Source organism: Sabethes cyaneus, chromosome 2 (genome assembly GCF_943734655.1).
Source record: "Sabethes cyaneus chromosome 2, idSabCyanKW18_F2, whole genome shotgun sequence".
NCBI classification, from domain to species: Eukaryota; Metazoa; Arthropoda; class Insecta; order Diptera; family Culicidae; genus Sabethes; species Sabethes cyaneus.
In genome coordinates, this window is record NC_071354.1 from 162337322 (window position 1) to 162406423 (window position 69102).

General features: G+C 38.3%; 1 protein-coding gene across 1 annotated transcript; it reads left to right on the forward strand.

Moving 5' to 3' along the window:
• Positions 1-26540: 26540 nt before the first annotated feature.
• Positions 26541-44120, forward strand: LOC128736264 (mucin-2-like). The gene is made up of 2 exons (XM_053830741.1): positions 26541-26621; positions 43002-44120. Exons 1-2 carry the CDS (start codon positions 26541-26543, stop codon positions 44118-44120), a joined length of 1200 nt encoding a protein of 399 aa, XP_053686716.1.
• Positions 44121-69102: the final 24982 nt, after the last annotated feature.

The following is a 69102-nucleotide window of genomic DNA, read 5'->3' on the forward strand; positions in this document are numbered from 1 at the left end:
GTAACGCATATTGCATTAGATATAACAGACCAATTAGAATGGAGAAAAACTTGAGACATACTGAAACCAACTTTACACAAAAATCAACGGGTATTGACAAAACATCTGATACGAAATTCAAAAACTAACATAATCAGAATTGCCACAGTAAGCAGATGCTTGACGGATACCGCCGTGAGTTTCAGACCTTCGTTCGTTTGTTGTTGCTGAGTGAATTAGCTAAAATGTAGTGCCTAAAGAAACTGACTGAAGAAATGACATTAAAGCTCAGTCACTCGCGGCCACCTGTCATCATTAAATCTCATTTGCTCAACGATGATTGTTGTGCGTGACTCTGTTCAATGTTGCTCGAAAAAGTTCTTACAATATTTTTTTCGAGCTCAACATTTAGGCGATTTTATTAACTGTACGCTATATAGGGTACGGAAGGGTATTTCCAGCCCTAATAAACTATATTTATTTGAGACAAGATTTTTATACCAGTTGATAGAATATTATTTACTAAATATCGGCGTGTATGTTGGTCTTAATGAAACGCTACTGAATTTGAGTTATAGTCGCGAGAAATGATGAAGCCGCTGCGGCCTAATTGGGCCCATTTTCTATAGTGGTGTCTGTATTTTTTAAATCCGACCGGCTAAAATAGCCTGCATACGGATTAGATGCTTTGCAAAAACAGATCAAAAGAGAGACCGATGGATAACGTGTCGCTATTGCCTACATTCCGGGCTCATTGTAGATAACTAGTTTTACAATGACAACAGCTTGCTGCTGACGCTAGTGTATCATTGAATCGTGCATATGCATTAGAACCAGAAGCAAGTGATTGTCACTCAAATACTAGCAATGTCAACACGATAGAAGCGTTTTAAGCGTTTCAGGCCTCAAATATTGGTAGTAGTGTAAATAACGCACCATATGCTGGAATTAAAAAAAATGCTGCTAATGGCTAGCGAATGAAAATTGATTTATATTTTCATATTAGAGGGGAATTTTTGCGTTCTTCCGTGATAAAAAGAAGTAGAATTGTTCTGTGATAGCATATTCACAGCTGTTTAGTTTCTAGAATAAGTAAACGTGATCATAATTGTGTATTTTCCAAACCATCATCAAGAGCGGATACGCGTGCTGGATTTTTTCAGCCTAGTTACGTGCTAGTGGAAAAATAGTGGTTTTAATGTTTATTGAATAAAATTTAGCAAATTACTTACATTTTTATGAAAATCGTTGTAACACACTAAAGCCTATGAATGCTATATCCGTTTTAGTATTGTTATATAGTGGCAAAGTTTTTATTTGGGAAAGTGTAGCCAAAAAAAGCAATGTATGCCGAAATTAGTAGCGTGCTGGGAATACGCTCCCGTACCCTACTTGATTGCCTGGTGTTTTCGTTAGGCAGCACGGATCGATTTCGTGATTTTACGATGACATTTGTTGCCGTTTGCTTGCAGTCAATATTTTCCCCGCGTACATCGACTAATTTTTTTGTATGCCAGAAAGGCATTGGGTTAAAAGCCCAGCAAACATTTTCGTACGTATATCAAAGTAACAAATATGATATGTGTACCGATATATATCTAGAAAAATCGCATTCGATGCACGAAACCAGCTTATGCGTACTGTTTTGGAGGCGATATACGTACTGCAAATTATATGGAAACAATTCACATTCATAAGTATTTGTATACGATGAAATCCGACTCAACATGATTAGTTCTATAGTGCTATACAATTCTGTGATGAAAATCGTATGTGAATCAGTTACTATCATGTTGTACGAATAAATGTAAACTAGGGTGCGCTTTATTAAGCTTTATGTGCGACTTCGAGTTTGTTTAGCGATATTTAAGATGATTTTCACACATTATTATACGATTTGTGGTTTGCTGGGAGGCCACTGCGACAGTCTTAATGATCGTCTTTTGTGGCAGGCCCCGTTTGCTCTACACAGTCTACGGATCGCTCATACCCATTGATGGAGTTGAGCGGAATAGTTGTAATCCTGTGCCCCAATTCGGTACTAGATGGTTTATAAAGCCAATGACCGTTTTGGGATTTAGGCTCCATACCTGATATGGAGTAAGAAGGAAACTTCCTAAGAAGTTGTGCCTTGATAATGCAAGAGCTCCGCAATAGCAGAGCAGATGCGCTGAACTTTCCGGTTCAGAGTTACAAAAGCGGCAGGTGTCGGATGATATCTTGCCGATATTCTTTAAATGATAAAGAGCGGGGCTGTGTCCTGTTAGGAGTCCCGTGATCGTGCGTAGTTCACTACGAGTTAAATGGAGTAGTTTTTTAGCTACTGCAGGGTTTGGGTAGATAAACTGTTTATCTTGTCTACAACCCTGTGTTTGATTCCGACGGGATACTATTTCTAGCTTTTCCCATGTCATCAATTCGCTTTTTACGGCGGATGTGGACGTGCCCAGAAACGGTTCAGGACCAATAAATTGCTGAGCTGATCCTTGTCTTGCCAGGTTGTCAGCAAATTCATTGCCCTCGATTCCGTAGTGACCGGGCACCCAAAGTAATAAAACCTTGTTTTGGCGAGAGAGTTCTCTCAATGCTGTGCTGCACTCCCAAACTAATTTGGACACGCATTTGGCGGACTTGAGTGCCAGTAGTGCTGCTTGGCTGTCCGTGAATATACCGATTTTCGCATGCCTGTACTTTCGTTTCAAGCATATTGTTGCACAGATGTATATCGCATATACTTCTGCTTGAAAAACGGTGGGCCACTTTCCTAATGAGATAGTTTGCCTGATGCCGGGTCCGTAGACTCCGGAGCCTGTGCAGGACCCCATTTTTGAACCATCTGTAAAAAAACAGATAGTTCCAGATGGAAGATCTGGCCCTCCATTATTCCACATTGAGCGATCTGCTTCAATCACCTCATATGGAACGTCCATATTGGGCCTGGCTTCCATGCAGTCAGAGACTGAAGTTACTAAGGCTGTCAGATTGAATTCCCGAAGTATGCGAAGATGACCGATTTGGTCACCTTCGAGTATGGTTTTACTCCTTTGCAACCGTAGTGCGCCGAGCTCTGCTTCCTTCTTCACATGAAGATGCAAAGGCAGTAAGCATAGCATTGCCTCCATGGTAGAGATGGTCGGGTAGCGGAAAATTTACCCGAAACCCGCACCCGTACCCGTACCCGCCGGGTACGGGTCGGGTTCGGGTATTGAAAAAAAATAATTTGCGGGTTCGGGTCGGGTACGGGTTTGGTTTTGAAACCGGGTACGGGTCGGGTCGGGTCTATTGGCCTCGTTTAACACTAAAGATTGTCGGGTATCCGGACCCGTACCCGTGCCCGACGGGTTGCGGTCGGGTTCGGGTATCAAAAAAAATAAACTTGCGGGTTCGGGTCGGGCACGGGTTTTTATTTTTTTTTCCTAATCGGGTACGGGTCGGGTTCGGGTATTCAAATTTTCATACCCGACCATCTCTACTCCATGGCTGCAGTAGGTGTTGTACGCATGGCACTGGTAACTGTAAGACAGGCCAGGCGCTGAACTTTGTTTAGTTTGGCTTGGGCTGTCACCTCATTCACCTTTGGCCACCATACGACTGCAGCATAGGTTATCCTAGGCCGTGCAATAGTAGTACATGACCAGAAGGCTACATCGACTGATACTCCGCAAGTTTTCGAGCAAAAGTTTCAGAAGTTTTCATCGAGATTCATGTGCACTTGGTTTCGGCGATCCGAGTTATTTGCATTTCTTTAGTCAGTTTCTTTAGTAGTCCCAGAAGGCACATAATTATCACTACATTCGATCTCTTAGTAAATGTTTCAGACTAAATGTGAATGTCATCGATCAATCGACCTTGATGGCCTTTAACATCATAGCAGCATTCTAGCAGCATAGAGCCGGTATGGCTCTTACTGTTCCTCTACACTATGCTCGGTCCTGGGTTGCTCGTCGCCAATTCGTTGAACGTTTCGACATACGCAAGTCGACACGCTGGTCGAGTCATTTAGCACATTGGGCTCCTCTATTCTAGGTGCCCAGCGCCAGCAGTCTTGAAGAGAACAGATTTCACAGCACATCCTTGCAACGTGGCAGATCCACCGAAGTCTCTCAACTTTCGCCAAGTGTTCGATGGGAAATTCTATAACTTGTTGTTTTTATTCGTCAAGCATTTGTAGACTACATACAATAATATTATTACAATGTTTACTTATATACTATACATTATTCCTATGGCTAAGTCGTAGTTTAATTTGGATTCTGGACATAGTGATGTCAATTCTTTCGCAATTTTGATTATAAAGGCGCATCATGTTATTGACTGGTCCATTTTTCGCATAATTGGTTTTATATGATTTTTCCATAAATATTTTTCTAGTTCTAAGGTTACGACTCGGCGCATAAAAGTTTAATTGAGCAAGCAAATCTGCGGACTGGATGCGTTGAGAAATAATGTCATTGATAAAGTAGAGCATTGCTTGTTCGCGACGTTCTTTAAGTGTTTGTATATGGATAAGCATGCAGCGCGCTTCATAAGATGGTAATGGAAATACTGTCCAGTTAAATTTTCGAAGCGCGTATAGTAGAAATTGTTTCTGAACAGATTCAATGCGTCCTTCGTGTAACGCAGTCTGTGGGTGCCATACAATATTGCAATATTCCAGAATAGGTCATTCTTAAACTAGTGCGTACAGTTCGTGATTCATATGCCTGTGCTACTCTCTACTTTAAGTTTGTACTCCACCAAAAATGGTCCGCAACAACTTTCGTTTAAATCCGGCAAATACACATATGCCTTCCGTGAGCAACGTTATAGTCTCAAATCCGTAGCGGACTACCAGTTTGATTAGCGTTTTGAAATCGTCAGCATAATGCAACGTTTTGTGGAGGGAAAAGTAGCCCTGACTTGTAACTCAATCCTCCTAGCCTTCGTCTTTAGTATAGCGTGCCTCTGCTGTCCCAGTAATGATGCCGCTTCTAGTAATGATGCCGAGGTCGTCTACGAAGGCTAGGAGTTGGCTACTTCTGCCAAAGATCGTTCTTCTCGTTTCGATGCGTTTCTATGAATCTTATTTTTGAAAGAATTGTCGGAGAGTAAAAATTTGATCCTTAGTAGCACGGACCCCCATGAGATCCGCCTGTTAGTGCCCTCCAAATTCTCTTGCTCTTGGGGATAGACGACGTAACAAAATCTAAGAGAGCACCTTGTAGGCGACAGATCAGCGTAATCAGGGCCGGCGCTTCCCTTAAACAAAACTAGCAGTTACTTGGAAAGCAACTTCGAGGTGGGCGCCATTTTGACTTTATTAAAAAAAACCGGATCATTAAATAAATACGTGGCTAATATAAAACTCTCGTTCTAGCAGCATAGAGCCGAGACGACTCGTATTGTATCTAGAGTTTCTTTCCGCTATACTTGGACCTGAGGTACGGTCCAGGATCGCCAATTCGATGAGCGTCACGACAGAAGCAAATCGGCTCCGAGCCATCTAGCACGTTGGGTCCCTTTATTCCTAATGGTGATGGAGGTCTTGAAAATCACAGATTTTACTGCACAGCCGTCCGGAATTCTTGCGTCGTGACCGGCCCACCATATTCCCTCGGCTTTCGCCATATCTACTATGCGAAACTCTATAAGTTCATGGTTCATACACCTACACTATTCACCGCTTTCCATTTGTACACCGCGAAAAAATTCGAGTTGCAGTGCTACAAAATTACCGTCTGGATTTATCTGATGAAAACCTGATTGCAACAAAACTTAACAATTCAAACACTCAGATAGGCGGGGTGGTAAGGTCGTATCGGGTGATATTTTTGAATCTCTTGAAAATCAGGAATCAGCAGATTCATCTTTTGATGAAGCTAGGTAAGTCCGAAGACGAAGTTTCTGAAGCAACAGAAATTCTGAACCGACCTTTTTTGTTTTTTGAAGCTTTATCATTCTAATAATAGGTTTCAAGAATCCGACAATTATGCAAGAGAAATGGCGGTTAACTGTGACTTTGACGTGTCGCTTATTTTCGAGGATTGAATCCGTTCCTGCCACTCCAAGAAACTTTTTTATATAACGCAAATGACGAACCGATTTTACTCTGAAATTTAAAGTAGAAAGCTTTAACTCTGTTTTAGAGACTACTATCAATTTTAAAACACTTTTAAATTGTTAAATGTACTAGAAATTAACGTTTACATGTTGTATGCTTCAAATTTAGATTCGAACAGTTAAAGAAGCATCAGGATATGCTTTCTGTTTTCTTTGTGATATTGGAAGCATAGAAAGCAATCTTTTTTGCCAGAATCGTTAAAATACTACAGGAATCTTAAACATGTTCTGACAAATGCTAAGCATTTGACGGATTGCGATACTTTTACTATTTGTTTTACGGCTAGGAGCGATTGGCCTGGAATAAAAAGCCAAATTGATTAGATGGGATGAAAAACTTAATTCTGAAGCCTGCATATAAAGCGTCAAATAAACTAGTTGGTAGTTTGGACGTCGTTATAAATATAATAAATACATTATAAATACAAATGAATATATCAAATTTATAACAGGATAGGTTCTAAATAACTCCTTTGAGTTTTGTTATAAACTTAGGCACGTTAGTAGTTAAAATAACAAAAGTTGTAACAAAATTTGCTCTAAGCTCAAGATGAGTTACAAAAATCAGCATTCTGTCCTGTAGTATAACCAAATTGTAACAAAGCGTGTTATAAGTAACAGTGTGAGATAGAATCTTGGTAGAACATTTTGCGTGTCGCAAGTTTTTCTATCACATTTATAACAAAGTTTGATAGAAATATCAACTTGAGCTACAATTCTGTAATATTTTTGTTAGAATCATCTGATCGGGTATGTATCCGAATAAATCTCCCTTATTTCTTGACTGAATTCTGGGGGCGCCATTTTGAGGATTTGCTTGGAGCGACAAATCGTCTAGCGCCGGCCCTGTGCGATATGCCACGGCAATTACAGCAGTAACAGCAATCGAACCGCTCGCTCTTTTTGCAGATGGGACAAACCATACCTTCCATCCGCTCCTTCCTCCAAATCCTTGAAATTATCCAGTGAAGTGCCGTTGCTAATGATTCTTTACCAGTTTTATAGAGTTCTGCCAGGTGACGGTCCTTTCCGGTAGCTCTATTATTTCTTAGCTAACCAATTTCTCGCCGAATCTCTTCAAGATCGAGAGCCGGGACACTGGTGGCGTTTGTAGGTACTTCTAGGTTAAATTTCGTTGCGTATCCTTCCAAACTAAAAATAAATTAGAAGCATTCCGAGCGATTAAAAAGAGGTCACAATTAAGCAAGTCAGGAAGGTTCACTCAATTTTTCTTCAGTCCACATTATGTCGCAATTAGAAGCAATTTGTTGTTTCAGGACAGCTCACGGAATACCAATTATTCAGATTTACCAAAAAAAATCATAATTTTTCAAGTGATTTGATCGAGCAGGAAACGATGGACCCTTTTTGTGAGAAAAGTAATTTTCAGCGAGTGGAAACGTACAATTAGGAATGTTTTTCAAACCCTCTTCATTCTTTCTGAAGTCACAAAAGAGTTCTACGATTTTCTTTGAATTTAGCATCATGTCACCATACCAGTAGAAGGATGTTTGACACAAACTCTCCCCCCCCCCCCCTCCGCCATTTTCTGAAGGCAAGACCGACCGGCCGGTTTATGTAATTTGCAGATTTGCGAACCCTAGCTTTATTTCTTAAATACATCGTACCGTTTTAAAATCCGTCCATCAAAATTTTTCATCGTGCGAGCTAAAAATCACAACAATGTTTACGAAGCTAACGCGCATGTATTTGTATTGGACGGCATGACAAATGTTATTCCGCAAAATTTCTGCAGGTCAAGCAAGTTTTCCGGGCTGTAAAATAACGACAATGCCTTGCGTGAGTTATTTTCATTTATGAATGACAGAAACTAAAACGATTAGTCGATATTTTCTTCTTCGTCGCACGAAAAAACGTAGGAAATTTGGCTGGTAGGACTTCTTTAATGATAAAAAGCATTTATATAGATCTCCACTCACTTTGATTGATCGCGTATGATAGACAACGAACTAAAATATTTGGGAATAGCTAGTTTTGCATTGTGTGTCATAAAAATACTGATATTTTTAATAATTTGTGTTGGATAGGACGGGAATAGGCAATTACGACGAAGCAGCAACATCCTATATAAAAAAATGGAAAGTTTTGCTAATATGTTCCTATTGATTTCTTTAACGGATCGAGGATATTTCTGCTGATTTTTGCCGAGTATTTAATTTTTCACTCCAACTTCACACACATTTTCAGTAAAAACAGTCACTCAAAAAAATTCATTTGACTTAAAAATATTTATTAACAGTTAGTTTTAGTTTTTGCAGATTTTTGGGACGCTGGCCCGTTCTCCGACAATGATCTAATATGGCAATTCACCTGGAGGACATTTTACACCCGCAAGCCTTTGCTAGTATACACATCAGTAGTGAAGTCTCGATTTAGGCGTTATATTATATATTGCGAGTGAGGTACGACGAATATCAAAATTGTGTTTATTGGTTGTCTTCTGTACACACATTACAAAACATTTATCATTCTCAAAAACGGAATATTAAACCTTAGTTCAGCTACATCCTATTTAAGTTGTAAAATTAAAAAATAATTCTCAAAAAATATTATAAAAACACCGATAGTAACGCACTCAGTTTTAGCTCAAACCGCAACATCGCGGCGTTTTGTCACTATTCTCAACAGCTAAACACGCGAATTAAACACTTGGTGGTAACGCTCCGAGGGGCAAAATAAATCGCGCCCGACGGGTATCGAATGGATTCGCCCGAACGCTGCTTCTCTGGAAGCCACTACCACCGCTGCCGGACGTTCCACTAGGGTCCGGTGGCAGATAAGTATTATCCACAGTTTGCTTGAAATCATCGACAATGGCATTTGCACCTTGTGACTCTCCCTGAGGTGGCAAGTATGTGTTATCGACTTCTTTCAGACCATCGGCGGACACATCCGCACAAAGGGTCGCAGTGGAAACGATCGTAGAATACACTACCACGGGACTGGGCGTAATGTAGAGCGTGCTGGTTTCGGTGAAATATTGCGGCACTGGAGATACGATGGTCGCGTAGGATGTCACAAGCCTTTCGGTTACAACGGTTGACGTTATATAAACTGGTACAGATACAGTGTTTGTATAGTATTGTGTCTGATAAACGGTAGCATCGGTACTGTAGACCTGGGTTCGTGTTTGGGTTTCTGTGTAGGTTACCGGCAACTGAAGCGGACAGCTCGGTTTAGGATAGTAGTATCCGCGAAATCCTTGTCCATAGCACCCAAGGATTAGCGACACAAAATATAGTACCGCTTTCTGAAAACGTAAATTTCTGTTATGATTGCAAAGCTTCAATATTTGAATAGTTCTAATATTTACCATTTTCTGAACAAACTGATTTCGTGCTGGGTCCTGCCGATGAAGGTAACTTCGAAAATGTAAATGAATAGCGCGGGAGCATCACTTTTTATAGAAACAAACTAACAAGTTTAGAGTACCTATCCGGGGGATGACTGCGAGCAACCGTGTGGCAACAATTCAAAGTGATAATTGACCGTTCAACACAAAGTACCTACTCTGTCTTCTAAACTCGTGTCCAGCCTATGATGACATTCCATCATCACCCAAAACATTTCAACTGGCCCCACCACGGATTTCAGGTTCATACGGAGATGTAACTTAATTAACATACGACAAGCTTTAGTAATCGAAAACGGGTACGAATGTTTCAAGGTTAATCGACAATTGAGTGCAAGGAGCGTTGACATCAAGGAAATGCAGCTGAAGATGCATCGGCAATGACAAATACTTGAAAATTCAGGTTCTGTGCATATTAAAGTAACTATTCTTAGAATATCACAACTCTAAAATTTTAAAACATTCAAAATTTAAAACAATTTGTTATACTAAGAATGTTTAAGCTTTAAAACAACTAGACAAACTTAGACGTAAATTCACGTTTCGGCACATTTTTCGTGTGGCAACATACAATTTCTCAAATCGTCATATTGATAATTCAATTAACACTGCACTCTAACTGTGATTTTTTCCCAAAACCGCTTCGGCAAACTACAATGCGCGGTATGTCAAGTGCACTATATTGACATTCGCAATTTGCAACGAATGCCATGACCTTGCACCGGATCTGCACTGAGTTGTTTTTTTTTTTTTTTGCAAAGTCATTGTAATTAGACTAAAAGATGCCGACTGATTGCTTTAGTAGCGAAAAGCTATGATTCAGTCAAAACGTTGGCTGGTGATGATCCGATCATGCCTAATCGTATTCAGATACAAGACGTCAGCGGAAATTTCCCCAGTGAGCTCACACCTTTCGCAACCTTGAAAGGCGGATTCAAACTGATGAATTAGAAATAGTCTACTCATTTACAATGTTATAAACGATTCTTTATAAAAAAAGTCCGTAACTTGCTACACTAAAGAGGGAAACAGTAACCAAAATACGCGAATCAGTGATCGCTTCAAGTTGAAAAATGCTTTTATGATATTAACACTGAAGATACCAGCACTGGATAATTGAGAACGCAATTCTGCACATAAATTGAAAATAATACGAATGTAATAAAGAACAGTGCAGAATTTTCATCTATACTGGCTTTTTGTCACCATGATTCCAATGAAAATTGTATTTGGCATTAAGCATATTAGACTAATCTCAAGTTTTTAGTCTTGACCTTGAAATGAGGTCATACATATATATTAATATTTTTTGAAACGATGGTTCTACAATTGATGAAGGGACGGTAGGGGAAAGAATTTCTTTCGAAAAATATTAATTAAGCATATTTATATGTTACCTACTTCCGGAATATCTATAAATTTGCCGTAAAATTGTTGTACTCGTGTTATATTTAAATTGACAGATGCGAAAATGTGGAAGTGATTCTTTCAGCATATTTTAAAATTCATTGACCTGAATCTACGCATAGTTATAAATATACCGCTACACTACACCTGATCGATTGCTGTCATTTTTTATAATGAATAATGAATGATTTATGGGTAATTTTCATAGAGAATAAAACGAAACACAAAAGTCACTGCACTTAACTCTTGTAATCTAGGCAGCAAATAAAACACGCCTATGAATAGTCTTTGATCTTCACCTAATTCCGAATTTTAATGACAGAGTGCTTTCTATCCGAAATAAAGTTTATGCAAATTATGGTGGAATTTTATTTCAAGAAATCGTATTGCTGCTATATCGTTTCTCGATGCCTGCCTAAAAATTCTGCTAAACCTGCTATCACAGAACACAACAACACATTTATCATCCACAGATTTTAAGCTGTATTCTTTAGTTGTCAAATATTTATCGTAAACGCGATGCTAATGAGCAAAATAACCCTTAAGGAAGTCACTGGATAAAATAGTGAGGGCCAATAGTCCTCATAGAGAAATATTCTTGAGTTATGGTATTTAAAGGGATAAAATGCTTACTGTATTTTCTGCGCAAGAAATGCGTTTGTGTGCGTTGTTGAAGCGTCTAGACGGAAAGGTTATTAACATATAATCGAATCAACGGAAACGCAATATTGGATCCTCCGTGGTCTACAATAATAGATATTATCGGCAGGTGAAATTGCCGGAATAGTTTAACAATTTATGAACAAAATTGATGCTCAACTTTCTGTTACTCATGTGCCTTAGTTTCAATAAAATGGAGCAAATCGAGCATCAGATGATATTATAGAATATTTTGAATGGTCAAATGTGGGGCAGTAAGGAAAGCCACTTCAAGTTTCATTGTTTCTTGAATGGATTCCAATGAACAATCTAAAAGTTCTTGTGCAGATTTGAACCAAACACGCTTGACCCGTGCATTTGAATTTCACTAAAAGACGATTATTATTAGCATGTTATTGAAATTACGCAACTGACTTTATTTTTTGAATTCGTCGGACCTTCCGTCCATCAAAATTTTCCATCGTCCGAATCAAAAATCATAGCAATTCGAGTACCAAAGGGTTGGAAAGAGATAAGGGGTATAAGTGCGTAGCAATCATAGATTATTTTTATAATTTTTATTTATCATTTATTTAAAGCTAATTTCGAGAGTCGACCAAGTCAATGACCTCGGAGTACTGCTTGATGCCAAACTGACGTTCAACTTACATCGCACCACTGCAATATCGAAGGCTTCCCGACAGCTTGGCTTCATCGCAAAGATTGCCCGTGATTTCAGTGATCCTCACTGTCTGAAGGCGCTATACTATTCCTTGGTACGTCCACTGATCGAAAATGCGTGCATAGTTTGGTGTTCTTATCAGCTGGCATGGAATCTGCGTATGGAACGGGTGCAAAAACGTTTTGTCCGGCTTACGCTACGAGACTTACCTTGGCGTGATCCAGCAAATCTACTACCATATCCCGAACGTTGTCGTCTTCTGGGTCTTCAAACACTCGAGCGGCGTAGGAAGGTTCAGCAAGCTGTATCTGTAGCAAAGATCCTAAATGGCGAGATCGATTCACCGACAATTCTATCTGCTTTGAGTTTTCGTGCGTCGCAACGCTCCCTCCGATCAACCGGACTACTGCAGCCGAGTTTTCATCGAACAACTTTTGGATGCAACGAACCAATAACGAACGGCCTGCATTCGAACTTTCTCTGCAGTTGAAACCCTCTTTGTATTCGGCGAACCTTCACATAAGTTTGCACAGAAAATATGTAATAGTAGTTTTTTATAAGCATGACTTTGACTATAATTTTAAAAACAGTTTTTTTGTTTAAAGCAAAAACTTTTTTCATGAAAATATATTCGCTGTGTTCAGATTGTGAAGAAGAATGCAGTTTTTACATTTTTATAAACAGAATCCCGCTTTGGGGTCCAAAAACTGCTTCCGAAATTGGGCTGTCCGACGAAAAGTTAATGATTGCTAGTTTCCCGTTAATAAGTTAACTTGTGCAAGAAGATGAGTAGCATCATCATCACCAATTTTGCCAGTTACAAGCTTCCCAATATCGATATTATTCAAAATCATTATTCAATATCGCTATTGAAGGTGTGATCCGGCGAGCGGGCATCGAAACGAGAGGAAAGATCTTCAGCAAGAGTAGGCAACTCCTAGCCTTTGCAGACGACCTCGACATTATTACTAGAAACCGTGGGACGACGGAGGCAGTCTACGCCAGACTAAAAACGGGGGCTAGGTGGATAGGGTTACCAATTAATGCGTCGAAAACCAAATATATGGTAGGAAGAGGCTCCCGAGAAAGTAACGTTTGTCTCCCTCGGACAGTGACTATTGACGGTGATGAACTGGAAGTGGTTGATGAGTTCGTTTATTTGGGATCTCTGGTCACCGCCGACAATAATACGAAAAAGGAGATCCAACGACGCATTCAAGCTGGAAATCGAGCCTACTTTTCCCTCCGCAAGACCTTTCCATCTAGGAGCATACGCCGCCGCACAAAGCTGACGATGTACAAAACGCTAATAAGACCGGTAGTCCTCTACGGACTTGAAAGAGTACCCGAGCAGGAGCTAAGAGCAAAATAATATTAAAACAATATCAAACTGTGTTATAATGGTATATTTTGTTCTTGAATAGATATGGAGATACATTGATAACACATTTTGTTATTGAGTAGATATTTAAAACAGTGGTTGTAAGATGAGTTTAATAACTGATTTTGTTATCATATCTTATTTTGGCCTTAAAATGCCATTCGATATATTTCATAAATTTTTTAGATTTTAGATTATAAATATTTTATAAAATGATTTTTTAACATCTCATATACTACTGCATTTGTTATTCAATACCTTAATAATACTAAAATATGTTATTATAAACTCTGAATACAGTTATGTTATTGCTTTGTTATTCAAATAACACAACTAGTTATTCTTTTGGCCTTATAGGAGCAAAATTTTGATATTATTTTTTGTTATTTTACCAACTATGTCAGCCAAAACAAGACCAAATTTTGATATGAGTTATTCGATTTCCAATAACACATTTTGATATTATTTTGCTCTTCGCTCCTGCTCCGGTAACTTTGCTTACGGAAGACATACGTGCACTTGCAGTTTTTGAACGAAAGGTGATGCGGACTATTTTTGGCGGAGTGCAAACGGATAGCGGAGAGTGGCGGAGACGTATGAATCACGAGCTACAGGCACTGCTTGGAGAGATTCCCATCGTACACCTGGCTAAAGTTGGGAGACTACGGTAGGCCGGCCACGTCGCAAGGATGCCGGACGACTGTGTAGTGAAATCCGTGCTCTTCAAGAACCCCACCGGCACCAGGAATAGAGGGGCTCAACGTGCTAGATGGCTCGACCAGGTTAAAGCCGACTTACGTGTGTCGAGACGCGCAACGAATTGGTGACGAGTAGCCCAGGACCGAGCACAATGGAGAGGAATTCTTGATACGGCAAGAGCCACCGCGGCTCTCGGCTGAATAAGTAAGTAAGTAAGCTTCCCAATAAAAACGGCTCTAGAAATATGACACCTTTGCGCAAGTGTTTCCATGTTAAGTAGTTGACAACGCTGCACGTATGATGGTAATTGTATTGGGTCGCAACAGGCAGAGATCAAAGAGCACTACGTAAAAATCTGGTCTGTACAGCCTCAATTCTGCTTATCCAAATATTTGCATAGGAGCCACAAATTACTGCTGAAGTTTCCATAATAGAGCGAACAACGGAGTAACACAGTGCCCTCAATCAATATGGGTCAATCAACTCTTTGCCAATTCTGGTGATGAACCCAAGGTTTCTATTTACCTGTGCAATGATCTTTGAAGAATATGCAAAAGTCAAACAGAAGCCCAAGATCCTTAAAAGTTGACGCTCTTGCAAGCGAGTGACAAGAATTACTATGTAGTCCCATAGAATTGATATTTTTCTGCGTATGAAGGAGATTACGTAGCATTTACTTATACTAAGGATCAGTTGGTTATAGGAGCCCCATTGAAACAAATCATCGAACTATCTCTGTAATTCAATACAGCCTGTTATGGATCGTATCGCAAGAAACCACTTGAGGTCGTTTGCATGTAGTAGCCTGCATCCTGGCGGACGACAAACCAGGAATCGTTGAAAAATATAGAAAATAACAGTGGTCCAAGATTGCTTCCTTGAGGTAAACCTGATGAGCTGAGAAGCTATACGATTCATTATTTCCGATCTTTATAGTGAGTAAACGGTTAGTCACGTATGATTTAAGCCTTCAACGAAGCTAAACGAAGCGCCCAGTCGAGTAATCTTCACCACCAATGATGGAATGATCTACTCGGTCAAATGCAGCCTTAATATCTGTATAAATGGTATCTACTCGAGCGCCGTCTTCCATATGTTCAATACAGTGTGAAGTACTTACTTTACTTTACTTTACTATAGTGGCAACGGTCCGTTACCGATCTTGCGCCGAACGAATTATGGTCCTCCAGTACCGTCGGTCCTGGGCTGCCCTTCTCCAATCCTCACGAACACCAGCTAAACGTGCAACGTTCCTTCCTGGTTCTCTGCTAAAAATAGTTTTGGCTACTATTTTATCGGGCATTCTGGCCACGTCTCCAGCCCACCGCAGCCTGCTACATTGTACTACCTTCACTATAACAGCATATTTGTATACTTGGTATAGCGCGTGATTCATGCGTCTGCGCCACACTCCATTTTCCATTTTGCCACCAAGCATAGATCGCAGAATTTTACGCTCAAAAAACCCAAGCACTCGCCGATCAGCTTCCTTTAGCGTCCATGATTTGTGTCCGTAAAGAGCTACCGGGAGGATTAGTGTTCTGTAGAGCGCCAGTTTTGTGCGAATTTGCAAACTACGGGACTTCAGCTGGCTATGTAATCCGTAGAAAGCCCGATTCGCGGTTGCAACTCGTCGTTTCACTTCGCAGCTTACATCGTTGTCACATGTCACGAGTGTACCAAGGTATATAAATTCCTCCACTACTTCATATCGTTCCCCACCTAACTCCAGCTCGTCACCAACACTACTTGAGCTCCCACGTTCCCTACCAGCAACCATGTACTTTGTTTTGGCGGTGTTAATGGTAAGTCCCAATCTCGCAGCTTCCCTTTTAAAAGGCCTGAAGGCCTCTTCCACTGCTCTACGGTTAATTCCGATGATATCGATGTCATCCGCAAAACCAAGAAGCATGTGAGATTTCCTGATGATAGATCCATTCCTGTCCAGGTTTGCTCTTCGTAATGCACCTTCCAAGGCAATGTTGAACAGCAGGTTAGAGAGTGCATCCCCTTGCTTCAGTCCATCCAATGTCACGAAAGCAGCTGAGGTCTCACTCGCTATTTTAACGCACGATTTGGATCCATCCAGCGTTGCACGAATCAACGTAACTAGTTTCATCGGAAAACCATGTTCTAGCATTATCTGCGACAGCTCATTTCGTTTAACTGAATCGTACGCCGCTTTCAAGTCCACAAACAGATGATGTGTCTGCAAGTTGTACTTCCGGAACTTGTCTAGCAACTGACGCAGGGTAAACATCTGATCCGTCGTGGAGCGACCCTCACGAAAACCAGCTTAGTACTCGCCGACGAAGGACTCCGCTAACGGTCTCAGTCTGCAGAACAGGATACGGGAAAGCACCTTGTAGGCAGAACTGAGCAATGTAATTCCTCGATAGTTTTTACAGTCCAGTCGATGTCCCTTTTTGAAAATTGGGCAAATAAGGCCATCCAACCACTCCTCCGGCATTTGTTCTTCTTCCCAGATCCTGACAATAATTCGGTGCATTGCTTCGTACAGCCGCTCGCTTCCCGTTTTAGAAGTTCAGCCGTGATACCGCCCTTCCCAGCAGCCTTACCGTTTTTCAGCTCACTGATTGCCTTTTTAACTTCCTCCTGTGTTGGTGGCTCCACAGCTAGACCATCGCTTACAATTCCTATCCTGTCCCTGCTGATCTCCGCATTTACCTCTCCATTCAATAGTGTCTGGAAGTGCTCTTTCCACCTGGCTGCTACCGCCATTTTGTCGGTAAGCAGGTTACCAGCACTATCATTGTACATCACATCCTACATCTCACCGTTTTATAGAAACTCCGTGTGTCGTTGCTGGCGTATCGCTCCTCTGCACCGGCGAGCACGTGCTTCTCGTACTCGCGTTTCTTTAGACGATGGATTCTTTTTTCCGCAGCTCTAGTCTCTCTGTATCTCTCTCTGTTTTGACGCGTTGCCGCAGTGCGCATGCGACTCCTGCCTGGTTCTTTTTATTTATCACTCTCTGGCATTCGGCATCAAACCAGCCGTTACGCTGTCTTTCACGCATCGTGCCTACCACCTCTCTCGCAGCTGTTTCGATGGCACCATGGATGTTCCTCCACATCCCACTTATATCTTCTCCTTCAACCTGCTATTCTGCGATTCGTTGGTCAAGCTTCCTGGCGTACTCCACTGCTACGCCGTTTGCCGTTAACCGCTGGATGTTGAAACGCAGCGTCCTCTCAGTGCGAGCTTTCGTCGTGTTCGACAACCTTGCGCGAATATTACTCACTACGAGATAGTGGTCAGAGTCGATATTTGGGACCCGAAAAAACCGTACATCGATAACATCCGAAAAGTGTCGACCGTCAATCAAGGCATGATTGATCTGAGAGCTAGAGTCTCCATTTGGATGCCTCCAGGTGTGTTTTCCAATATTCAAACGTGGAAAGTAAGCGCTACAGATGGCCATTCCTCTGGCCACGGCAAAACTTATGAGCCTCAGACCGTTATCATTGGTGGCTATCCCAAGTAACAATTCTAAAGCCACTTGGTTTTACTTGAATTTTATAAAGGTTTTATTGCGGTATTGATCATTACCTCTGGTTTTATTGTGGTATTGCGCAATACCAAGAAGATACGAGTCCAAAAACACTTATAGCTAGCTAGAAAACCATAATAAAACTATTAATAAAGCAAATGTATTGTGGTTGCTTGTATTACCACGTTAAAACTTGTTGGCTGCACCATGCCTCTTACAAACCTACCATACGTGTGGCGTATCAATACAAAATGGCGCACCTATCAAAATTAATCTTATCGCGGTTACTTGTCAAACCGCAATAAATCTGTTAGTTTTATAGAGCTATTAAAACGGTAACACCCTGACTAAACAGTTTTTTGCTGCTATTATGAAAAATACCAAAGTTCAACACCAAAATCATTTTTTTTATGGGAAGCCATATTACCATATTCTAGTATTTTGTTTTAGCTCGCAAACTACAATTCATCAAAGTAAGGTGTTTTTCAGAAAAAAAGTTATTATCAATCGATTTTCCTGTCAGACGAAGCAACTAAAATGATTTTGCTAGAAATTGAGATTGACTAACTGAATAATTTCAATTTGTTAAAACAACCAGTTGTCGAAAATTGCTAAATTTCAGTGGCGCGCTCATTTTATCGACCTATCATATCAATATGCACGATGAAATTAAATGCGCACATGCTGCAAGCCAAAGAAATTGCTCAAAACTTAATAAATATTCTATGGGATCTTTTATTCGCTATAAACCAAATCGTTCAGAATGATATGTCAGTAAAACCTAAACTTTTCTTCTCACGGATATATTTTCAAGTTGACAAACCTAGTGAACTTATTTAGCTTTTGCCAGAAAAGCGAAAAGCGAAATACGAAAAGCGAAATGCGAAAAGCTTTTTTAAATTATGGCGATGGCTGTCAAGCAGCGAAAGCTTAATCGATTTTATTGCTGCTTTTAGCAGAGCGCGATACGACTACTTGAGCTTATAACCTGATTCTTATAGCGGTTATGAAAACACTCTGAGGAGTGGGCCACTTGGTCAGAAAGCAGTTTTATAGCGGTCATCAGAAAGTTCTGGTGGAGCTCATAGTTTTATTAGCGGTTTTATGAAATTGGTCATGAAAACCACTATACGAACGTAATAAAGCTTGGAATTGTTACTTGGGATGTCTTCCAATGACTGGACGGAAGAATTCCTCCCTCCCGATCTGCGCATCTCCGATGATGGTTTTCACGTCGTGTTTTAGCGTTCTCCATACACTGAGAATATAATTTCGTATTGTTTTTGAAAAAACATTTGTAAAACTATATTCGTAGCTGGTACAAATAATTTCATACCATTTAAAAACATTCGTAGTCTTATTGTCTACCGCAAATGTTGTTATTACGTATGGTTCGTATTTTTTACGAGAGCACATTCGTAGCTGTCTAGCATCAAGATCCATTTGATGCACGGTTGTTATTTGGCATCATTATCGACGAAAACGGGATGCGAAGATTGCATTAAGAGGTCTATTTTCTCAGTACAATTATGACCTTCTTGGTATATAGTAGCTGTGGTTCTGTGGTTTGCGGCGTCGTCGGCTGTTCGTAAAGAAGTATGACAAACGAGCTCAGTTCGATTCCCGATAAAATCAGTTTTTTTCAGAGATAATAAAGATTTCGTTATTTTTCGATAGGTGTCGGTAATGTAGCATACTGACACCTATCGGAAAATAGTGAAATCTAGTGCTATGTATTTTTATCGACAGCCTTTTCGTGCATTCGTAAAATCTACGAACCATTTTGTAAAATGCAATAATTCGTACGAATGTAGCTTTGTTAATATGTACAAAACATTCTCAAGCCTGTCGTAAAACTCGTCCTTAGCATCATCGCATTTATCATTTGTCGGTGCGTATAAGTTGATTAGGCTGTAGTTGAAGAATTTGCCCTTAATCCTCAACACGCAAGTACGGTCATCTACGGGCCTCCACCGGATAACTCGTTGCTTTTGTTTTCCCAACACTACGAAACCAACTCAATGTTCTGCTTCAACTACATCATCATAAACGAACATTGTCCACACAAAGGAAGACCCGAGGACGAGAAGTCAGCTTTCTATGCGCAGCTGGAGGCAACGTACGACAGCTGCGCAGGTTAGTTAGTTAGTATAGACCGATGCCTATACGAAAACTATCTAAGCATATCCACGAGAGAGAATTTAGCCATGTAGCGACAAGCGCTGAATGAGTTTACCACGATCTTGAGGAGGAAACAGTGCCAGAAGGAGGACAGAGATCTTGAGGAGCTGGAACAACTTTTCCGGCCTAATGACACTTTCAAGTTTTGCGAAAAGGTGAACCAAACTTGTAAAGGGGATCTAATCACAAACGAGTGTGAGGTGGTCAATAGGTAGAAGCAGTTCTACGATGAGCATCTCAACGGCGATATAACAGAAAGATACGCAATGGAAGTTAACCTACGAGTGCTTACAAACGACAACAGCGAGCCGGCTCCCGATCTCGAAGAGATCTGGCGAAAAATCGGTTAGCTGAAGAATAATAGAGCCGTCGAAAAGTACCGACTCACGGTAGAACTCTACAAATATGGCGAAAAACCGCGAATACTCTCCGATAAATCCTCCAGAAATGTCGAGCATACAACGAGCCCACGCATCATATTTTCGTGAACTTCAGGGCACCATACGATACAGTTGAACGCGAACAGCTATGGCAGATAATGCACGAGTACGGTTTTCCCGACAAACTGACGCGGCTGATCAAAGCTACCCTGGAGCCAATGATGTGCTACGTACGCCTTTCGGGAGCACTGTCGACTCTTTTCGAATCGCGCAAGGGTTGCGGCAAGGCGATGGACTGTCCTGTATTTGATTCAATATCGCTGTTAAAGGTGTGATCCGGCGAGCGGGTATCAAAACGAGAGGAACGATCTTCAGCAAGAGTAACCAACTCCTAGCCTTCGCGGACGACCTCGATATTATTACCTACTAGAAGCCTTGAGATGGCCGAGGCAATCTACGCCAGACTAAAAGTGGAGGCTAGGATGATATAGGGTTACAAATCAATGCGTCGAAAACCAAATATTTGGTAGAAAGACTCTCCAGAGAAAGCAACATTTACCTCCCACAGTAGCTTTGCTTACGGAAGACATACATGCACTTGCCGTATTTAAACGAAAGGTGTTGCGTTGCCGGACGACTGTGTAGTGAAATACATTCTCTTCAAGAACCCCACCGGCCCCAGGAATAGAGGGACCCCACGTGCTAGCTGACTCGACCAGGTTGAAGCCGACTTCCGAATTCCGACGTACCGAATCTCATCTACAGACAGACAGCGTGTACCTTAATTTTTGATGTCAGACACGTAGAGGGTAAGGTATTTTCTCAGTTATAGATAATCTTGCGCAAATAAATCGTCTATAATCACTGCTTTGATATCTCTCTTCATTTGATATAACTTCAATACAATGACAAGAAAATTGCCGATTAATTTATCAAAATAAAGAAAAGAAAACAGCAAAGCCAAACTTAATTTCTTTTACGCTCCGTATCCAACCCACGACATGCGTTTTGTTTTGAGAGCATGATATCATCTGTTTCTTTTAGATACATCCATATTCCTTGCACTCTGTATTCGAATCATTTTGGTTTTTGTTATTTTAAAACAACTAACTGCTGAACCTTTTCGATTTGCCAGCCTACGTTACAGCATGTATCTCTAAATTTATTGAACACTTATTGATAAAGGTGGAGAACACAGATTAGTTAAGATTATTTCGAATCCCAAAACTATTTTTCAAACGATGAAGTTCACCGTAGTGGTTTAGTTTTTTCTGTTTTCATTGGGTCCATTAGGTTTGATCTGTTTTCATTAGGTCTAATACACACGCACTGGCGGTGTTTCAGTTGTTTAGAATCTCCATCTTCTGCTTGGAATCCTTTGAAATGATCAAGAATTATTATTAGCATTCATTTTGTTACTTGGTATTAGGAATGGTCATCACCATTAGACACTCATACACTCAAGTCTTTTTTTACACGGTTCGTTTTTTCGATTACTCGAAAACGATGCAGTTAAGGAACTATTTACAATCTACGTGAGGAATGTCGAGCTACTCCCAAATGTATTGAGAAATAAATGAATGGTCTCTAAGTTGCCCCTTGCACTTAATACTCAAAAAACAAAACCGTGTAAAAAAGTACTTGAATATAGTGGATTAATAATCATATAGGGTAACTGACAAACTGTCCAGAGCATTTTCAATTCAAGCATAAATCAAAAACGTTAAGCAATACCTATTTAAACGTGGAAACCTAACCAAATTTAAAAATACACTCTGAATTTTCTTTATTTTATATACTGTACAAAAGCTCATACAACTGTTATTAGTCATTGTCTTTTAAGGGACCTTAGATCTTCTAGCAACTCTAGAAGATTTTATTTATAGCAATGGCAGATTATTCGGGCGAAATTAACTGTCGCTATAAATAACTTGATTTGCGGTGATCAAACTATAGAAGATAATCCTAGAAGAGTCATGAATATTATTATTAGGCACGATGGCACCAAAATGAGGAAAGTATCGCACATCAGAAAGAGTAAAATTCCACTAACCAAACGCAGAAAATCGTTTAAGTATAAGGGTAGTAGGGGTATAATAAACCGTTACCTGTTTTATAACATCACTGGTGATTTTCGAATCAGTATGATTTTCATTTACAGGTGAACTTAAGTCTACAGAATATCTTTCAAAATATCAAAACTTCCACACTACTGTGGGTAAGTCGTAAACTAAAGAAAGCTATCTGCAACTACAAAATATATTATACTGAATAACTCTAACATTTTTCCGTAAGGTACATTTTGCAGTTGCATAAAGTATGACTTGAACATTGTTCTATTAAATAGAAATGAAATTGGTTATCAATTGAAGATAACAAAAGAAATAATTCAACTCATCAAGAAAATTTCTCATGAAGTTCAGTAAAGAATACGTTGAAGATTCATGTAGATGATAAAACGATGAGTATGTAATTCTAAGACTATCTTCACTGAACTTCAAATAAAATATTTCCTTACTTATTTTACTCCGCTGTCCCCTATCGCAAAAAAAAGAATATCCTGTGAGACAGAAAAATATTTCCAAAATGCTATATCTAGCATCAATTCGCAACACAAACGCTCCACCGGGAGAGACATTGATACGAATGTTGACCTTTACTGAAAAGGCGAAATTTGCATAAAATCCAGTCGCATCTGTCTCTGCAAGACTGGATTGCCACTTCAACTTCAATAGCTTCCAGCTTTCAGCTACCCATTCGGGGGAGGTCATAAATAGAAACAGCGCCCGCGTTCGCGTTCATAAGCGGATGAAGGATGCACCCGCAGCAATGCATCTCCTACACTGTTAAATCAAGATTAGGGAATTCGACAAAAAATCGTCACTTCCAAAGGTGAGCTGCATTTCGACGTCTGTTGAACACACGTCGTTCTTCAGCACACAACTGAAAGTGACCCTGTGGGCGTTATTTGTGTACGGTCTACCGATGAGCTGAAGAGTGTTTGAAAAAGTAAGAACATCTTCCAAATTTACTTCGTTGGAAAAGTCGAGCTATCATGATAAAATAACAATAGGAATATTAATGTTTTGGGAAATGTTGAGTAATTGCGATAAGGCTGCCTCATTTGTAGTCATCACATCCCGTTTCCTGTCAGCTGCAAATTCCTGTTCTGAAAGTTCGCGGTACATTTCAAGTTTCCAGTGTTATTTGGGCCCGTTGTAAATCATAGAATAATTTGCAAAACGATCCCGGGGAGTATCGATTAATTTTAATCCAAAAATGAAAGCGTCCGAAAGATCATGTTCTACAGTTAGCGGAACCCGTTTTCTGATTTCTATTCTCTCTGTTAGCTTGTATTTTTGGATCCAGAACCTCCTAGGGAAGAAATAAACAGGATAGAACATTTTACTTTTCTCATACAGGAGAAACTAAAATTTCCCCTCTTAGTAGAAGAATGCCGATCGATTTAATTTTCAAAACTGAGCAAATGAATAAGTGACTGAGAATGGTTATATTAACACGAACAAAAGTAGATAGGACAACCTTGTTAAAGGAAAATTACGTCCCTTATTTTTTATTTTTAAGTTTATCAGATATGAACTTTACTTTTTTCCATAGTCCATTGCATTCCTTTGTACCGTGCTGATTTTTCCACTTGTTTGGTATCCAAATTCCATTTCGGAACAATTGAACTCCACCTGAAATCGGCCACTATTCCTCAATCAGGTTTAACTCACGGGTATTGAGCGAATTCTACTTTTTGGGAACCGCAGTGACGCCATTGGCGTTGTACAACTGTTTGGTGGAATGTGAATTTCACCGTTTATGGTTCCAGAATTTACGAAAGCGTCACATTTCAGTACGAGGATGCAGGGTACTTGCCAAAAAAGAAACTTTTTCGCGAATATCGACCACCTTTTTATTTTTCAGTTGACCACGGCAATCTGCTAATGGCTTTTTCTTTGTGTGGATTCATCACTGCGAACATTAAGGAGACACCGAAAGTGGCTAACGTTATTGTGTTAGAGCGACAAACAATGTACTGTACATCCCATGTGTTCGTTAAAAACCTAAACGTTTATTTGAATGCTGCATTAGTATTGGTAATATATGTCAAATGGCAGAGCTTGCAAACATAAACACACCTGACCCGCAGCCAACCGCACCGACTACGAACATCCCGAAATATGGTTTATTTTCTTTATCAAGACATTCCGATTCATCTGCAATTTGCAGCAGCAACTGAATCAATAGGATCAATAGGATGGCTAATTAATCCGTTTGCATTGAAGGCGAGTTCTTTCTCTAAGCTTATCGATGCGGTATAAGCAGAAAGCTCTTTAAAAGCTCATTGATGTGGCGAAACTTTGAGACTGTGGTGCTGTTTTTCCCGAAAGCGCTAGTGCAACGAAATATGTGCGCAACCAAATATCTATTAACTAATTCCAGATACACCACAATAGATCAAAGAACTGGTCGCAGTGGTCCAAGGTCCCCAACAAGGAAAAAAAACTAATTCCAGATTATACGTTTTATGAACATGTAATGATCTATATGATCCGTTGAATTTATTTTCCATTGGCGCATATGTTTTGCTGAGCGTTTGTCGATATATAGCGGGTCGATAAATGGAATGACAAGTTTTAGAAAATTATAACAGCACTGGAAGCACTGATTACGTGCTTTGTCAATACAGAAGCATTTTTAAGGCACAAAACAATACATGTATCGAACGGTAGTCATTTATCCAGTCATCTTTGAGCCATTTTCGGTTTCCCCTTAATGTAGATTTATTGTGATTATCGCCTGGGTGTTAACTGTAATCTGCACTGCATTTCTTTTTACTATTATCGCTATTCGGCCAGCAAAGAGCTTCTAATTTTGCGGTGGTGTATGTGTGGTTTATCATTCCTGCAATGCTTGATCTACCCGAAAAAAAATTACATTTAATTTTGTAATAGAAACAATGCATCTACAACAGTTTTTATTGTAAACATTGAAACTTCTGGTAAATTTATTGCAAAAGTGCCTCAAATTCAAATGCAATTGAAAATTGGGCATATGTCGTCACAAATCAACTGCATTTTTTAATTATATTTTATTTTTTCGCTTAAAAAATACCATTAGAGGACGATAACTTTCACTGTAAATGAAAATTTTTGTTCGTGAAAAAATAGATTTTTTCATTGTTAAGATACTTAACAACCCGTCATTTTTATGGTAGAATCCCTCAAAACCATAAAAGTTATGGTGGACTACAATAAGTTTATTGGTTCGGTTATCTTTTCTGTCGATAAGTTTTATAGTTTCTACTGTATTTTTTACAGTACTACTGTTTTTATCATCCTCTTATGGTTATTTTTTCCCGAGTACTCTACCTGCCTCGTTGCTCGCGATAGTACTGTTCCCAATTATATCCATCCCTGGTTGGTCTGACAGTGCATTTAACTATAAGAGTGCCTTTTTGCACTCGAAAGGCTTCTCTGGGGTAATATATAATTCGGCACAAAGGAAGAGTAATGAAAACTAAACTAAAACTAAAACTAAAATATTCATACTAAAGTCACTTTGAGGTCGAATGACCTGATTGTATTAAAAGATGATTCGAACCCATGACTATTCGCTTGTCAAAAGAGACTGAACGTAAAATGTATTTTACTTTTTCAAACTTGCTCCTGACTTTACATGATTTCGAAATTCCTGCTATTTTCTCCGCTTCTCGCAATGGTAGTTTCAGGCTCCGCTTGAAATGAGCCACCACTTTGGACTAACGCATTAAAAATGGAATTTCATGTGATTACCCTCCCACCTGATGGTGAATCCATCTGCGCATAGTCATTCGTAGCAAAATCCGACAACGTTATCAGTTGATTTGCAGCAGCTCCGGCGAACACATTCAAGCAACTACGCTCGATGATTTGTCCATACTGTCAGCTCCACTCGAGAGCAAAACAGTTGGACAACGTGGGGCACTTCGTGTTCACCGGATTTAGCCAATCTGGCACTTACAGCATCATCTCTCTTCTGAAGAAAGCTAAGGGCATTGAAAGAAAGCCAGGTTCTGGCAGTCCGACGGTGCTGCGCGTCCGTAAAATACAGCAAAAGATGAAGTCGGTCTTTCTGACAGCAAGGTGGTCTCATGATTCCGCGCCTTTGGCTGGGAGGTCGGAGCAACCGACCAAACGGTGAAAAACAACTTGGCCAAAATGGACATTTTTATGTGGAAGCGTCAGTCGAGGCCGACCGTATCTAAGCAGCAGGCAATAACCCAGAAGGACCGAATGAAGGTACTGGTAAAAACCTTCTTTTCGGCGAATCGCGACGTCGTGGTTATAATTGATGGTGAGATGCTGCACGCCAACGACTGGAGCAGGTATTTTACGACTCCACCCAGGGAGTAAGTGATAACGTCAAATATATCTCCCACATCAAGTTTCTTGAGAAGATCCTACAGGTATTTACCGTAAATTTGACAGTTTGTGAGTAAATACTAGAGTACAGTTTTTAATTACCTACAATCTCCTCAATAATCCTGAAACCACTACTTTTAAAACAGATAATTCGATAACTGATGACTTTAGTTTGAATCAAGGGTTTTGAATGATCTTTTTCAAAACAGAGTAAGAAGCTTCAGATGTGGTGCCAGAATTATCTTTTTAAAAACCGAAAAATACGCAATGATTTCTGAAATATCTCTAGAATTGCAGTGGCCAGGAGACACCGAAAAAATCATTTATATAATCACTAGGATTTTTTTCTAGCGTGGAAATTCAATCACATTTTCATTTTTTTCCGAAAATTATCAATTTTCTAATTTTCAATCAACTTGTGTGAAGAGAATAGAAATATTTGTATCGAATTTCAATATTTTTAAACCTAGCAAAGCTTTCATACCCCCATATTGGTCTAGTTTCAGACCAAAACTTTCGGTTATAACCCAAATTGGTCATGAAGCGAAAGGTCTCTGTCAAAATTTCCAGAACTGATTTCACAGAAAATAGTAAAAATAATAACTAGGAGTAGGGTAGCCTGGGGTAATATGCACCGTTTAAGGAAATCGTGGTTTTTCCTCGTTAAAGCTTAAAGCCAATACCAATCTTATATACTGAGCATAATTTTATGAATATTAGGTCAAAGTTTCAGGAGCTATTATGCAAAAAAACCTTTGTGAAAAAGACGTGCAAAGTGGTTTTTGATATTGAGTCAAAAGACTGAAAACGCAACTAGCCGTGGCAAAATGCACCCATGCATGTTTTGAATCAATTAATGGGAACTTATTCAATAAATTTAATAACGAATTGTAGCTTGCTAACTGATAATGTTGAGTCTGGTCTTTACCAAATGCTGTGATTACATTTCCCAAGCGAGGGAGGAAAGATGAATTATTGGAGGTGTGTTTGCTTTGGAATTCCGTGTACCCCAGTAGCGTAATTGTTGAAACACAGTATTTAACACACTCCAGTGCTGACTGCAGTTGTTTAATAGTACCAGAAAACATATTAGATGTTCGGACGTAATTGCGTATCATTTCTAAAAAGAAGCAAAGCGAATAAAGGATGTTTGCTGAGGGTGCTTTCTGCCCCGAACTTTCGGGGTGCATTTTGCCCCGAACTTACACAAAAAGTGTTCCTGGTTAAAACGGAAGTATTAAATGTCAAAACTTCTTATGTTCAATCAGAATTGTGTAGTTCCAACCATAATTATACGAATTAAATATAACATTTACCGCCCAGGTAACCAATAAGCATTAGTATAAGCAGTAAATCAATCGTTTATTAGCATCCCTGGCGTTTTACACTGCAGGTTGCTGTTTATCAGCCTTTTGACTGCGTAACTGTTGTAAATTGGCATCCACCATTCTATTTAAATTCTTCTTGTCGGTAACTAGCTGCAAATAAGCATTGCCAGCACTACATGAGGGCTAGCAGTAAAGTAGCCGCATACCCAAGGAACAATTTTTGCTTATTAAACGTTTTACCGACTGCTTTTATTCAGCACATGCTATATAGCTGCTTTTCAAGTATGTCTAAACACCTCTGTTCAATGCTTATACAGTTGGTTTTGGAGAATTTAAACAGCACAGTGCTGAATATGGACGTGGAAGATGCGTTTGTATGACTGTTATGCAACGTATAGTAAAATGTTTATTCAGTACGTATAGATATGTTTATTAAACTTCTGCTGATGGCACTGAAGCTACGTTTATTCCACAGCAGTTCAACATTTAGCAAGCAAAAAGAAAAAAAATATGCAGGAAGTATTTTTATTTTATTTTGTGGGTTTCGTTATTTTCATGGCCATGTTGCATATATTATAATTTAATAAGAGACTTAGTAGGAAATCATTGGTTGACTCAAAATTCATCAAGCCTGCCATATACTTTTTTCATTCACCCGGATTCGAACTTACATCCTGTCAGTCGGAAGCCGTCAACGAACACATGTGAGATAATCTGACATATGACAGGCGCCGAGTTTTTAGCCGATGTGGATTTACCAGATTAAGTTTGTCAAGCGTGGAACAAAAATGGGCTAAAATACATTTAAGCGCTGAAGAGTAGTTTCTTAAATCATGTTTGGCATCTGCTATACTAGATTACTTTAGAAGTATTTATTCCGCACATGTTAAACATTTAATAAACTATTTGTACTAAAATAAAGCATTTCGCTTGTACCACCAGCAACATAACACAGTCACAACGCCGAGGACTTTTTTATTTTGAATATTGACGACGGTGAGCGGTGCTACTGAATAAAATTCACTGGAAACTAGAAATCCAGAATGTTCGGCTAGCGATTGTTCATTTAGTTAGCAGTGATGTGATTAGCAGCAGCAGTGATTAGTTAACAGCAGGAGTGATTCGTGCTAGTACTTTGCTGAGCTTATTGCTGCTTTAAGTCGCTCGCTGTCTGTGCAAATCTATTTGTCATCGGCTCTGATTTAGTTTTTTCATCCAAAAAACAAAAAGGAGCAGCGGATGGCACGAGAAGCAGTGGTGTTTTCGCGCACCGGCAGCGGGAGCTAGTCACACGATTACGGCGCTACCAGCAGTGGTGGTGGTATCGCCACTATGCCACCCGATCATAACAATTCTGGCGACTTCAGCCCGACGAAATTCATCTCACTGAGCAAATTCATTGCGAGTGACTCGCAAAGTGTCAAGCAGCCAGCTGTCTTTGGATATAAGTTTGTTAAATTTATCGGTAGGACGAGGGATAACGACACGCCGAGGGCAAAAATACACACCGTACAGGCAACAACACCTAAAAGGAATTCCACGACCAGCAAAGATTTGCGGCGACTAAAAGTGGTTATGCAAATGTTTTCTATTCTGATTGTATCTAAAAATAAAATAAAAATAAAGTGTACCTAATATAAATTTAAAGCATAAATTATAAAGTATAAAGTATAAAGTATAAAGTGTCATTCAAGTTATTGGTGTTATTGGCTGCCATCAAGCACCTTTTATTCCACACCCGCTCTTGGTGGTGCTACCGATACGTTTGTACGACGATTATTCGACACATACTCCATAATTCCTCTTAGAAATGCAGCTGATGCGTTTGGGCAACTTTAATTCCACTCTTATTCTACACTCGCTCTCAGCAATGCTGCTGATACGTTTGCGCAACGCTCATTCCACACTTATTCCACTTTTATTCCACACTTTCTCGCAGCAATGCTGCGCAACATTTATTCCACAGTTATTCTACACTCGCTCTCAGCAATGCTCCTGATACGTTTGCGCAACGCTTATTCCACACTTATTCCACTTTTATTCCATACTTTCTCGCAGCAATGCTGCGCAACATTTATTCCACAGTTATTCTACATTTGCTTTCAGTAATGCTGCAAATTCGTTTGTATAACACTGTCTCCCACTGTTATTCCATTTTTATTCTGCACTTGCTCTCAGCAATGCTGCGCAACATTTATTTCACTGTTATTCCACACTTGCTCTCAGCAATGCTACAAATTCGTTTGTACAACATTTATTCCACTGTTATTCCACTTCTATTCTGCATTTGCTCTCAGCAATACTGCTGATACGTTTGCGCAACGCTCATTCCACACTTATTCCACTATTATTCCACACTTGATCTCCGTAATGCTGCTGATACGTTTGCGCAATGCTTATTCCACTCTTATTCCACTTTTACTCCACAATTGCTCTTGACTGACACGTTTGCACAACGTCTATTCGACATGCATTTTCATGGTAGCTTTTAAGCAACCATTGTTCCACACCTGCTCTTAGCCGTACTGCCGATACGTTTGCATAACGTTTATTCGACTCTTATTCTGCACTTATATAACAACGTATAGATGTTGATTAGAAGCTAGAAAAAATATAGGATATGACGTTTAAACAACAGACAATTCAGCAAATTCGCTTATTCAGCACCGAATGCTACCATACAACTCTTATTCCACACCTGCTTGTATAGGTGCTGCCGTTTTGTTCCTTGGGTATTTTGCCAAAATAGCATTTCAGTAGCGTTTAAGGCAACTTAAATGCTTATTGGCTCGCATTTAAATCGCATTGGAAATGCCTATTGCTTACCTGGGCGGCGATCAACATTGTTAGTGCAGTTAAAAAATGTTAGCGAAGCGAAGCAAAAACTATAAGGTATACAGCCCTTAGGTTGTACGAACGGGTGACGTAGGACTATATATGTATAAGAATCTATGAGTACCATTATTTAAAAGAGAAGAGCGAAATATTCAGATTCAAATCTTCATTGAATGCAATGGTGGCTTTGAAAATACGTGGACGGGGGTTCATAAGTACAACACCTGCAGCCATTGAGTCATAGAAGATTTCTTTTAAAAATCACTTGTGTGTATCATAAAAGTTAAAATAGTAATGAACGAACAGCCCACAGATTATTGTATTAAATATGATTATGCGTAGCTTGACATGTTTCAATAATCTTACTTTTACTCGCTTGTGGCCTTTAAAAGGGCCATTGGTTACAAATAACATTAAAGCCAAAGCACGTTCATCGCAAATAGGCATGAAAGCATGAAGAGGCATAAAAGTTAACGACTTCGATTCACTGACTTTTGCTCCGAGAATGTTTTACTAGTTTACTTTCACAGCTTACCGCTTGTTACATAGCAGGGGTGAGGGGTCTCAAACCATCATAAAATAAATTCATACCTCCATAAACCCTTACATGTTTCCATTTGCTTGATTAGCTCTCGAGTTATGAAGAAATTTATATTTCATTTGAGAGCCTCCCCCCCCTCTTACAAGAGGAAGGAGTCTCAGTACACCATAGAAAAAAGTCCTACCCTCGGAAACCACCACATGCCAAATTTGGTTCCATTTGCTTGATTAGTTCTAGAGTTATGCAGAAATTTGGATTTCATTTGTATGGAAGCCCCCCCTCTTAGAAGGGGAGGGGTCGCAGTACACCATAGAAAAAATTCTTGCCTGAAAAAACCCATACATTCCAAATTTAGTTCCTTTTGATTGATTAGTTCTCGAATTATGAGCTAATTTGTATAGGAGCCCCCCTCCTAATAAGGGGAGGGGTCTCATTACACCATAGAAAAAATTCTTGCTTTCTAAAACCCCTGCATGCCTAATTCGGTTCCATTTGCTTGATTAGTTCTCGAGTATTGAGAAAATGTGTGTATAGGAGCCCCTCTTACGCCGTCCATAAGATTGTTTTCTCGCCCCCTCCAAAATTGCTGGCCATTTTATCTGTCCAACGACATATAAATTGTTCAGTTTCGTTCAGTAGTTTAGTAGTTATTAGCATTTGAAATCTTTCATTCCAACGTTACACTTCTATTTTCGTTTTCACAAAGTGCTACCCAGTCCCAGATAGTAAACAAAGACGTAGTCTTACGTCAAAAGTTATAGGTTATTTATAGAAAACATATTTTTGTTATTATTTACGTTTCCTTATCAGATAAAACGGCCAAATTGACACAGCATCCAAAGCAAACATCGATTTAACTGGAAGAATTTCTTTTTTGTTTTTAAAATATGTGTTAGCTTCGAAACGAAGGGGGTGCATTTTGCCTCGACGGTGCTTATTACCCCAGGTTCCCCTAATAGATAAAATGAATCCCTTGTTTCCCCTAAAAGATAAGGAAAAATTGAAAAGCATAATGAAACCACTCCAAATACCAGAAAAAAACCTAAATAGAAAGTATCTAAAAGTTAATATATAATAATGATTCAATAATACATAATAATAACACAAATCACAAAAAAGAACAAATAGTAGTACATGTTACAAAATGGGTCCTATGGACCCGAGCCTAAATTCAATATTCCAAAGTCCAAGAGAGCATACAATGACTTATGACTTATGACCCAAAGACGGATTACCTACGAATGGGCACAAATGACCGAAATACCAAATGGCACAATATATCTAATGGCCGAATCACGAATGGCCGAATCACAAATGGCTGAACCACGAATGGCCGAATCACAAAAGGTCGAAACACGAATGTCCGAAAGCCATATTTGGCCGAAAATATTCAGGGCCTTCACCTGCACAAATCTTTGATACTAACAGATAATTCCTACTAGTCAGAAAATCTAGGAAAATGCATGCACCTAAACAGAACTGGTGGGCTGCCCCCCGCAGTGGCCAGCGCTTCCGATGGCGGGTCACCGGCGCATACTCGCAACCTGTGACTGTCTGGCCCTGAATTATGTAGAAAACAGTTGCTACTGACACGGTAACTAGGTCTCGCACTTTATAATGAACGTAAATCATTTGCGGAGCGCTGCTAGTGGAACAAAAAGTTACAGAGGGAAAAAATTTAAGGGTTTTTCAGGGCGATATTTCAAATTCGCGGAGAGAAATAAATGAAAAAATCTATTTAAAATGTGTAAATGCTCTCAAAATGAACAACAAAAATTTTGTTGACGCAGTTGCGCTTTTATTAGGCGTTAAACAAAGCCGTTCTTCAAGCATGTTTTTTTTGTTTTATTATAAATAGTTGTGTTGCTTATTTTGTTTTTTATTTGAATAAGTTATTTGTTAACTACTTGCCAATTCATGTTTTTTTCTTGAGTAGTTTTTTAAGCATTCCGAGAAAATTCGGCCTTTCGTGATTCGGTCACACGTGATTCGGCCTTTCGTGATTCGGCCATTCGTGATTCGGCCTTTTGTGATTCGGCCAAATGAAATTTAGGCCTTCTGTGACTGTTGTTGAAATTCGGCCATTTGTATTTCAGCCATTCGTGATTCGACCATTTGTGTTTCGGCCATTCGGTACCAGCACACAAAAACGATAACATCAAGATGAATTGATGTTACTAGCTGTAGGGGTCGTTCTGCATTGGGAGGGCTTACTTAACGATCTGATTTCTGAAAGTAGATTCTTAAACAAACTATACAAACCTACCACGTGCAAGTGATGTTGCTTGCCGACCGATTCCTTTTTTGCCCTACATACAGGAGCTTATAAACGTGACCAATCGTCATGTACAAACATTCTCTTTGTCAAGACAGCCCTATTGCTATGAACAGTTGTTTTGCTGAGATAGGTGGTAGTCGCCATACATACACATACTAACATACATTTATTGTCTTGAGCACATTTATTATTTCTCTAAGTATACGCTCACTTAAATTTTGGAGAATTACGATTAAGTGGATAGAATATGGTTTTGAACTTTCTACTGTTTAGACACAAGCACATCCAATCAGAATAATGCAGTGAAATGCCATTTATTAGACCCTATTTAATAATCACATTAAAGCTACTTCAATGAAAAAAAAATCTGCTTCAAATCCTTTGATGAAAAATTACCGTTCACTAATATTTTAAAACAATCTAACATTTCCGCTGTTCATCGCTGAAAAGCAAACCCATAGTTATACCTGTGCTATTTTAAGCCAAAAGCTCTGTCACAATTCCTCCCCTCACTGCAGAGTAAACCGTGGCGGTGTGGCTGAATTTTGAAAAAGAAAAACTGATCGTTGGGATCGATCGAAATCTTGGCTGTGCCTTCTTGGCTGCCGTGGAACGATTAGATATAAATAAGATCGTTTAGCCGAGCTGAGCTTTAGTTCTGTTTCGAAAGTATTCTTCCGGTGTGCCGATTGCAAACGAGCGAGCATTCTACCGCAGAGTGGATGGTTTACGAAATTTGTGTGCCTAAGGTCTGAAGGGGTTTTGTTAGTCGAAGAAAAATAGTTTTGTTCAAGTTAAATGAACTAAAACCATCGCATAGGGCTGTGTTAAATCTAAAAGCAAAAGCAAAATGGTGAGTTCATAAGTTCTTTGGAAGAAAATTGGGAATATACAAATTTCATTTGTAATATGGCAAGAGTGAGTGATTCAACATTACAGTGCTTCAAAGTTTTGGTGCTTACAGAATGTCATTCATATCGGATATGGGCTCGTATAAAAGGATATTGGAAACTAATGAGTTAACGGCTGAATAAATGCATTTCCATAAATGCATTAATTTGTTTTTATTCTGCAAAAGTTTTTTAAGTTTCATTTTTTGGTGCTGTGAATAAGTCGCATTGCTTATGAAAAAACTGTTCAGTGAAATAGATTTCTTCTAAAGAGTCAATTACATAATATTCATTATTTCAAATTAATTTTATTTTTTTTTTACTACTTTTTATGAACTGGTATAAGTGAGAGTTCCGAAAAAATGGATAAATTCAAATTAAACAATTCAGACTTATAATCTCGTAAAAAATGTCGCAAGTATGGTACAAGAGCCTTATGTTTGGGAAAAAGCTGTAAGAATTTTAGTATTCTTGTTGAAGTTTGAAACCGCTGAGTGTCACGTACAAATTGAAAAAAAATTGAACCTAAAGAAGTCTGCCGTGTGAAAACAGCCCATTAATTGTTAACGTTCAAAAGTAATGTACTTTATTCTCGCTTATGTAGAAGTCTTAGTTTTGAAATAAGATCTTAGAAACGATCTTAGAACTGAAGACAACCGTAATAAATTCGAATTTTAGTCAAAAGGCACATGTTAAATCATGAGGTGGACAGAATCAGATGATTTAATTTATCTATCTGACTCCAACTTTCGGCATAGTAAAACAAATGGACTAAACAAACCTATAAACTATAAAACTTTGTAATACGGGCTAGCCTTCAGATACACCAGTGGTAGCCTTGCTGTTGACTTACAGTTAGAAAGCAACCGAAAATAGCGAGTTAATTTATCACACAATGCAGTTTCTAGGAGCTTTTTATCACATCGTCAGGCCTAAGAACGTATCATTATAAATAATTGGCCTCTGTAAATAATTAGCTTTGGTACCGGTCTGCAAGCTCTCCCACACGATGATGACATCAGGTTTGATTCCCGATCAGGTCGAGGAACTTTTCGGGCCGAAAATATTTTCGATTACCATTGCAGCAGTGTGGTAACGTTTGTTCTTATTCGCGAAATCGCAAAAAAAAATCAAAAAGTTGCCTGATGTAGTCCAATAAATTTAAATATTGCTTAAAATAGGGTAAAATTAGCAAAACTTGATACTTTCCGCTGACAATTAGGGAAGAAGATCAAAATTTACAAATTTATTTAAATTTAAAAACCGTTGCTCGATTTGGTTGCTTGCAAGCGCTTCGACCGCAGCCGCCCATCAACATAAGCGCAGTTAAATTAACTGCCTGCCAGCAGCTGCCAGGAGACCAAGACCACCAGTTATCGTAAATTTTTACTATTTAATAATTGAAATACAGAGTTATTATTCTTGCGAGTTGATTTGTAGAATAATTTCTAGCCGATAGGTGCAGAAATTTGGCTAATTCTTCATAAAATGAAGGAGTTACTAGAGCTCAAACCAAAACGATTTCTCGATTAACGCTCTGTTTTACGATTTTTGAGATAACATGGTTCATTTTTATGACGAATTTTGAATTAACGCGGAACAGCTATTTTTAAATTACAGTGGATTTTTCGACGATTTCTGGATTTTAATGATTATTTCCGCGATTTTTTGATTTGCACGGTTTTTTACAACGATTTTTTACACCCCGTGTAGGGTTTTTTCGTGTAGGGTTCGTAGTAAGTGAAGCCATTCCAATTTTCATCATTTGTTGGATGGATTTAATGAATACTCCAAAAGTTCTTGTGCTGATTTGACTAAAACACACTTACCTTCCGATCTGTGAACTTCGAAATCACTGAAAAACGATTATTAAAGCATATTATTGAAATTACGCAACTAACTTTATTTCTTAAATTCGTCGTACCGTTTTAAAATCCGTCCATCAAAAATTGTCATCGTTCGAACTAAAAATCACAACAATGTTTACGAAGCTAACGCGCTTGCAGGTCCGGCAAGTTTTCCTGGCTGTAGAATAACGACAATGCCTTGTGTGAGTTATTTTCATTTATGAATGACGGAATTAAAATGATTAGTCGACATTTTCTTCTTCGTCGCACGAGAAAACGTAGAAAATTTGACTGGTAGGACTTCTTTAATGATAAAAAGCATTTAAATAGATTTCAGCTCACTTTGATTGATCGCGTATGATATTCAACAAACTAAAATATTAGGGAATAACTAGTTTTGCATTGTGTGTCATAAAAATGCTGATATTTTTAATAATTTGTGTTGGATAGGACGGGAATAGGCAATTACGACGAAGCAGCAACATACCCTATTCCCCTCGTGAAAAAGATTTAAGTGATAGATCTATAGATCGATTTGAAATTGAAATTGACACAAAGGGTTGACTAGTAGTTAGTAGCTGACCAAGTAAAATTAGTTATTCGATATTTCATTGTAAATGAAATAAAATTTACAAAACCGTCAGCAATCAACAGAAAATTAATAAATTTATATTACGCGCATTTCTAGCGTAGATCTGCTGAAGTATTTCTGTCGAATTCAGTTCGAACTATTGCTGATATTCATTTATGAGACAAGACGCCATACAAAATTAAAATTTACCCACAGGATGTAATAACTTGAGAACGGCTGGATTTAAGAAAAAAGTTTATATGTACAAATTTATTCAAAATTATGCGTAGAATTTAATTTTGTTTGAGTTTTACAAAAAAAAATAAAACTTTGATATTTTTCAAAAATTTGTCTAACTTCAAATTTAAAAACAAAATCGAAAGAGTGTCCATCGATAGCTCTTTGTCAGATATTAGGGCATAATTTGAGCTATCTTAAAAAACCAGGCAAATCGGAGAGAATGTTTTTGAGATAATAAATTTTATGACTTTTATCATAGTTTTTTCTTTTTAAATTTTGAATTTGCAATAACTAAAGAACAGCTGGGTCTAAGAAAAAAGTTTATATGACATAATTTGTTCAAAATGATGCGTAGAATTTGATTTTGTTTGAGTTTTACCAAAAACTGTAAAATTTGGATATTTTTGAAATTTTAAAGATTCTTTTAAAAAAATCCGAAATCGTGTCCATCGATAGCTCCAGATTTTAGGGCCTAGTTTAAGCTAACTTTAAAAAAAAAATATGCAAGTCAGAGGGGATGATTTTGAGATAATTGACATTTTATAATTTTTATTTGCAGCATATTTGCTATAGTCGTAATCGTAGCCAATGACAAAACACTAAATATTACTAAAAATATAGGATGCTTGACGACTCCAAACATATCTCCAAATCCAAAAATATATCCAGAACATGGTTTTACATTTCATTGTTGAAACATTGAAACATTTGAAACATTTCATTGTTGCATGGTGAACAAAAATTTTGCTGTTTGTAAAATACTGATTTATTTTCCCAGAGAATTTGTAACAGTCCTAACCAGGGAACAATCGTGGTCAGAATTCCACGCATACTAAGATGCTTTCTAAACAAAAAGTAGTTAAGCATGGTATGAGGAAAACTATTGTTACAGGGTTTAGAAACAGATGAACAACGAGAAGCAAGACAAGGGAGCAATAGAAACAGCCATTACAAAGCGCTTTTAACTTTGGGGAAGTTAACCTGTAGTGGACCCTTCACCTATAATGGACCTCGAGTACAATTTAGCTCTTCTTATTTCAGAGGTAGGGTAAATTAACCATTAGTGGAGGACCATTTAGTGCTTGAGTGGCTTTCATCCATGAATTATTTTGAATTGGCAACGCCAACCACGCAACAGATGGCACTTACAATACGAGTAACTTTCGATTAACGCTAAAAAATATCAATTTATGTTGCAAATCTCTATATTTTACACATTTTTTAAAACAAATTAGAATGTCCGTTTTCCTTTTATGGACCTTTTGGTTTACAATAGGATAGCGACCGGGTCCATTATAGGAATTCTAGTGCATTTTGCATGAAGAGGATCCACTAATAGCGACATATTTTGCATTGTTAACCGTACAACGGACCCTCACTTGTTGAAAATGTCGATTTTAAGGCATTAAACATCAAATACGGCTTAAACTTTGTAATCTGAACTGTGTGGTATGTTCAGTACTTTCCGTTTCATGTCATACTTCCTCGGAAATAAGAAGTGGAGCACGGAAGGGTATTTTCGGCCCATTAAGCGATGGCACCTATTTTTTCGGTCTATAGCCTAGTTCTAGTGGAAGAAGTTTTGACGTTCTTTGAATAAAAAATAGTAGATTACTTGCAGTCTTGAGAGAATAGTTATTACATATTGAAATTGTATGTCGGCAAAGTATTTTTATTGGTGAAAGTAGAGGCAAATAGGCTGAATTTAGTAACCTGCTGAAAATACCCTCCCGTACCCTACAAAGTAATAAACCCCGAAACTGTGCCTGAGGACCATCATAGATAAAGGGTCCACTGTAGGTTAACTTACCCTAACATGACATGAAACAGGAAGTACTAAGCATAACACACATTTTAGTTCATAAAATTTTAGCTGCTTTTGATTATTATTGCCTTAAAATCGACATTTTAAACATGTGAGGGGCCATTATACGGTTAACAATGCAAACAAAGTCGCCATTAGTGGACCCTTTCCATGCAAAATACTCTAGAATTCCAATAATGGACCCGGTCGTTATCCTATAGTAAACCACAAGGACCAATAAAAGGAAAACGGACATACCAATTTGTTTTGAAAAATATGCAAAATATAGAGATTCGCAACATAAATTGATATTTTTTGGGTTTAATCGAAAGTAACTAATGTTGTAAATGCCATCGGTTGAATTTTAGCGTTACCAGTTCAAAATAATTCATCAACGGAGACAACTCAAGCACTAAAGGCTCCACTAATGGTTAATTTAGCCTAATTTTGGTTTCTCTTCAAAGAGATTCTATTTCTATGCTGAGCAATACAGAGAAGCATATATACTCAAAGTCCCTAATAAATATTAAAAATATTAAAATATTTCATTTAATCAAACTGTGTTTAAGTGGAGATCGCTCTCAAAAACTTTATTATTTTTATTCTTTTAACCCTCTAATGGGTAACATCGTAAAGACGATGCGTTCAAGCAAATGACTATTTTATTATGAAATTATACTCAGAAGAAGCTCTATATTTAATTTTCATGGAAAAATATTTATCTGGAGGACCGCCAGATATGAAACAGTCCAATTTCTCTTTTTAGTTTTTCATGCCTAATGCTCTACCCAAATATATGATCAGTCTAATTATATCACAAAGTTGAAATAAAACATGTAAATTACTGAAAGAAAAAATTCAGGGTCGCACACTTTGTTCTAGATGTCCTTTTTCTTCAAAAGTAAAAAAGGGAATATTCCATAATTTTGTTCGGAATTTTTCGGGATTCTTGCTTTTGAAAAATGATAACTTTTGAACGCATGGTCAGAATGTTGTGATATTAATCAATCAAAATGACAGGAAATCTGTTCTGTACATATTTTTCATTTTACGAATTCAAGACAAATTTCTTATATGGCTCTGGAGCCCCAAGAGCGAAGGCCGTTTACAGACGGTCTTACCCGTTAGAGGGTTAAATTTCGATTTTGAAAACTTCTCTACTTGATTTGACACCAACCAAAAGATTCGAATAAAAAACAAAGTGCAGCAAGGTATTCCAGTGGATCAAGGACCTTAAGCGCGATGCGAAAAAACGCCGTATCGAAACCAACCTTCTCTTGTATTAACAAAAAATAATTCTAAGTTTCCTCTAACCACAAAACGACAAAAGTTTGTCTAAACAAATTTTTTAATTGAGTTTGGTATTTGAGAATCTAAATTTCGGAGATGTGATTTTATGTATGTAGCTTCTGTTTGAATTTGGTTTGCTGGCCACTCGAGTTTTAGCTGCACAATTATTTTTTATCCCCGAACCTGATCGCTATAAAAGATATAAATTTCTCTTCTAACAAAAGACTAATTTTTCTTCTCGCGAAAAATTTGAAATTTTATTAAGCATCTTTTGACGTAGAACTACGTCTTTGTTTACTATACTGGGACTGGGTAGCACTTTGTGAAAACGAAAATAGAAGTGTAACGTTTGAATGAAAGATTTTAAATGCTAATACCAACTAAACTACTGAACGAAACTGAACAAGTTATATGTCGCTGGACAGATAAAATGATCAGCAATTTTATGGAGGGGTTAAGAGAGTAATATTATGGACTCCTACACAAATGAAACACAAATATCTTCAGAACTCGAGATTTAATCAAGCAAATGGAACCAAATTTGGCATGTGGGGGTTTTTGGAGGCATGAATTTATTTTATGATGGTTTGAGTTTTGAGACCCCTCACCCCTGTGGTAGGAAGATAAGGACTCCCATCAAATGAAACAGAAATTTTTGCGTATGTGCCATATTGTCTGCTATGTAACAAGCGGTAAGCTGTGAAAGTAAACTAGGAAAACCTTCTCGGAGCAAAAGAAGTGATTCGACGCCGCTAACTTACGTGCCTGTTGCCATTCATGTCAAAAGAGAAGGACATCCGAATGAAACGTCATATTTATATTTGCAATGAAAGTGCTTTGGCTTTAATGTTATTTGTAACCAATGGTCCTTTTAAAGGCCACAAGCGATTTAAGCAAGATTATTGCAACATGTCAAGCTGCGCATAATCAAATTTAATACAATGATCTGTGGGCTAATCATTTATTACTATTTCAATCTATATGATGCACACAAGTTGCACAAGATTTGAAAAGAAATCTCTATGTTCAATGGTTGCAGGCGTTGTATTTATGAACCCCCGTCCACGTATTTTTAAAGCCATCATTGCATTCAATGAAGAATCGAATTTGAATATTTCGCTCTTCTCTTTTAAACATTCACTTAACCCTCTAACGGGTAAGGCCGTCTGTAAACGGCCTTCGCTTTTGGAGCTCCAGAGCCGCATACGAAATTTGTTTTGAATTGACAACATGCAAAAAGTGTTCAGAAGAGATTTCTTGACATTTTGATATTAATATCACATCATTCTGACTATGCATTCAAAAGTTATCATTTTTCAAAAACAAAAATTCCGAAAAATTTCGATAATAATTAATGCGCGAATATTTCCTTTTTTACTTTTGATGAAATAGCACATCTAGAACAAAATGATTGACCTTAAGATTTTTCTATGAGTAAATTTCATGCTTTATATCAATTTTGTAATGTATTTGAATTGAAAAAATGTCTGGGTAGAGCGTTAGACATGAAAAACTAAAAAGAGAAATTGGACTTTTTCTAACCTGGCGCTCGTCCAGATAATTATTTTTGCATGAAAATCAGAATTTAAGGTTTTTTTGAGTGTACTTTCATGATAAAACAGTCATTAGCTTGATCGCATCGTTTTTACGATGTTGCCCGTTAGAGGGTTAAACAATGGCACTGACAGATTCCTATAAACATACATATGCCAGAAATGTTGTTTACATTAGTCTTTGATCTAATGATCTGATGTAGTCCTACGTCCCCCTTTCGTACTACCCTTAGGGCTATATACCTTGTAGTTTTTTTCATTTTCCAGTATGCTTAAGAATAGCTGTTCTTTTAAAATACTTTTTTCCATAGACGTACAAAACAACTTTAAATTAATTACGCTCATTAGTTTCATTAACTGCACTCATTTCTACTGGGCAGGCAATCGACCGTTGATATTTTCTCACACTTCACAACATAGTGGGGCCCAAAATTAGTATTTTGCCAGACCAAAATTACGGGATCCCAGCCTTAACTTTTGCACGGTTGCGGTTGGTATCATTCGCTTGTTGTTGTTCTATTCGAAAAGTCACTTCTCCTGATTCTAGTGAATGCCGGGGTGATCTTAATTTCCATGCGACCGTCGATTCGCATATTTCGCACTGAAAAAATATAGCGGAACTAGTTTGCAGGAACTTTGCAGAGGTCAAGTTTTTTTCTATCCTTAATAATATTCATTTTAACAGCATATTTATCGATCGTTGAATATGTCTATCTCTTTCAAAATTGCTGGTAGGTACTGAGAAAGATCAAGATCAAGACAGAAAGGATTCAAAACGACCTGAAATGAATACGTCATTATAGTATCGTCTTGCATTTTTAAATTTTACTTATTTTGGGTGTGGTGAATTCTCAGTGTGAAATATTTAATCCCAATGAACAAACCAATGAACAAAATTTTTGGCCAAAAAACGATTCTTTCGAAATAATCTGCAATTGAATTTATTTATTTACTTTTCTTAATTGGGCTTTCAACCGACACCTGATTCGCTCCAAAAGCTATTTTATTTCTATGTATTAGTGAAATAATATTTTGTTACTATATATTTAAATGACTGTATATTCTATTCTCAAATTTCAGATTCATAAAATCTTCATCCTATTGGCACTAGTTGTTGCTGTTCAATCCGCCTTCAGCGGATACGAATACATTCCTCCAGCTTGTCCGTTGGTCCTCCCGAGCACGCAGTACGTCACAACTACCGCGACGTTCTACCAAACACAAACGACGACCATTGATAGGCCTGCTATACCCAGCACGATAACACGAGTTTCCTCAATCATTGTAACTTCTGCCTACACCCAAAGCGTTCCCGTGTATAGTACAATCACCTCCACAAACTCGTTCACCGTAACGCAACCTGCTGGACCTCCAAGGACAAGCACTATTACCGTTACGCAACCACCCATTGTTTCAACGATTGTTTCAACTGTCGTACGTCCTACACCAGTGTATAAAACAATCACAAACTACGAAACGGTTCAGCTACCGCCAGTGACACTTCCACCTCAAACAGTTGTCAAAACCGTCCAAGCAGCACCGGTTACTAGAATTCAGACCTCTACGTATACAGTAACCATCCCTATTACTTCGATTGTTAGAGAGGTCGTGCAAGTGCCAGGACCAACGGTAACTCTGCCACCACAAGTCACTTACTATACCAAAACGCTTCCGCCGGTGGAACGAACCAGCACCGCTTACATTACGAAAACTTCTACCGCAGTTCAGTACGATACCGTCACGCTACCCCCGGAAACCTTCACTCTTCCGGCCCAAACGGTTTTCCGAACCACAACGTTACCAGGAACAACGGTGACCACTACTTCGGTAATCGCAACTCCGACGCCAGTCTACCGAACTATCACACACACTCAATCGATTACACTACCTCCGCCGCCAGCCTCTACCAGAACTATCTATTCGACCGTTACACCTCCCCCCGTCACACAGATCATCCCATCGGTAAGCACCGTAATAAACCGTGTAACAGAAACCATTTCGCGCACAGTTACCAGTACGGCTGTGACTCCACAACTACAGTATGTAACAAAAACCATAACCCTACCGGCAGTCACGCAAACCGTCTGTCGACCAACCAATGCATACCTCCCAGCGCACGAAGAAGCCACACAAATACGAGCTCTGCCGAGGCCACAATATAATGATTATCAGCTACGATATAACGACATCTACCCGTAAGGACGCTGAACCGGATGCTTGATAAACATGTGACACTGCTATTGAAGAAGACTAATCTCTGAATGGACATTAGGCTAAAGCGAAAATATTGTTAAATAAATTAGGAGCACAAGCAAGAAGAAATTTTAAGATAATAATTATTCTTCGTGATACTGAATTGATTAGTTGTTCAAAAGTAATTAATTTTCGATAATTATTGACGAAGAGGACAGTAAGTAGAAAGTTCGTGGAAAAGGCATTAAAGTTTTAAAGTTTATTCGTTTCTTAGTGATTTGAAAGTAAAAAGATACTGCTAAACTGAACAGTATAGGTTTTTTATTACTTCTTTTTTCTGTAAAAAACGGGTAAAATTACCGAGTCTAAAATTTTATACTGGCAATTTAGCAATCCTATTGGTTAGCGTATAAATGAATAGCTTAGTTTTAGTTGCCTCATTTCTAGATTTTAGCATTGTGCCGATTCAAATATTTTTCACATTCAGGTTTTCATTTTCCCTCAGCTATTTTTCAGATGAAAAAATATCATTCTTGCAACGATCAAATATGTTTTTGTTCATGACTTTTTTTGTGAAATTGTCCTTTAAAAAACGTTCAAAACGCACGAAATGCTGTATTCCGTCACCTACGTTTTTAAATAAACATGTCTTATTTACTCATTTACAATAAGTTCTAATAAAATATCGAAACAAACTGGTTGTTGGCAAGGTTGCACACTTTGCAACTCATTTCCTAATTATTCCTAAATCGTTAATTGTCGAGATTGGCTTTGGTTGACAAGGATAATAAACAGCACCGTCAGCATTCTTTGTATCATAAGAATGGTTCTGAGTTTGCAACTCGAGTTGTAGGATCATCATCGCTCTGAGGTAGTGGATACATTTCTTCTTCATTGAGTGCAACATTTCCGGTTTCTTCTGTATCTCACGTAATCTGTTTTTTAATTTCATCCGTTTCGAAGTCAGATGTTCGTAGACCTTCGTTTTCCAATAGTTGCAGTTGTATTTTATACGACCTCATATACCCCCATGTAGAATTAAGTGGAGACTAAGTCTCACACGTAAATAATTGCCGATTCTAGCTAACCTCTGCGAGCCATCTTTACATTTGTCCAACCTGTCACTGCATGTATTCTGTTTGAGGGCCGATATTTCGTTCCGTATGTTCTCACCCATTTCAGGATCTTACCTACGAGTAGTCTACAGTGGAAATTATGATAACAATAGATATATACTTCATATACATATTCATATACTTCAGCGTTGCCGAATGCAATCTCTCTATCTCTGCATTACGTAGATACATTACAAACAAATTCATGCAAATTTGACTAAACTTTGACTAATTGAACACATATTCATTAAGCTTTTAGTTCGTTTGTAAAAATTTAGATGTTCTTCCCAAAATTTAGCGTAGGGGAAGGGCGGTAAAGACGGACACCTTAAGGTAAAGACTCAATATCTACTCAAATATAACTGTATTGATCGCAATTTTCGCACAAACTGAACCTTTTAGTCTCTGTCTAATAAAGTTACAACGTGTGCTGGAAAATTTCTTCCAAAATTTAAACTTTTTTTAATATTATAAACAGCATGTATAAATCAAAGTTTCTGCGCATGGGCGGGAAAGACGGACACTTGATATGGGAAAGACGGACACTCGCAAAAAGGTGTCACGCGTCGTCGAATTATCAGTATTAAGCAAGATTAACATATTTCATCATGTATTTAGGAAATAATTGGTTTGGGAAAACACCCTTCCCGATCCCCCCCCTTTGAGCGAGAAAATAAAATGGTTCCCTTCAATATTTTAATTGGTGACGAATTAATCGTTTCTAAAAGTTGGCCTATTCCAACTGCTATATGACTTCTGGTTACTTTTACATATATAATATGTAAGTATTTGCAATGTTAAATAGTTGTTGGGCAAAGTGGATTCAAAATCTGTGTGTCCGTCATTCCCTACCATTGGGTGTCCGTCTTAACCGACTTGGATACCATTTTTTCAAACTTCAATAACTTTTTACTGAATATTCAAAAATTCCTTAGGTTTCCAATGGATATTCAGTGAAGGATCAAACTAACGCAATGCCGTCGGTTTAGCATGAATATGTTGTTTTTAAACGATTTACCAGCTATTTTCTTCACACACAAAATTACATCGGTTAGCGTATATACGCATTTTTTCTTTGTTTTGCTTATAAATTTGACAGCTGCGCTGCTAAAAATCGGCAGTTTAATTCAAAAGTGTTAATTCAGTCTATAGAAACGTTTCCCATCATTGATTTGCTTCAAAAAATTATTGTTTATGAAATATGACAAGTGTCCGTCTTTCCCGCAGTGTCCGTCTTTACCGTCCTTCCCCTACGTGTGAATGCATGTGAAGAGTTCTTTACAGTGATAACGCATCACGTTTTACAATAAATATTGGCAACTATCGCGCAATTAAAAAACGAAATTCGCTAATCGCATCGCCTCATTCGCGCAATTAGCGAACGAGTGCTGTATACCGGAAATGAAATGGTACGTGAACTTACTCATCCGTTGAACCAATTCATCCACAAGTCGAAAGTTAGAGCTCTAAATAACCTTCAACGTTCAAGTAATTGTTCAACTTTCTTCAGGCATTTGCACTATACACATCATTAGGCGCATCTCTTTTATTGTACGACTTGGTAAATTCTCGGTTCCATAACACTCCGTTTTTACAAAACAATTGAATCAAAACATAACTGTAGCATAATAATTACAGTACAATTGTGCAAAGAATACGAAGTAAATGTGCAACCTACTCTCCAAGAATCAAGCATGCCAAAATTGAAATAAACACTAAATAGTTACTAATTTCTTCAAGACCACCATACAAAAACCCCTCACCAGAAGAAACTTTTCATCTTTGTTCGTCGCTGAAGGTGATCAGGGTTGATTAGAAAATGAAAAGTAGCTGCGCATGGTAGTAACTTTTCGTTTGGGTTTATTCTCAATAATACCATGTTCTTCACGTCGACTGCACGGTACTGAATTTCACATTATAGCAATTCCAAAGCTATAACAACATAAACGTAACCATCATTAACAATCATACAATAAACATCCAATGATGCCTTCCTTATAAAACCGGTAAACGACCAAAGTTGCGTTAGGGCTGTTCATCAAACAAATTCGACAATTTTTGGCTGAAGTTTTTGGTGCGTCTTAGTAGAATACGCAACCCAAAATTAACAGAAAACAGACACTGACACTGATGAAGCCTACCGGTCTTATTTGCGTTTTGTATTTGGTACAACTAGACCAACCTCGTGTTTTAGTCTTGACCTTGAAATGCGGTCAGGCACATAAATTAATATTTTTTGCAATAAAATGCAATTTTAAAATGAAGGAGAAAGAGCGGAAAGATTAGAAGGTTAGAAGGGGGTATTAGTAGCTGCACTTAACAAGTAGTCGTTGTGACTCCTACCTTTTGTCCATGGGTCGTACCAAGCTATAATCTTTTGTCGCTGGACAAAAGACTGCACAACCCCCTTATTAAGCGCATTTCAAAATCAAGACTGAAACATGAAGGGCCCATAGGAACGGATCCTTCAACCTGAAGATCCGCGTTGAGACGCGTGCAGTGCCTCGTAAGTGCCTGTACAGTTTCGTCGTCCCGTGAGTAAAACGAGTTAGATTAAAACTTCTCAATTCAGTGGTTCGATTACAATGTATAGATCGAGGAAGAGGTACAATTTGTGTTTATAAATAACCCAACCCACCAGATGGTGAAGTTTGAAGATACGTCGCGCACTTAACCCATTATGTCCTAGCGAATGATACCCCGATCAGGAGGGCATAACAAAATTATAACTGATCCTGTTATTTTTCGACCGATTTTTTGCTAACAACGGCTGTTATAATTTAGCTACTGCAAGTGGTTAAAATAACTCAAATTTTAACAAAACTGCTTAGCAGTGATAGCAAAAATATAACAAAGTTTGTTATGTTTTGAACAAAATTATATCAAAATTTGTTACCATATTTCTAACAAATTGTGTTATAATTTTGATAAAACAAAAACTTCTTTCCCTCTGTCTGCTATATCGACATTTTTCCGACCTATTATCAAAAATAGCACAACTATTTATCGGGAACATTTACAAATAGCAACAAAAAAAGATTTTCACACATTCTTTCAATTTCAAAAACCGCACTCTTTCAGTCGGAATTGACTCACGACATACCGCACACGATGCCATCGTCTTAACCACTGTACCAGAACTACTCTTGAATGTAGGTAGTTTAAATGCTCATATGATTTGACCGATAGCTTATTCTGTCAGTTGTCAGTTTTTGCTGTTCGAGCTGTCTATAAATAGATCTCTTTTGGTACGAGACCGTGATCAAGAAAAAGAAATCGAATCCGTTTCATCAGTGTTGCACCGTTCTGACAGTGTTGCTCGAAGTGCTTTCAAATATACCAGAAAATAAATTGAAGTGAACCTGGCCGTTCAAACTATTTTTTTAAATGAGTTTTATATTTCAGGTTTTGATTCTATAAATGTTATTGCTGATTTTGGTAGGAACCAACCACAGTAAAGATTAAAAACAATTATGAACCTAATTATTTTAGTAATGCGTGGAAGAAAATATTTCTCAATTATACGAGGTTTTGTTAGTAAAGGATTGGAGAAAACACTTGTTGCTTTTAAATTTTGTAAACAAGACGTAAACCGAGAAAAAAACTTAAACATTTTATTTTATCGTTAATTATTTTTTTCATAATGTGTTTGCTCGATTACGTTTAATTCCAAGTATCTACCAACAAAATAAAAGTTTGAGAGATTTTCTTTTTAATCCTAATTCGTTGTTCGTTTCAATTAGTTGTTAGAACCTAATAAAGTGCAGAAAATACATACATAAAAGATGTCTTAACCGGAGCAGCATTTTGCATCGAGTATATTTTTAACTGCAATAGTTTATGTTTTCATTTTCTACACTTGCTGTTGTCGGATGCCTAAAAAAATTGTTATCCAAACAAACAAAAAAAGTCTAGAATTGACGACAAAATTTTCTTAATGCAAAATTGATAAGTATAAGAATTCGCTACATGTAATCGTTATTTCGTTCTGATGCACTGAAACTGAACACTGAAAACTGAACAACTGAATAGGACTTAGATTGCAATTTGCAATTGCACTTGAAATTAGACACGAAATTTTACTTTGAATTTCATTTGAAATTGCATGTCAAATGGACATGGTATTGGATTTGATATTGGACCAAAATTTAAACTTGAAATTGGACATTAAATTCGAATTAAATTTAGAATTCAAATTGAATTCAAAATAAACATGAAATTTGACTTGATATAGTACTTGAAATTTTACTTGAAGTTAGGCTGGTATTGCATGTAAACTTTGGCTTGAAATCAGATTTGAAATTACACATAAAATTTGCGTTAAATATTATAGAAAAGGTTTGGCACGTTCCTCATTGTGTGTCCCGGGCACACCAGTGATGATATGTAACATTTTTAGTAGTGGCCAAAGCCCTAATTCTCCTATATAACTCAATGAGTTATAACTATCAGAATCTGTTACAAACTTGAAACTTTTGTTTTCACTTCCTGATCAGTTTATTTGCGATTTGTAACACAATGTGTTATAAATATCAGAATGTGTTATAAATTTGATGTTATCTTGTTATGCCCTCCTGATCGGGACATCATACCTCGTCTTCAAAACCTGTTTACTGCTCAATTTCAATAGTTAGCATTAATAATATATCACTACAAGAGAGCAGAGGTTGGAAAACTCGCAAAATGACTAGATACGCCGAGCATCGGCAAACGGTTTTGCCTTTCTACTATATAAATATATAGTATAAAGGTATAGAAATCACTTGGAAAACCGGAAATGGAAAGAAGGTCCTGCGGGCCGAATGTCATATACCATTCGACTCAGTTTTGAAAACTGAGCATTTTCTGTGTGTGTGTATGTATGTGTGTGTGTGTGTGTGTGTGTGTGTGTGTGTGTGTGTGTGTGTGTGTGTGTGTGTGTGTGTGTGTGTGTGTGTGTATGTGTGTGTGTGTGTGTGTATGTGTGTGTGTGTGTGTGTATGTGACGCTTTTAATCTCACTCACTTTTCTCGGAGATGGCTGGACCGATTTTAATGTTCTTAGTGTCAAATGAAAGGTCTAGGTGTCCCATTGGTCGCTATTGAATTTCATACTGATCGGACTTTTAGTTCAAAAGTTATGTATAAAAATACGAAAAATATGGGACTTCATTATCTCATAGGTCCCTTAACCGATTTGAACAAAGTTGATTGCATATGAAAGAGGAGTCTTGCAAACCCTTAACTTCCAAATTTCATGATGATTGGACTTGTAGTTTGAAAGTTACATAAAGAAATGTGAAAAAATAGTATTTAAAACATATTTTTGTAACATATAAGCATTAATTCAATGAAAAACATCACACATTTTATTATTATTTGAAAATTACTGCTGAGATCTATCAAACAAAACCGAGTTATTGAAAATCGGACGGTTCATTCAAAAGTTATTTAAACTTTAACATTTAAGCACCGTATATTAAACCGTTAAAACGTGTGAAATCAAAACAAATGTTGATAGTATTCAATGTGTGTGATATATCAGTGTATGTATGTATGTGTGTATGTATGTATGTATGTATGTATGTATGTATGTATGTATGTATGTATGTATGTATGTATGTATGTATGTATGTATGTATGTATGTATGTATGTATGTATGTATGTATGTATGTATGTATGTATGTATGTATGTATGTATGTATGTATGTATGTATGTATGTATGTATGTATGTATGTATGTATGTATGTATGTATGTATGTATGTATGTATGTATGTATGTATGTATGTATGTATGTATGTATGTATGTATGTATGTATGTATGTATGTATGTATGTATGTGTGTGTGTGTATGTATGTATGTATGTATGTATGTATGTATGTATGTATGTATGTATGTATGTATGTATGTATGTATGTATGTATGTATGTATGTATGTATGTATGTATGTATGTATGTATGTATGTATGTATGTATGTATGTATGTATGTATGTATGTATGTATGTATGTATGTATGTATGTATGTATGTATGTGTGTGTGTGTGTATGTAGTGACAATTCGCAATTTTTAAATATGCATTTAAATTCAAAAAAAGTAAGAAACATGTAAATTGTCTGAAGTTTTTGAAGCCTCTTAGTAGAATACGAACTTTGAAATTAAAGAAAAGAAAAAACTTTTACCGACTAAATTCCACTATTTAATATTTATTCGCGACAGATACGTATACGCTTTGCAATAAGACACTGATGAAGCCTGCACGTCGTAGGCGAACTACGTATCTGTTGCAAATAAATATTAAATAGTGGGATTCAATCGAAAAGTTTTTTCTTTTCTTTGATTTCAGATTTCAATTGTCATTTTGTTCACTTGCTGTTACACACAATAGTACAAGAAAAGCAAAAAGCGAAGAAAAGAAGTTAAATTAAGCATGTAGGTATAGTGGTATATAGGATTAAAAATACTAGTGAGTTGATTTGTCCAAATAAATTTATACAAATTTCAAACAAACTTTGCGCATTAATAGATGCTCTTTTCAATCCATAGATACTAGAGCTTAGAAATGTTATATGATATGTTATATGTTATATGTTATATGAAAAATAGGAAGTAAACGTTGCACGGTAGTAATTTTGTAAGATTTGTTTCCGTTAGTGACATTTTAAAGGACAGATGTCTTATGTCATGTATCATGTTTTATCATGTTTAAATAAATCAAAAATGACAAGCACTGGAAATCATATCGATCATATTTCCCATTCTCAAGCATGTTTGTGACGCAGCTTTTGCACTATTTTTCGACCTCATCTTGTTTTCCCAACCCTCTAACATTGTAAAAACGATGCGATCAAGCTAATGATTATCTTTGCATGAAAGTACATTCAAAAGAAGCTTAAGTTTTGATTTTCATGCAAAAATAATTATCTGAATGAGCGCCAGCTAAGAAAAAGTTCAATTTCTCTTTTTCATATCTAATGCATTTCTAATCTAATGCATATCTATTCAGTTATTTTTTCTAATTCAGATATATTGCAAAATTGAAGCGAAGCAAACTAATAGTAAAATTTTTAGATTAATCATTTTGTTGTCGATATCCTTTTTCTTCAAAAGCGAAGTATAATAATAATTTTTCTGAACTCTTGTTTTTCAAAGATGCTAGCTTTTGAACGCATGGTATTAATATCAAAATATCAAAAAATCTGCTGTGAACACATATTTTATATAGTCAATTCAAAACAAGTTTCATATGTGGCTCTGAAGCCCGAAAGTTAACGCCGACCGATTATAAAACTAAATAAGGTGTTACAAGTATTTACGCACCCAAGGAAAGAAAATTTAATTATTCTACGCAATACGTTGGGAATTTTACTGGCAAATAAGGATTTTGAGGAATACGGAACGGATATTTAAAAATATAGTCAAGTTAATTATAAATAGATGTTCCTGAGAAATTAAATAATGATTATTGTGGCAGTAGAAAGGCTAGGTCACGCCGCTAGGTGGATTAATTCGGGTTTTTATCATGATAAAACATCTACGCGAGTGGTTCAATTCGCCTATAACAATGAGCAACATACACTCACGCTTCATAACATCGCTGAATATACGAATATCGTGAGCAACGCAAAAGTGCGATTTACCGTCTTCTGCTGCTTGTAAAGCCACTAACACTACTTTAAACTATTCCCTTTTCGTGGTAATATTATTTTGAATACTTTCCGGCGTCCTCGGGCATTTTATATCCGATAAATCGAACACACTCAATGTTCAATATTCAATTTTTGAACGAATTCTGATGTTCACATTGAGGTTCTGTTCGTGATAAAATTCAAAGCTGATGCGTGCATTATCGCCGAGGCAGGTGAATAGTGTATGTTCATGAGGGATGTTCATCGATTCAAATGATCACTTTTTCGTGAATTCTCCAACCACTGCAGGAGAGATAAGACATCAATCTGATGTGTGTGTGATATAATTTGTCAGTTTGTGTCATTTCATCTGCATTTTCAACAGCGCAAAGTTGTGATAAATGGCGGAAAAAAAGTTGAAGAAATGGCAAAAAAAAACTTTGTCTCCAAAACGCATGAAAAAGTCATTTCGTACATTTAGTGACGAAACATTACCTGACATGTAAATTGGTATTTATATGTAAAGTCTATCACAAAATTCGATAAGAAATCTGTAAACAACTTTGTAATTTGTTTGTTTGAAACTGAGCCTATGAAATATTAAACCTACGATATTTTGGCCTTGAAAGCATTCCAAATGACGATTTTGCTTTTCCCGACACATTCGATCCATAATATAACAGATTACAGAGTTTCACTTCATTTGGTCAATATTTAGGTATACCCGGGTCATAATGGGTTAATAAGGACGTTGTGCAGTCTCCTTTTGTCCAGCGCCTGTATGGTTCAAAGGTACATTAGTACCAGCGAGCCAAATGCCCTGGCGGGTGTTGTGGGTTCGAATCCGATTATAATCTCAGATTATAGCTTGGTTCGACCCATGGACAAAAGGTAGAAATCACAACGACTACTTGTTAAGCGCAGCTACTAATACCACCCCTGCACCCTTCTAACATTTCCAATTATAGTCATCCCTGGCGTGGCAAAACCGGTACATTTTTACTATAAGGGTCTCAGTTTTGCACTGTCAATAGGCCATATCCGGATAATATAGAACTTAGCATAAAGGAAGGGTGATGAGGGGCCTGAGAATTCTACTAAGTTTCGAACCCATGACCTTTCGCTTGTCAAAGCAGACTCGGTACCTTGCGGCTACAGAGCTCCCCGATAGCCGATATCCTCGCACAGAACTGCTGACCATCCATCGTGGCGTTAATCAGTCTTGTCAGCTTCCCGGGAAAGCCGTTTTCGTTCATAACTTTTTATAGCTCTTTATAGCTCAATAGAATCGTTGGCGGATTTTTAATCTACGAATAGGGGGTGCGTAGGAACTTGGTATTCGCGACGCTTTTGGAGGATCTGTCGCAACACAAAGATAGCACGCCCACAAAACCGGCTTCATAATTTCCCATGAATCTACTTGCTAGTGGTAATCGACAGCGAAAGATGATCTGAGAAAGCATTTTATAGGCGGCGTTGAGAATGGTGATCGCTCAATAGTTCTCACATTCCAAATTGTCGCCCTTCTTGTAATATGCCTAATAAGGCATATTACCCCTTCCTTCCATATCTCCGGTAATTGTCCTGACTATCATCGGTGCAGGCGTAACCAACATATCCGGGCCCATCTTGAAAAGCTCCGCTGCGATGACTTGTTGTACTTGAGCTGATAACTTCACCTATTGTGGGGGTCAGAACATCGCCATCATCCACCGTACTAAAGCAGTGTTGCTTCCACCTTTAGTTCATCCGACAAGATCCTTCCGTTTTTATCCCGACATGTTTCGGCTCGCGACATAAAGTCTTTGCAGGATACGTTCAGTTTTGCGTAGAACTTACGCGTTTCCTGAGAGCGATACAGCTGTTCTATGTCCTCGCACATTATTGTTTTCAGGCGACGCTTCTTACCCTGGGAAAATTGGGTTTGCTGTCTGCGTCTCTGCCTATATAGTTGTACGTTTTAACCGTGCCTGCGCTTCAGTCTTCTCGTGTATCATCCCCTGGTATTCCTCGTCGAACCAATCGCTACGTCGACTCCTTTGAGCGAACCCAAAGGTACCTTCCGCTGCGCTGTTGTCGACTGCTTTAACACTATCCCAGCAGTCGTCGAGAGTGTCTTCTTTACCTGGCAGCGCAGCCTCAAGACTTTGCGCATACTCAGTAGCGACTTCAGGTAACTTGAGTCGTTCCAGATTGTACTGTGGCGGTTGACGGCACCGAATGTTGGTAACAACATCTATGGCGCACTTTAACCATCAAAAGGTAGTGGTCAGAATCGAAGTTTGTCCCACGATGAGTTCTAACATTGATGATATCCGAGAACTGCTTTTCATCAATTAAGACGTGGTTGATTTGCGAGTCGATCTGTTGTGGTGACCTCCAGGTGTACCGAGATGGGAGGCTATACCGGAAGTTGGTACTTCGAATGGTCATATTTTTGGTGGCCGCCAAGTCAATGAGTCCATGGTCGTTTTCGTTTGTAAGCGGGTGTCCGCTGAACTTTCCAATAACTGGTGTGAATTCCTCCTCCTAGCCAATATGAGCGTTTAGGTCTCCGATCACGCTCAAGCTGCGCATAAAAAGCGTAGGGTATGTTGCTACATCGTCGTAATTGCCTATTCCCGTCCTATCCAACACAAATTATTAAAAATATCAGCATTTTTATGACACACAATGCAAAACTAGTTATTCCCTAATATTTTAGTCAGTTGTCTATCACACGCGATCAATCAAAGTGAGCTGAGATCTATTTAAATGCTTTTTATCATTAAAGAAGTCCTACCAGCCAAATTTCCTACGTTTTTTCGTGCGACGAAGAAGACAATGTCGACTAATCGTTTTAATTTCCGTCATTCATACATGAACATAACTCACGCAAGGCATTGTCGTTATTCTACAGCCACGAAAACTTGCCTGACCTGCAGAAATTTTGTAGAATAACATTTGTCATGCCGTCCTACACAAATACATGCGCGTTAGCTTCGTAAACATTGTTGTGTTTTTTAGTTCGGATGATGAAAAATTTTGATGGACGGATTTTAAAACGATACGACGAATTTTAGATAAAAAGTCAGTTGCGTAATTTCAATAATGCTTTAATAATCGCTTTTCAGTGATTTCAAAGTTCACGGATCGGAAGGTAAGTATGTTTTAGTCAAATCAGCACAAGAACTTTTGGAGTATTCATTAAATCCATCCAACAAATGATGAAAATTAGAATGGCTTTACTTACTACGACGGGAATTAGAAAAAGACCCTACTTATTGTCCTTGTCACTACGTAGATGTGGGTTATAACACGTTGATAATGCTAATGTTGAAGAAACAGCCTCTAATCCTCAACTTGCACGTACGGCTGTCGATTGGCCACCACCCAATCACGCACCTTGGCATGTCGCTCAACTCGATAAAAACTTTAACCAGTTCGTGTGTATTGCCGCAACTCTGGTAAATGGTGTACCCATTTCAATACGAATGTACCGTGGAACCCTTCCAGCGTTCCACCTATTGCGCTGCAACTTCGAATTTATGGGACTTCAATAAATCACAAAGAATACGGCTATTTCCCAAAAAATAGAAAGACTTCCAAGCTGCCAATTGTTAGTTCTTTTTCGTTGCCTTGGTCTATGCCGATTGTTCTGAACTGTATTTACATTATTTGCTGCCAGCACTAGTATTTTTTTACGGATGGCATGTTAGACCTGCACCAAATTCCTGTGTCGCCGGAGGAGCATTGTTTAGTATCCCACGTTGACACAAGCAGTGCTCGAAAAAACTAACAGCCCTGCATGAAGGCGAATATAAAACGCATTCAGCGCAAACAGTGCTACCCCGGGTAGTATTCTTTTATCTGTCAGCATATGAATATAACTACTGAGCCACTGACAGTGTTTATCTTTTTCTATCCTTCAAAATTCATTCATGAACTGCAGTGCTGAATGATTGCTCGTCTAACCTGTCAGTTAATTTTCTTGCTCTTGACTGATATTTTCGGCCTCAAAGTTCAGCTCTATAGACTGCCTGCTTACGGTAATTAATACAAACCTCGGATCAATGTTTACGTTTAATGTAGTTTCGTTTCCCGTTGTGAGCAGTTCATAATAAATTAATGATTCACATTTGAATCCATTTACTACTGTCGAGATGACATGGATGTAGAGAACAACACGAACATGAACGCAAGTGATTCGCCCGAATCGTCTAGGACAAATAGTTTGTGCTACATGTGACACACAGCTACTGATTCAGTTTTATTATTATAGCTTGGTAAGTTTGGAATCTAGACTAAAACCTATATCAAAAAAGAAGATCAACCACATCATAAGATTTGCATGCAAAAAACCACGAAAATAGTGGCGTCGTCAAGTTAGAACGGTTAGCATCATCTAAATTGATGCGTCAATATTAGCCGAATGTTAATTTTAGCCCCAACTGAGTAAATTCAAAAAAAAACTTGTTCGATACAACTTACCATGCGGTGACATTTTCTGAAGTTGAATAGAATTTATTTAAGCTACTATTTATACTGGTCGGTAAATATTAGGGAAATGCCTTTCTTGAAGTGAGGCTGAGGACAGATGGTCCCTCTTGGGTAATTCAAGTGAGCACAAAAGCGCGCGAAGTCATGTTATCAAGTCATCAACCGATCAAATGCCAAGGTTAAAATAAAAGCAGTGACATTTTTCGACAACGGCATATGATTTACCAGTAGTGAATTTGGCAGCCCAAGCTTTTTACGGCTTATTTGCTCTCTAATAACTACTTGTTCTCGCTTGCTCCAGTGATGATTCTTCTGTGTGATTCCCATCTTCGGTGTTCGAAGAACACCACTCCAGAAGCAAAATCTTGGTACCGTGTGGGAACTCTGATTATCATATCCTGAATGTGAATTTGGGATTTTTATTCCTGTTGACCTTTCGTATTAATTTCTTGCTGGGAGAAGTTGAACAAACGCTAGACATTAAAAGCATAATTCAATGTTCTCATTATTATTTTTGTTGTTCATCTTTTGAAGTGCACTAGGAAAACCCGAAGAGCTACAGTATAAATCATAAAACCAAGGTTAGTCACTGACATTTATACACATTGTTACAAATGCAACCCCTTGAACTCAATAACCGATTCGATTTGCCGAAACCTTTCCTATTTTAAGTAGTAGAGGAACTACTTATCGGGGAGTCCCCAACGAATTCATCAACGTACAAATTAAAGTACGGGTGATCACCGAAACATACTATAAAATTAATGAAGTGTAGCTGTCCAACATTTTGGCGCTTCATTGGAAGATAATTGTCTAATCAATTTACTACTCACAGATATATTTCGCAGAATCATCATACATCCATCATACCATATACATATGGCTAGCAAAGAAGCCAGCTAAAATTGTTGTAGACCAGTGTAATCCGCCGCGTCACAACAGGGGACAACTTTGACAATCAACAGAAGCTGGCTAGACAATGTGTGATCGATTTATAACCGGTTCTTGCATGCTAGATAGAAGCATCATGTTTCGTTCGATGTGCATTCGGATGAATATCTTTTCGAGTTTGAGAATGTCTTCCTTCTGTCATCCAACTGCTGTATTTGGCAATAGGAAATTCCGATAGTTTACAACTAAATTTAGGATGCTGAATTTTACTAATATAGCTAGCAGAAAACACAAATAAAAAGATAGTTTCTTCTTATTGCAAAAACAAAGAGTGTTACTTCTTTTTATACGCCACGTCCTTTGTCGATAGAAAAGACTGTCTTGTTAAAAAATTATTCAAATCAAAATCAAAAATTGAAAAAGGGCTTAAGTCAAAAATGTAAACATATCGCTCAATCGATATTCTTTGCTGGACTATCATAGGAAAATGTACTCTAATTCAGTTCGTTTTCATTTTAGACTTAGGCCCTTTTCAATTATTGATCAACAAATATCTTTCTTTAATAAGTCAACACGAAAACATAAGAGTTATTTGAGACGATTCAAGGCACATCACAGACACAAAATTGAAATCAATTTTTATCTATTTTGGATAATAGTGAGATAACTCCGTGCCGAATGTTGAACAGGAGCGAAATTAATACACCAAACAACGACTGAGTTGAAACACTGGGGGACCAGGCCCCCTCCAGAAATTTTCCCCGATTGGAATTTGAAAACCGGACAAAAATTCTGTATATATGTTCCCCTGCTTAGATATATTTTTTATTCACTAGGCATCGCAAGCGCGTAGTTGTCGTCGTCGTCAGTAGCCTATAGTAGCCACTCAGGCTTATCCTGTTTCAAGCAGTCGTCTTCACTCAACTCGATCTTGGGCCACTTGGTGATTTCCCAGTCGTCTCAGAACTTGTAATCACTTTCAACCTGGTTGAGCTATCTTGTACGTTGACGTGTTTAAGGTTTTGCTGAAGAATCAATATTTGTATAGTAAAGACAATTTGGGAATATGGACCTGACTTACCTTTCGGCCACCAGATCTTTGGCAGCGTTTCGTTTCCGATGAGTGCGATTTCTCCTTCGGTAATCGGTTTGGTTCGGTTGAACCATTTCGTTATCCCTGCGAGTAATGACAAAAATTCAGCAACCCAGGGACGCCAAAACCGGTTGGCGTAGACCTGGAACATCTTCCAAGTATGCAGCAGAGCGTAGTTGCTGTCGTCGTACGCGATCGGTATCTTAGAACCGTGTGTCGACCCGATCAAGAAGTGATTCGTAGTCTGCGCTTGGGAAAGCTAATCGTCTTGCGATAATTCTATCAGAGGTTGAGAGTGGACGAGAGCATGTTTTTCAGTATCTCGTCGACGGGTGTGAGACTGAGTCGCAGGTACTATACAGCTTTCTTAACGGATTGAACGAGACGTTCCCAAACTCCACCGAAGTGTGGTGATGCGGACGGGTTGAAAGCCCATAATGGGCGTTTCGAAATTTTCGGGTCAGCGATGATGAAGTATTCCAGCAGCTTGTTTACTCACTTGCTTGCTTCAGCTCACGACTGGTTTCGTTGAAGTTGATGCTGCGATCGCTAGCTATCTCGACAAGGAATGTCACGTTATATAGATTCTCGATCAATGCAAGGCTAGGATCGTTGCACACGTGTTCTGGACTACAACACCAAGAGATAATAGAGTTTGTAGTTTCTCTGTCTTCGGCCTTATTTGGTCTTTCTCGAATCTTACAGACTAGCGAGTGAACAATAACATCTGGTTACAATACAACATTTCCATACACCATTTACAGTGTCTTGATTGACCAAACTCGTGACTTTAGTCATGACCTTAAAATGCGGTCAGGCACATATTAATATTTTTTTTTGAAACGATGATTCTACAATTGATGAAGGGACGGTAAGGGAAAGTAATGAAGAAGGATTTTTTTTCCGGGAATGAAGGGGAAGGGTGGAAAGGAAGGGGGGGGGGGTAATAGGTAGCTATGTTTAACAAGTTGTCGTTGTGACTCCTATCTTTTGTCCAATGCTGGAAGCCATGCACCTTCCAGCATTGGAAGAGGCACACAAATTGTGCCTCTTCCTCCATATACTGTAAAAACCACCGACCGAGAAGTTTAAATCTAACGTGTTTTTACTTTCAGGACGACGACACTGTGCAGGCCCTTACGACTTGCTCACACGCAGTACCTTGCAAGTCGTAAGGGCCTGCACAGTGTCGTCGTCCTGAAAGTAAAAACACGTTAGATTTAAACTTTTCTGGAGATGACAGTAGAGAAAATAACATCGTACAGATGCAAACTTACTTTGTACATACTGTTTATTACGATAATTATCTATTTTGCAAGTGCTGCAAGTCGCGCCATATTGGAAATAACAACACGAATTCATCGTTACTTCTCCAAGTTTAAAATATAAACAAAGCTCAGAGTTGCTATTTGTTAGCTTATATGATGCACTAATTGTGCATAGGAACTAAACGATAAAAAATAATTTCATGTTAATGAACTGACGCAACTTTGCACATCCATTTTTCCTACTCTGAAAGTGAAATTACTTTCCAATCGTATAAAAACAAGCAAAACGATGATAGAATGGATTAAACTTAACTAAACAATAGGTAAACGTCCCTTCTTTAAAACGCAATTGGTAACAAATGGTTATGCTAAGAAACAAATGCGCTAGATCTGTCAAAAGCGCGATGCGCAAAAGTGTTGCAAGTAACCCCGGTGTTGCAAGTATCCCCGGATGACGGTAATTGAGTTCGGCCAAAAGGAACCAGATACAGTTTATTTTAAAATAAATTTAATTTCATGAATTAAAATATTGTCGCGAAAAGCACGTTAACCTTCCGTTACTCGCGTCAACTTTTGTAACACGGATACTCGCGCATTGTATTTTGTACAACACTCTTTATCTCGGAATATCTCGAAATCCTGGCTATATAGAAAGTTACTGTCTTCAGCAAAGTTAATCAGTAGGTTAAGACCTTTCGTTTGGGGTATAGTCCCCAGGCGGCGCCAAAACTCGCTGTAAATTGTACATCTTACAATTGCGGCCATATTCAAGTTGCTGCATTCGGAAAAATCCTTTTATCGTTCCTAAATGATATAGCATTCTATTGCATTCTATTTTTTTCTAGCAGTTATCATGTTTTCTTAGATATTTTTCTCAAAAAACATCTCATCACATAAAGTATGATAACATTTCTGCTGTTGGCAGAAAGTAGGGCATCTGTGGTTAGAAAGTAGGGCTGATGTGGTGTTTTGATTTACTGGGGCAGGATGTTTAGAAAGTTTTTTGCACAGTGATGATACATAGTGTGAAAATTGGATACTTCCGTTCATCAGCCTAGCATTTTTGGTCCACTAAAACATTTTTTGAAAACAGGATGTTACAAATATACAGATTCCGTAGATAGAACACATTCAGAAAACTTGCCCATACACTAGTGCCGTGAAGTCACGAAATTATGAACTTTTGCACACCTGCGGAATGACCATCAATTGCTAAATAACTTTGCTGTATACAGAAACCATTTTCGCTTATGAAGAAATAAGAGAAAATTCCAGTAGGAATCAAGTGCGGTACCCCTCACATGCCGCTTGCATCGTTTCTGCGATTTCGGTTTAAGCTCATCTATTTTGCTGAACAGTTTAAAGCATTAATGTATTGAATAATTATGTCATTTTGTTCATAATAAGTTTATTGAAGAATACATTTTGGTTTGACATCGATCTGTTACTTTAAAACAAAATGGCATCCAAAAATCTACAAGTGCTGTACAAAATACAACAGCGCGAGTAACGAAAGGTTAAGGGAGTACATACAATTTATAAAATTAATCAATACGCCTTGGCTGAACAGAAAATTTTTGTAGGATTTTCTTCACTGCAAGATTCCGAATCCGAAATTCTCGACGACATATGCACTCTGTATGAGAGGTTGTGTTCGGTCGAATGACTTCATTATAGAGGACAGAAATTCAAAATGTAATAATACTAATTCTGTAATTCTGTAATTCTAAACCTGGTTCACATGCGGGATATTTATGATGCTTAAATATGGCCAAGACCCAGATGCTCCCTGTTTTGAGCCGGATTTAAGAAAGAGGTTGAGGTTCTTTATTAATCTTTACTCAAACCGACATGGTTGCATAAGTTGTTTCCGAATGAATGACATAGAATAAAAATACATCCAACCAATTTTAATCACTTTTAAGAGCATAGCTCTGAATGAGGATGTCAAGGAGAAAAATTGGAAACGGTGCGGTGTGCGTGGCTAAACGGCCAAATCAAGTCCAATCGGTTATTGTCACAAATCCTGCAAGAGATGGAGCAGATCCCACATCGAAAGACGAACAGGAGGAAGATAAGCAGCCTAGTGAGTTCCAGAAGAACATGGATCAGATGCATGCTCAAACAAAAGGATCATGAGCTGCTTTCTGTGGTTGAAGAACTCAAGTTCCAGTTCGGGTGCCGGAAGCTAGAAACCGGAAGATACGCGAGGAGTTGAGCGTTCCCACCACTCCATCCATTGCAAATTTCGACGACGGTTTGAGGAACAGGTGGAAGGTGCAATACGAAGAGCATCGTGGAAAGGAACGCGATTATCATCACGAAATCTCACATCCTTTTTGGTTTTGCGGATAACGTCGGAATCAATCGTAGAGAAGTGGAAGAAGCCTCTAGGCTATTAAAATGAGAAGCATCGAGATTGGGTCCTTTTTTTACGAGTAGGGAAATCTGCTGAGCATCTGAGAAGATACGGTGCCATCCGACACCTGGGAAGACAACTCGGGTAGTGTGGAGTTAGCTATCCCGACCCCCCTGATGAGGTGGGACGATTCCGACCCACTAGAACCCTACTCGAGTCTCTAGCCTCAGTCCTCCCTGGTACCACCTTATCAGTATTACTTCAGAGAGGGACTATTGTGCTTAACGCACCCTCTTACCCTACTAGCACAGTTGCTACAAATCAGCTGTGGCCACCGATTTATTACTGATTTCAGTCATAAATAAGTTTGTGCAATCAAAAGTTCGAAAAGTATGTTGCTTGGGTGGATAACTACTGGACTATGGTAGTTAAGCTGTTTGCTCGCCGTTGATCGGCTCTCCAGCGCACGGTAGTCCGGATTCGAAAAATCGCGGACATTAGCAATTGGGTAAAAAATGCGTAATTTTTCAAGGGCGGTTATAAAATTTTTTATCAAAAAATTACACATTTTTCAATTGATTTTTTCTGAGATTTCTTTGGAGATCTCCTGATAGAAATATTTTTTTTCTATAGACAAAATATAGTACTTTCACCTGATGGTTGTCTGGTTTGCGCGAAGTTACCAACATTGAATAAAAATGTTTTGAGCAGCGCGAAATTTTTTTCATATATTTTATAACGCATTAAAAATGCGTCCTAGCGACAAACAGTCTGCAGAGAAAGTGAATATTTTAGCATACTGAATAACTTTGTGCAACACTGGAAAGCAATAAAAAATTTGAGTGCAAAGTTATTGAGCATAAGTGCTCTTTTCTAACACATGATTATATTTCGGAACCGGTATGCGATAGATAGATACTAGGGTATGTTGCTGCTTCGTCGTAATTGCCTATTCCCGTCCTATCCAACACAAATTATTAAAAATATCAGCATTTTTATGACACACAATGCAAAACTAGTTATTCCCTAATATTTTAGTTTGTTGTCTATCACATGCGGTCAATTAAAGTGAGCTGAGATCTTTTTAAATGCTTTTTATCATTAAAAAAGTCCTACCAGCCAAATTTCCTACGTTTTTTCGTGCGATGAAGAAGACAATGTCGAGTAATCGTTTTAATTTCCGTCATTCATAAATGAAAATAACTCACGCAAGGCATTATCGTTATTATACAGCCAGGATAACTTGCCTGACCTGCAGAAATGTTGTAGAATAATATTTGTCATGCCGTCCTATACAAATACATGCGCGTTAGATTCGTAAACATTATTGTGATTTTTAGTTCGGACGATGAAAAATTTTGATGGACGGATTTTAAAACGGTACGACGAAATTAAGAAAAAAGTCAGGTGCGTAATTTCAATAATATGCTTTAATAATCTCTTTTCAGTGAATTCAAAGTTCACGGATCGGAAGGTAAGTATGTTTTAGTCAAATCAGCACAAGAACTTTTGGAGTATTCATTAAACCCATCCAACAAATGATGAAAATTAGAATGGCTTTACTTACTACGACGGGAATTAGAATTAAACCCTATATTCAGCAAAGTTGCTTATATTAGTATGTTGTGTATGTTATATATTAGTATGGAGAAAAAAAAATTTTTTAAATTATTTAAAAAAACAAAAACGTAATAGGTAAATTCACGGTCACCCTAATAGTGCAGAAAGATGTGCTATATTTTATTATTAGGCTTCTTTGAAGAAGTCCACCGTGTTGCCGCTAAAGAAGAAAGAAGAAGAAGAAGAAAAAAAGGGTAACCGGTCATTGACTGAGGCGCTAATAGCGATGGCGTAGTTGGAAAAACAACTTGCGGAGATGTAGGAGAAGCAAACAAGGACTCTGAAGGTGCGAATAAGGGCGATGCAATCTAACTAGAGTCGGTTAAAGCTTTCCGATGCTAATCCCAACGATCTCAGTTGAAGTCAACTGGCCACATGGCATGCAGTGGGGAAGGTGTTGCCTGCGTTTTCGTTTTGCGATCCGAAAGAGTGCTCTCTGTTGCTCTCGACGTAAAGTGAGCGATTCAACGATGTGTGACTTCAGCTATGAGGAAAATCTACTTTGTGCCCAGCGTATTATCAAAGGGAGAACTCTTGCCATCGTTCGAAGCTGGTTGCTGCATCTAATGGGATTTGAAGATGTCATCAAGACACTTAATATTTTTTTTTGAAACGATGATTCTACAATTGATGAAGGGACGGTAAGGGAAAGTAATGAAGAAGGATTTTTTTTCCGGGAATGAAGGGGAAGGGTGGAAAGGAAGGGGGGGGGGGGGGGGGGGTAATAGGTAGCTATGTTTAACAAGTTGTCGTTGTGACTCCTATCTTTTGTCCAATGCTGGAAGGTGCATGGGTCGAACCAAGCTGTAATCAGAGAATATAACCGGATTTGAACCCACAACACCTGCCAGGGCGTGTCGCTCACTGGTACCCGTGTACCTTTGAACCACAGAGGCGCTGGACAAAAGAAGTCTGCACAACCCCCCTTATTAACCATAGCGACATGGGTTGGTCTATTTTTAGACACAAATTGTGCCTCTTCCTCCATATACTGTAAAAACCACCGACCGAGAAGTTTAAATCTAACGTGTTTTTACTTTCAGGACGACGACACTGTGCAGGCCCTTACGACTTGCAAGGTACTGCGTGTGAGCAAGTCGTAAGGGCCTGCACAGTGTCGTCGTCCTGAAAGTAAAAACACGTTAGATTTAAACTTCTCGGTCGGTGGTTTTTACAGTATATGGAGGAAGAGGCACAATTTGTGTCTAAAAATAGACCAACCCATGTCGCTATGGTTAATAAGGGGGGTTGTGCAGACTTCTTTTGTCCAGCGCCTCTGTGGTTCAAAGGTACACGGGTACCAGTGAGCGACACGCCCTGGCAGGTGTTGTGGGTTCAAATCCGGTTATATTCTCTGATTACAGCTTGGTTCGACCCATGCACCTTCCAGCATTGGACAAAAGATAGGAGTCACAACGACAACTTGTTAAACATAGCTACCTATTACCCCCCCCCCCCCCCCCTTCCTTTCCACCCTTCCCCTTCATTCCCGGAAAAAAAATCCTTCTTCATTACTTTCCCTTACCGTCCCTTCATCAATTGTAGAATCATCGTTTCAAAAAAAAATATTAAGTGTCTTGATGACATCTTCAAATCCCATTAGATGCAGCAACCAGCTTCGAACGATGGCAAGAGTTCTCCCTTTGATAATACGCTGGGCACAAAGTAGATTTTCCTCATAGCTGAAGTCACACATCGTTGAATCGCTCACTTTACGTCGAGAGCAACAGAGAGCACTCTTTCGGATCGCAAAACGAAAACGCAGGCAACACCTTCCCCACTGCATGCCATGTGGCCAGTTGACTTCAACTGAGATCGTTGGGATTAGCATCGGAAAGCTTTAACCGACTCTAGTTAGATTGCATCGCCCTTATTCGCACCTTCAGAGTCCTTGTTTGCTTCTCCTACATCTCCGCAAGTTGTTTTTCCAACTACGCCATCGCTATTAGCGCCTCAGTCAATGACCGGTTACCCTTTTTTTCTTCTTCTTCTTCTTTCTTCTTTAGCGGCAACACGGTGGACTTCTTCAAAGAAGCCTAATAATAAAATATAGCACATCTTTCTGCACTATTAGGGTGACCGTGAATTTACCTATTACGTTTTTGTTTTTTTAAATAATTTAAAAAATTTTTTTTTCTCCATACTAATATATAACATACACAACATACTAATATAAGCAACTTTGCTGAATATAGGGTTTAATTCTAATTCCCGTCGTAGTAAGTAAAGCCATTCTAATTTTCATCATTTGTTGGATGGGTTTAATGAATACTCCAAAAGTTCTTGTGCTGATTTGACTAAAACATACTTACCTTCCGATCCGTGAACTTTGAATTCACTGAAAAGAGATTATTAAAGCATATTATTGAAATTACGCACCTGACTTTTTTCTTAATTTCGTCGTACCGTTTTAAAATCCGTCCATCAAAATTTTTCATCGTCCGAACTAAAAATCACAATAATGTTTACGAATCTAACGCGCATGTATTTGTATAGGACGGCATGACAAATATTATTCTACAACATTTCTGCAGGTCAGGCAAGTTATCCTGGCTGTATAATAACGATAATGCCTTGCGTGAGTTATTTTCATTTATGAATGACGGAAATTAAAACGATTACTCGACATTGTCTTCTTCATCGCACGAAAAAACGTAGGAAATTTGGCTGGTAGGACTTTTTTAATGATAAAAAGCATTTAAAAAGATCTCAGCTCACTTTAATTGACCGCATGTGATAGACAACAAACTAAAATATTAGGGAATAACTAGTTTTGCATTGTGTGTCATAAAAATGCTGATATTTTTAATAATTTGTGTTGGATAGGACGGGAATAGGCAATTACGACGAAGCAGCAACATACCCTAGTATCTATCTATCGCATACCGGTTCCGAAATATAATCATGTGTTAGAAAAGAGCACTTATGCTCAATAACTTTGCACTCAAATTTTTTATTGCTTTCCAGTGTTGCACAAAGTTATTCAGTATGCTAAAATATTCACTTTCTCTGCAGACTGTTTGTCGCTAGGACGCATTTTTAATGCGTTATAAAATATATGAAAAAAATTTCGCGCTGCTCAAAACATTTTTATTCAATGTTGGTAACTTCGCGCAAACCAGACAACCATCAGGTGAAAGTACTATATTTTGTCTATAGAAAAAAAATATTTCTATCAGGAGATCTCCAAAGAAATCTCAGAAAAAATCAATTGAAAAATGTGTAATTTTTTGATAAAAAATTTTATAACCGCCCTTGAAAAATTACGCATTTTTTACCCAATTGCTAATGTCCGCGATTTTTCGAATCCGGACTACCGTGCGCTGGAGAGCCGATCAACGGCGAGCAAACAGCTTAACTACCATAGTCCAGTAGTTATCCACCCAAGCAACATACTTTTCGAACTTTTGATTGCACAAACTTATTTATGACTGAAATCAGTAATAAATCGGTGGCCACAGCTGATTTGTAGCAACTGTGCTAGTAGGGTAAGAGGGTGCGTTAAGCACAATAGTCCCTCTCTGAAGTAATACTGATAAGGTGGTACCAGGGAGGACTGAGGCTAGAGACTCGAGTAGGGTTCTAGTGGGTCGGAATCGTCCCACCTCATCAGGGGGGTCGGGATAGCTAACTCCACACTACCCGAGTTGTCTTCCCAGGTGTCGGATGGCACCGTATCTTCTCAGATGCTCAGCAGATTTCCCTACTCGTAAAAAAAGGACCCAATCTCGATGCTTCTCATTTTAATAGCCTAGAGGCTTCTTCCACTTCTCTACGATTGATTCCGACGTTATCCGCAAAACCAAAAAGGATGTGAGATTTCGTGATGATAATCGCGTTCCTTTCCACGATGCTCTTCGTATTGCACCTTCCACCTGTTCCTCAAACCGTCGTCGAAATTTGCAATGGATGGAGTGGTGGGAACGCTCAACTCCTCGCGTATCTTCCGGTTTCTAGCTTCCGGCACCCGAACTGGAACTTGAGTTCTTCAACCACAGAAAGCAGCTCATGATCCTTTTGTTTGAGCATGCATCTGATCCATGTTCTTCTGGAACTCACTAGGCTGCTTATCTTCCTCCTGTTCGTCTTTCGATGTGGGATCTGCTCCATCTCTTGCAGGATTTGTGACAATAACCGATTGGACTTGATTTGGCCGTTTAGCCACGCACACCGCACCGTTTCCAATTTTTCTCCTTGACATCCTCATTCAGAGCTATGCTCTTAAAAGTGATTAAAATTGGTTGGATGTATTTTTATTCTATGTCATTCATTCGGAAACAACTTATGCAACCATGTCGGTTTGAGTAAAGATTAATAAAGAACCTCAACCTCTTTCTTAAATCCGGCTCAAAACAGGGAGCATCTGGGTCTTGGCCATATTTAAGCATCATAAATATCCCGCATGTGAACCAGGTTTAGAATTACAGAATTACAGAATTAGTATTATTACATTTTGAATTTCTGTCCTCTATAATGAAGTCATTCGACCGAACACAACCTCTCATACAGAGTGCATATGTCGTCGAGAATTTCGGATTCGGAATCTTGCAGTGA

Coding starts and splice junctions, on each gene's coding strand:
- LOC128736264 (XM_053830741.1), top strand. CDS start 26,541: ATGGACATTTTTATGTGGAAGCGTCAGTCGAGGCCGACCGTATCTAAG. Junction 26,622..43,001: donor CCCAGAAGGACCGAATGAAG/GTACTGGTAAAA, acceptor CTCAAATTTCAG/ATTCATAAAATCTTCATCCT.